Here is a 72,089-nt window from a genome sequence, read left to right as displayed (position 1 = left end):
CTGAAATTCGCCATGGCAGATATCAATGAATTCTTGCATTGTGGGACTTCCTAGAAGGCACTGCACTGTAGAAAACAGGGACCTATTTTACTTTGGTATTCAATATTGTGATTAATATTATGGCATAGAGTGTCACTGATTACATATTCTCTCCAATCAGAGGGAGGAATCAATTTTATTTCTCAGTACTATTTTCCTTTGTTTTTAAAGTTTAATGGCATGCATAAAGTATAACTATGAAGCCTGAAACTTGCTTACTGGATCTTCAATTCTTATTCTTAAAATTCTCCCCAAAGCTGACAAGTCTTTAATTTTGTTTCATGTTAGTAGCTTTAAATTTTTAAATTATATTGTATTAACTAGATGAGATATATATTATGGAGAGAAATGTTTATGGGTGTAAAGTATGCTACAACATGTATTTTATACTTCCTTTTTATTTTGAAATTTGCCTTGTAACATAATAACTTCTACTGGTATAGACCACTGCTTTTAATTGTAAAATGTTTGTGTGACATGACTAGATTATACTTTAGCTGATAGTCTCTCATAGATGAATTTTTCGCCTTTCTCTTTTTAAATTATTTTTAAGCAGATAGATTAGAGTTTTGTTTTACTAAACAGTGTCAAGAGAGTGCTGAAAAGAATACAACGGTCCTACTTTATTCCCGGGGTTAAATTCCAAGACTTCTAGGGGTTTCCTGAAAATTCAGGTAACACCAGATACTGTATTTAGTATGTATTTCCTTATATCTATGTATTAATGCCAAATTTTAATTTATAAATTAGATACATAAATCACTGATAGCATTAGTACAGAAGAACTACAACAACATACACTAACAGAACTCTTACATCACTATTCTTGTGTTTTAGGGATGCTTAACTTCTGGAATGCTCTGATAGTCTGACAATCAAGGTAGCTTCTGACTAACAAGAAAGTCACTGGACCTCACAGATCTGCCAGACAGCGAAATAACTGACACCCCAAGTGGGACAGAGTGGCAGGTATTTCATTACGCATATTGTTGTTCAACCCAAATCTTATCAATTGTTTCTTTCTGGAATTTTCCATAATGTATTCTTGGACTTCAAATGACTGCAGGTAAGTGCAACTACAGAAAGCAAAGTGAAGGATTTTGGAAACAGCTATACTGGGAGGACCTAAGTCGAAGTATGGTAGCTTTGGGAGAATTTCAGATTTAGAGTTGCAGATTCATAAGTAAAATTTAAACTTAACAGTTGTGCTTTTGGCATGTAATTGAACAATCAAAAACAAAAGAAAAATAGAACTAAGAAACAAAGGTGGTCCGACTTTATGATTGGATAGATTGTATAATCAACAATGCCATCCATAGTACTACTAATAAAGCCAGAATAGCATAGCAAAGTAGACCTAGGTTTGTCCTCTGCAATAAACTGTCCCAGGAGACACTTTAAGATGTGGAATTGCATCAACATTAAGTTAGTACATTTGAAACCCTAACATCCACCCAGGTTCTGCTGATCTCCACCCCTGCCTGCAGTCTGTGAAATGATATTTGTAAATTAACATATTATCAACTTACATATGTTTGACCAATGGATGCTAACAAGAATATCTTGTGTTCATAATGAAAAATTACTAATGAAATCTAACACACTAAATAGTTTAGAGGCAATTTGTATTTGTATTAGTAATTATCTACTCATATTATATGCTTGTTTCTCATCAAGATATGTGATTTTTTTACTTAGTAATTATTAAATAGCTAGGGAAGTAAATTTGTGGAGCACATGCAACATATTCTCCCTTAATTCTGGTTTGGGGATTTGTTTGCATTTTTTTTTCAGTTATTTCACTTCATTAATAGAGACTTATTTTGGGTTTAATGTTTATAGAAAACTTAGGTGGTAAGCACAAAGTTCTCACATGTCCCATCATCTCCTTTTATTTTTCATTTTAAAATGATATCTTCTATTATTAGGGACTTTTAATTTTATCAAGGTCATATTTATAAATCTTGTGTAATTTGCTTGTTTTTATTTAAGAGAACCTTTTTTATCTGTGATCTTTGATCTGATGTCCTATATTTTCTCTCCATTTTTCCCACTGGCGATATTTGTTTGCACCCCTGCTCCAGTTAAACTTAGTGCCACTTGGGTTCACATTAATTTGCCACTTCACCTTCCTTCATCCATCCCTGAGCACTTAGAACCCTGTCACTTAAATATTCCGTCATCACTCCAAGGCCAATTCTCCTGGAAAGTGTGCTGTCATTTTTCCAGTTAGAAATGATCTCTCCCTCCTTTGAAAGTCGTCCATTGTTGTTAAATGGTTGAGATAGCATTATGCTTGTTTCCTCTGAACAGTTCTTGAAAATAGTCTCCCTAAATCTTCATGACCTCAAAGGATTCTGCTTAATGTCTCAAAGAATAGGTGTACCTTCAGAATTTGCAGAGAAAGTATATGTATTGGTCTGAGCTACTGAACACTCAGCTAAAGCACACAAAACTGTTTAAGTACTTGAACACCTATGCTGTGTCAAAGGAATGAAGTAGGTCCTATATAGTCAATGTCTGGTTTCTAAGGATAATATATATTTTTGTAACATAATAATAGAATTCTCTGAAAATTGAAGATACTCACGTGAATGAAGAACATCATCATCCCCCAACATATTCAAGCAAAATCAAGGCATTAATTAATACACTGAAGCCTTTGCTACACACAGTAGACATGCACTGTTAAAAATGCTAGTACAGTTTGAATGTTTTAATTTTAGACATTGTGGTAGATTTAATGAAAATGACCCCGTAGGCTCCTAGGGACTGGCACTACTGGGAGATGCGGCCTTGTTGGAGTAGGTGTGGCATTGTAGGAAGAAGTGTGTCACTGGGAGTGGGCTTTGAGGTCATTGTTACTGCAGATCCAGACAAAGAACTTGCAGCTACTTCCCAGGCACCATGTCTGCCTGGATGCTGTCATGTTTCCAACCTTGATGACAAAGGAATAAACCTCTGAACTGTAAGCCAACCACAGTGAAATGTTTTCCTTTATAGAAGTTGCTGTGATCATGATGTCTCTTCACAGCAATAAAACCCTAACTAAGACAGACATTAATTACTTTTGAAGTACTAAAAGTAAAATTCAAAGCCTTTTAGGCCAGGCAAGCACTCTACCTTAGAGTTTTACCCCCAACTCTAAAACACTGGCTGTCAGTACTGTTGAGCCTTCCAAATATTCCAGTCTCCTGTTGCATTCATCTGCACAAAACATTATACCTAAAACATGGTTCAATATTTACTCACAGAAATGCTTGTGCTGCCTATTATAGCACTTTTACCACCTAAATTGAAGGTTTTATTTTCATGTTCTGCATGAGAAGTTTATAGGCCTAAAATCACTTTTCAAGAGATTCCCTATTTAATTAGTGAGCTTCTCAAATAGTATCTATATTTTATTGTCATATACAGTATATATAGAAATATACTTTTTATTAAATTGATTTATAAACACTATTACCAAATTTCTTTATTTGAAAATTAATCACAGTCATTACAAGATGAATTAGTTGAATATTTAAGAAAGAAAACAAAACAAAAAACAAACTACTTGGATTTCATATTTAACCTTCTTTACAAATTTTAATAGATTATAAGCCAAATTCTAAAAAAAAAGAAAACAACAACAACAACAACAAAACTAGTAACCAGCAGTGGTATGCATACTGTGTGCTCAATATAGACAAAATATCAGCAAACATGCCAGCCATGGTTTTCTGGTAGAAAATTGTTTATTTATCATGAATCAAGGTATCAAGGCATTTTCTAGAATTAGAACAGCACAATTCACCAGAGCAGGATTACAGAAGAATCCAGAACACAGATGAATTCTAGGAGTCATAGAGAATCTGCAGTAGCATTTTTTCTTTGTTTTGTCACATAGTTTCTGTGTTTCAGTTACTTCTGAGGATTTCTTCCAAGTGTTGAAGCCAAGTCAACACTGTGCTTTGTATCTTCTTCGAAAGAGTAAATTGCTGAGGTTTTCTCTTAAGTAGTTGTGCTTGCTATAATATTTGCTCCTTTTTATAATCAGTCAGGAGGAAAAGAAGAAATAGTTCCATTCAATTAGTTTAAGGTGATTTTATTTCTCCCTTCACTGGCAAGATGCTCATTAGGCAGTGAAAAAAAAAAAACTATTGGTGAAAAGCAGAACAATTGGGGGAAAAAAACTGTTGAAATCAACCATCAAACCAAGATAGAAGATCATCACAATGGCAGGCAAGTGACAACCAGAGCAAAAATGATGTTGATGATGTCCTTCATATAGAATCTCTTCAGTGAATCCATTCTAGTCAGTTATAGAGCTAACACTACTATCATAGTCAGATTTTTATACAGGGAGTATTAACCAAAGAACAAACTACTGATTGGTTAATCAGGTCTAGGGTTACACTTCAGCCTGGTACAACAACTTTCTTGAGATGAATGAATCAATTTAGCAGAATAATAGAGACCTTAGATGTGAGTAGATTCTGCTCCATCAGCCTATCTGGAGCTCTTGTACAAGCTGTAAGTCAATCAGTAGCAATTCAGAGGTCTGATACTGCTGCATAAGTACCTCAGAGGTGGAAATGTGCTAGGTATATAGCTCAGAGACTGAAAATTTTTACATAAGTAGCTCCGTGGTGGGAATCTTGAAGGCTCATAATGTGGATACTGGCAATATCCCATTAGATAACGTTGGTGATGGTAGCTATTATTAATATAACAAGAAGGGGAGAAGCCATTGGTGATGAACCCAAAATTTCCGTAGCTTCTATATCCACTGTTGCCCAGACCACAGTGACCTGGGGTCTGGAGATTCCTAGGGAAGGAATAAAGTTGCCCTATGAAGTGGGGGCCATTCTGAGGAGTTTGGCAGGCTTTAGATGCAAATCGAGTAGCTGTGGTACAATTGGATACATACCCTTTGGTCCCAGTACAGGGACTGCAGCTGGGTCTGGTTCTGATCTTGGTAGTTTCACAGGCACTAACAACTTGACTTACAGATGGGGAATTGCAAGGCACACAGGAGTTCTTGGAATCACCAGTTGGAGTGCAAGTCTTGAGCTCATGGCTGGGAGATTCACAGCAAGGTGCTTCACAGTAGGAGTCTTGGCAATGGTCCAGAAGCCAGAGATTGCCTTGGCAGCTGCTGGGTAAGTAATGTCTGAAAGCAGCGTTTACATCATCTGAGCAGATGGCGATGGAAGGAGCCACCGGGACGTAGCAGTGATTTCTATGGGAAGTCGCACTGCAGAGTCCAGGATAGCCCAGAAGAGACATGGAGCCTGAGTTCAAGCAAGAGGCAGCTGCGTGGGTATGGCATGCTGCAGCTGGAAGACTCTTTATATCTTCCCTGGTGACTGCAAGGAACATCTCCAGACTCTCTTCCTTCTCTCTGTCTGACACCATAACACATAACATCTCATTAGTGCATTGTTTAGCTACAGCTGCTAGTGTCTTCAGGCTCATACAAAAATATGTTTGTTTTGAGTCTTCGAAGTAGCTCTAATCACTACTCTGACCATCACCCATTGGTCAACTTCGGTTGAGCATAGCTTTAGTGAATAGTGATTTCAGTGTTAATAGGCAAACTCTCATATGCCAATCAGTGATTAACAAGAGTTCGTGTCTCTACAGGATTCTACAGCATGGTTATTAAAAGGTTAACAAGGTTTTAATAAAGCAAGGCCCTATATTTTTCTACTCTTTGACTTTGAAAAATGCTGCAGGATTTGATCACACATTTCTTCAAAGGTGTATGGTTTGGCTGTCTCAACACTGTCCCTTAAAAAAGAAGATGTCTTTGTATTAATCATTTTTCCCCAAGTATGTTTTATATATATATACCCCTGTGTTAGGCCAGACCCTGATGACAACTTCTCTGCTGATGTGTTTTGAGAATTCCTTATGTGAGGCTCACAGTAATCCTGGTGGCATTTGGTGACCTATTATTCCAGACTAAAAATGAACTGGTCCCCATGGGTCAGTGGTTGCTAAGCAACCGAAGCTTCCATGAAATCCCCTTCTTAAACAGTTTCTAACCCGTGCACTATCAAAGAAATCCAGTTTGTCAATACTGTAGTTTTTTAATTGACTAAGATTATGCAACATGTGCCCTTTGCCCATGCTCTAAAACCTCTATACTGTCAGATATAGAACATCTTCCAACAAACAGGATTTACTTGTCCTTTACTTGTTTTCTTTTGAACATTGCTTTTAGTGGATCCCTGGATTGAAGTTATTTTTGGTATATGGTGACAAAATGTAATGGCCATGTTGAAAGGTTTCATTTGAATAATCTGTGTGGTTGCTACAGGCAATACACATGCTAAATAATGTCTTCCACTCCTTTAAGGTAAAGCTAAAGGAATGTTTAAGATTTTAATTTAAACTGAAGAATCTTTGCTTTGCATCTAATATCCACTTATGGGTGAGTGTATACCATGTTTATCTTTCTGGGTCTGGGTTACCTCACTCAGGATGATTTTTTTCTAGTTTCATCCATTTTCCTACAAATTTTCTTGATGTCATTGTTTTTTACCTCTGCATAATTCTCCATTGTGTAAATGTAGCACATTTTCTTTATCCATTCTTCCATTGAGGGGCATCTAGGTTGTTTCCAGGTTCTGGCTATTACAAATAATGCTGCTATGAACACAGTTGAGCAAGTGTCTTTGTGGTATGGTTTAGCATTTTTTGGGTATATACCAAAGAGTTGTATTGCTGGGTCTTGAGGTAGATTGATTCCCAATTTTCTGAGATACCACCATACTGATTGCCAAAGTCGTTGTACAACTTTTCATTCCCACCAACAGTGGAGGAGTGTTCCCCTTTCTCCACATCCTCTCCAACATAAGCTGTCATTAGTGTTTTTTATCTTAGCCATTCTGATAGGCATAAGATGATATCTCAGAGTGGTTTTGATTGCATTTCCTGATGGCTAAGGATGTTGAGTACTTCCTTAAATGTCTTTTGGCCATTTGAGATTCTTCTGTTGAGAATTCTCTGTTTAGATCTGCACCCCATTTTTAAATTGGATTATTTGGTATTTTGATGTCTAGTTTTTTGAGTTGAGTTCTTTATATATTTTGGAGATCAGTCCTCTGTCAAATGTGGAGTTGGTGAAGATCTTTTCCCATTCTGTAGGCTGTTGTTTTGTCTTCTTTACTGTGTCCTTTGCCTTATAGAAGCTTCTCAGTTTCAAGAGATCCCATTTATTAATTGTTATTCTCAGTGTCTGTGCTACTGGTGCTATTTAGGCTAAGCTCCTGGAGTTCAGCTGAAGAGAGGAAGGAGGGATTATAGGAGCAAGGGGGGAATCAGGATCATGATGGGAAAAACCACAGAGACAGCTGGCCTGAGCTAGTGGGAGCTCACAGACTCTAGATTGACAGCTGGGGAACCCACATGGGACCAAACCAGGCCCTCTGAATGTGGGTGACAATTGTGTAGCTTGATCTGTTTGTGAGGCCCTTGTCAATGAGACCCAGACCTAACCCAGGTACATGAACTGGCTTTTTATAGCCCATTCCCTATGGCAGAATGCTTTAGTTGGCCTTGATGCAAGGGGTAGGGGCTTAGTCCTGCCCCAGCTTGGTATGCCAGCCTGTGTTTCCTACCCAAGGGAGGCCTTACCTCCTATGAGGAGTGAATGGGGGGTGGGATGGGGGAAGGTAGGGGGAGGAACGAGAGAAGGGCAGGGAGGGAAGGGGAACAGTGGTTGGTATGTAAAATGAAAAAAATTGTAAATAAAAAACAACTGAAAAACCGACATTTTGTCCCCAAAAATAGAAACCATACTTCAGACTTATAGACTCCATTAAATTAAAAAGAGCAACATGTGTATTAACAATGATACATCCAGTCTGAGAGCAATGCTGACTTCAGGGAAGGTAAGCTACAGGGACAGATGTGAAAGGACACCATACTCTTATGTGTCCAGGATGTATTGGTCACCATTTTATGCCTCTCATCTAGGTTTTTTAAATTGCACTTCAATGTAAACCTAGAGACATTCTCCAAACATTTTTATGAGTGTTTATCAATGCTTCTCTCAGTGATTATTATAGAACACAACAATGAACAACTCTCCATCAATACATTGTGCTCACTGCCGGAACTTCTTTCAGGTGAGAAGAGTCAGATTAGTTGGCTATGGAAAACTCTAGGATATTGTGCAGATAATTTCAGCCCCAGAGTAGGAAATGTAAGACAAACTAGATGTATAAGACAGCTGGTGCTTAATTTCCCACTGCAGTGAGTCCTGATGTTCTAGTGTCCAGATATTGGTGGAGCCTGGGTATTATTCTCTTTCTCTATTATCTTTCACTAATTTCAGCATTTCACATTATTCTTAAGATTTTATGATTTTTTTTGTTTTTTAAATTACAACTACATCATTTCCCTTTCCATTTCTTCCCTCCAACTCCTCCTACACATTCCTCTTTCCATCAAGTTCATATCCTCTTGTTTTTTTAAATTATTTCTACACACACACACACACACACACACACACACACATACACACATACACACATACACGATGGGGGGGCATTCAAAGTGGTAACAGAAATGGTTTGGAATGCCTTGGTGCCAAACTAAGTAATGCCAACAACCTTTCGAAGATGGAAAAAGACGGGCCAATCTTCCATTAGACACACTATAGGGAACCAGCACTGCTGACACCTTGACTTTAGGTCAATAAAATGGATTTTAGACTTTTAACCTCCAGAACCTGAAAGGAATAAATTTCTATTATTTTACTCTGCAGAGTGTGTGATAATTTGTTGCAGCTGTCAGAGGAAATGAATACGCTATAAGAAGATATAAAATGTAACCAATAGTCTTTCCAGGTCTGTAGAGTTGGTGCTATGTATTCAGGGCAATGATAAGGTGCAAGGAATAAACTTCCTTAGCCATCAGACAAAAGAAGTATATCATCCAAGAATCAGAAAAACACTTCCTTTAATGAGCTAGTGCAGTCTTCTCAACTCATTAAAAAAGAGTTATGGAACTCTCTTATTTTTTCCCAGAGGTTAAAATCCTTTAGGGTAAACACAGAGCAAAGAAAACTAAATTTACACTAAGTAGCCTTTAAAGGAAAGAATGGCGGATGCCTTCTAGTCTTCAGGTCATGGGAAATTGCACCCTTCCTTTCCTTAACTATGCTCCAATCCAATTGCTAAGGTGCTGTCAGATAAAAGAGCAATCTTAAGATTTCACTAGAAAAAGCACACACAAATCCATGCTTGCATAGAAATTGAACTGTAGGCATTGAGTATAACAATGCTCACATTTAACAGCATTGCCCTGGAATGATGACGCCCTAGTGACTTCACATTGTTGGTTTGACTTATCATTAATGTTTTCAAAAGCTCAAGGGCAGATGAGAAAAATCAAAGTTAAAGGGAAGAAATACAAGTGAATGGAAAGACAAAAATCTGAATTTGATTCATGTTTAACTTTTCAGAGAAACAAAGGAAGTATACAACTTAAAGAAGTTTTATTAAGAGCTAACCACTGTGGGATGTGCAGCCAGAGCTGTGCATTAAGGAGCTGTGAATCTATTATTATGTAGCATTTCTGTATTAGTGGTTAACCTTGGACAATTTCTTTCTTAGTATTTCAATACTTTTTTAAGCAAACCCAAAGTTAACAGTTTGTACTTTGCAGGGATGAGCAGCAGACAGAATAGATAATGCACATTAGCAAAGTGTATTGTGTATGCTAATTAAACATTATTTTTCTTTCTAATTCTCTATTGTTCTAATTCAGGGAATTCTACTTATTAAATAAACTAATAAAATTATTGTCATTAATTTTCTTTAATATCATATATACAGATATATAATATCTATCCTCTCAGAGTTAAATGGAAAAAGAACAAAAATGTCCTTAGATAGTGAAGAAAAGTAACTTGCTTGACATCCGGTCACTACATCACTAATCACATCTGTGCAATCCATAGTCTTCTATATTAGGCATCCTGGAAGGTTTTATATGTAATTGCTTCAAATAAGATTTCAATACTCAGGTTTGCTGGATTACATCTCTGTTGCCCAGATAAGTACCAAATGCTTTGAAACTTAACAGCTATGTATTTAAAATGAAGTTAAGTGTAGTACTTTATTTGTGGGTGACTGTGAGAATTAGATTCAATAAAAATGTAATGGATTTGTAGTTTTTTTTTTTTTTTTTTTTGGTTTTTCGAGACAGGGTTTCTCTGTGTAGCTTTGCGCCTTTCCTGGAACTTGCTTTGGAGACCAGGCTGGCCTCGAACTCACAGAGATCCGCCTGCCTCTGCCTCCCAAGTGCTGGGATTAAAGGCGTGCGCCACCACCGCCTGGCTGGATTTGTAGTTTTTATTTGGTGTTAAAGTTGATGATTATCATGGGCCTACAGATTTTGTTAATATCCTTGTTAAATAGTATTATTTTCAATATAAGTGTTGCATTTTCTCTAAACTCAATATATTCTGTAAGAGGATATATGTGTGTACATCGCACACACAGGTACACACAGACACACAGACACACACATGCACGTGTGTGTGTGTGTGTGAGAGAGAGAGAGAGAGAGAGAGAGAGACAGAGAGAGAGAGAGAGAGAGAGAGAGAGAGAGAGAGAGAGAGAGAGAGAGAGAGAGCAGAGAGAGAGAGAGAGAGAGAGAGAGATGGGGGTGTCAGAGGGGAGAAAGGTATGAAAGAAAGAGAGAAAATGATGCAATATAGGTTTTACGGTTAGATAACTTGCTATAGATGATGTTGAATCTAGAGAGCCAAGTTTCAGGAATTGAGTATGTTGAAGGCAGGCTCTGTCTCCATGTGAAGTACAATTTCCAATGAGTACATAAGGATACATCTGATTAAAGTTAACCAACCTATAATGAAAGGGCATGTTGACATTCTTCCAGAAAGAACCTTATTTTATTTGCAGTTTGAATGTGGCAGTCTTAGAGTTGATGTTCACATCACAATTATCATGTTATTGGCTCCCAGATGAGTCATCAGTTGAATGAAGGTAACCACAGATAATGTAAATGATAAAGAAAACTTAATGGAATCTTACTTATGTGAGTCTGTGAATAAATTGTTTGCCTATTTGAGTTTTCTTACTAAAAAATAGAATAATGAGAATATGTGTTAGGAAATCATTACTATTGATTGTAGAGCTGCTTGCTTGACATAAATATGGAAATTATAATTACTGTGATATAAGTAGTGGATGAGATAAACAGGTTCCCAGTTGAGCACATAGGAAAACTGAATTAAGTAGTGACTTTCATATACATTTACCTAAAAAAAAAAAAAAAGATTTCATGTTATAGTGGCCCACTTTATGCAAGGATCCATGAAGATCAGGAGAAAGGGCATCAAAATTTTAAGAAGAAAATGAATGGGATGTTTTCAATTGTCTAGAACTATAATTCATGCAGTCTTTTGTGGCTTACATTGTTGATTAGGATAGACATTGTAACTTTCTCCCATTCCATTCATGATTTCTAGGATGAGAAAGATTTTGAAAGTAGAGTGATGATTGTTTCATATAAACAATAGACCATATCAAGTAAAAGCATCTAGAACTTTGGAGTGGTTCATTATAGAAATTGTTCATCATTGGGGCATAACATGGTCTATCTTGATTAAAGAACATCCATAATTCTCTTACCAATGGCTAGAAACACAGCTATGCTGTTAGGACGCACAGAGAATCCCATATTCAACTAGCTTCTTGAAAGCATGTACCATGCCTTCTTTTCTAGACACTTGTTTTTCCTTTCCTTATAACTTTAACAGAAGAATAGCATCTCTAGTTCTATGAAGATAATACATAACAGTTGTTTTTACACAATTTGTAGCAAGTTTATTTAGAGATCTGTGTAGAAACCTTTATGCCTGTGTGAGGACAGATTGATGACACAGAAATGAAGGAGCCTTAATAGCAAAGACATTCAAGTGGAGGAACCAATAATTACAAAGCAATTAATCGTACTTGGAATTGTATCAAAGGAAACAGCCACTGAACAAGAAGCACTCTTATTTATTTATCAGTCTGGAAAAAACTCAGCAACCTAAATATTATGTTTACTTGCCAAGTTACAGGCAAGATCCTGGGATGAAGATTCAATGTGATCTAATCAATGGAGATTAATAAACCCCAAAGGAAAAACAAGCTGGTGGGAAAAGGGCTATGTGTGTGGGAAAGAAACTGAAAACTCTTGGGCACGTAATTCAGGCTTGTGAAACTGTTTAAGAAGCATTACCTAGAGAGGCTAGCAACCACAGGAAAGATAGCTCAAAGGACCCAAACTTTAATCAGTGGCCACTGTAGGTGAAGCATAGAATCTGGGAGCAATGATAGATGGATTTGGGATAGAAACTCCTTAATGAAGAAGCCCAGCATATGTCAGGCCTTTATGGTTGGCAGGGGTTTGAAAGGTAATAGTTGATGAGCCAGTTGCATGTTAAAGTTTGGAAACACGGTAAGAACTAGAAGGGAGACAAGAAAATTTGGCCACAGCACACAGCTGGATAGTTGGTATCTGGAAGTTTTATCACAGCAGAGTGGACAGTTGTCTGTGAGCCAAGGTCAGCACTGACAGGTGAAGTGCAGAGCGTCACCACAGTGACAGAGAGGAGTGCAGTGGAGGAGGAACACGGCATTACTCTTAAGAAAATGGAGGCTGTAGTTTACAGACTACTGTCGTTGACTTACAAGCATGACTGTGTTAAATCAGGCTTTCAGGTAAGAGACAAGGAACACCTTGCCTAAGTCTATAAGGAACTAGACCATATTTTACTTTTGCCTTGGTGGATCTCTTCCAAAACTTATTTTCCATCCATTTGCATTATAACATCATTAGTTTTTTGTAGTGCTGCCTGTGAAGATGACTTTCCACCCATCAGTAAAACAAATCTACTTTGTGTCTTCTCTACATCAACAATCTTAATTTTGTTTTTTCTTACCAGGCTTGAGAGGCTATGATGCACAGTTTATCACCTGTCACCTGTGCATTGTATTTGCTTTGCTTCTGTTCCCACCCACAATAATGCTTGCCTAAACTAGTCTATTTGAATGACTGTTTATCCTATTCATCACCGATAAGAACATCACACTAAACAAGCCATGGTACTTTTTCAAAAGTTCTGACATTGCTGTTCTTGGATGAAGTGTTGACATCCTAAAATGGTGTCCATAGGTCAAAATTTATTGCATTTGTTAGAAATAAAATACCATGCCTTTCTCTTCTTTCCATATCCAGCTAAGAATCTAAGTATGTGATGTTGTTCTCTGCATATTTACCCTGACTACGTAGCATCTTTGAGTACATGTTAAAGAACTCCACCATGACAGCACTGTAATACTTAGAAATTGGGTTTGATATCCAGAGACTTGAGGAAGTGCCAGCATGTATTTGAATATATACATAAACATATAGCATATTTGCTATTACTAAAGAAATGTCATATATTCCTGTAATGCGATTTGCTAAACAGTCTTATTTATAATAAAAAAAAAAAACCCAGAGCCAGATATTGGAGTGAAAGCTAAAAGATCAGAGAAACAGAACAAGCCAGCCACATTCTTACCTTTACAAAATCCTCAGCCTCAAGAGGAGAGTTTCTGTTTCCTCACGCTTTATATACATTTCTGTGTCTTGCCATATTACTTCCTGGGATTAAAGGTATGTGTCCTTCCTAAGCAAAGATATGAGATCTCAAGTGCTGGGATTAAAAGTGTGTGCCACCATGCCTGGCTCTGTTCCCAGTGTGGCCTTGAACTCACAGAGATCCAGACAGATCTCTGACTCCTGAGTGATAGGATTAAAGATGTGTGCCACCACTGTCTGACCCCTATGTCTAATTTAGTGGCTGGCTCTGTCCTCTGATCCCCAGATAAGTTTATTAGGGTACACAATATATCATCATACATTCCTACTCAAGGTAGCCAGTTTTAGGAAATAAACATGAAACCATGTGCCTTCAGCTTATATACTAATATTCCAGAATTAATAGAGGTTTTTACCCAAGACCACTTAGTGGGAGACTTTGGATTTCATGAAGCTAAACTGAACTAGTATCAAGAATAATGTAATACCACGTAAAGAAGTATGTCTTTTTGCAACAATTTTTAAAGTTTTGAGATCTTAATATGATTACATTATTTCCTGCTTTACTTTTCTTCCTCAGAACTCTCCCATGCACCATATATACTTACATGCACACACACACACACACACACACACACACACACACACACACACACAAATATGTAGCAACAATTAAAGAACAAATAAAATCTCTTAATTTGTGTTTTTATGAAATCCATAGGAAAACTTTCTTTAGTCTCATTTTAGAATCTTCTATATGCACATACAAGTTATTGTTTACATAACTTTCTATTCTGGAAACAGATATGTTCCAGAATCAAAGATATCTTTTTTTCAAGCTTATCCCAGTGGATCAAAGATACATTTGATGAGGAACAGAATAAATTAAATATTTCAGCCAGGCATTCAGTATCTTAGTACATCATGCAAGAGCAATGTAATGAATGTTTTACTACTGTACAAAAGTCCTGTTATTTTTTTCATTTCTCACTGAAGAGTTGGGAAGGCTGGTGCCCCTTCCCTTTCCTTTAGAAAAAACCAAAATCTTGTTCATGGAGCTCACATGCTTTTCTGGAAAGGTGAGAAGATCTCACATATCATGGAAGCATGTACAGAAGCAAACAAGGGCACATACTGTAAAGGCACATTTTAATATGTGTTTATATGTTTATTTTTTAATTTAATTAACTTATTTTTTCATTTATTTTACATACTAACTACAGTTTCTCCTCCCTTCTCTCCTCTGGCTGCCTCCTCCCTTTCCCCCACTCCCATCTACTCCATCCCCATTCACTCCTCCTCTGTCTCCATTCAGAAAGGGGTAGACCTCCCATGAGCTTGAACAAAGCATGAAGTTGAGGTAGGACCAAGCACCTCTCCTTGCATCAAGGCTGGGCTAGGTAATTCAGCAGGGGGAACAGATTCCCAAAAGCCAGGAAGTCCATGCATCCCTCTTTGGGTCCTCTTTGTTATCTAGCCTCTCTGGGACTGTGGATTGTAAGTTGGTTATCCTGTACTTTACTTCAAATACCCACTATGAGTGAGTACATACCATTGTCTGTTTTTCTGGGTTTGGGTTACCTCACTCAGAATGATTTTTTTTTTCTAGTTCTGTCCATTTGCCTAACAAATTTCATGAGGTCATTGTTTTTCTAGCTGAGTAATACTCCATTGTGTAAATGACAGGAGTCTGGAAGAAACAGAGGAGGGATTGTATGAGCCAGGGGAGGGGGGCCAGGGTCATGATGGGGGAACTCACAGAGACAGCTGACCTGAGCTCAAGGGAGCACATGGACTCTGGACCAACAATTAGGGAGCCTGCACAGGACTGACCTAGGCGCTCTGCATATGTGTGACAGTTGTGTGGCTTGGTCTGTTTGTAAGGTACCTAACAGTAATAACGCGACCTGTCCCTGGTACTTAGCTGTGCTTTTATGTTCATTTTTAAAAGAATGGTATACTGTATCATTGAGAAGTGAGGGACCACTACTTTGGATTTTAATTCATTTTTGTTTCAAACAATGGAAGAATTGTTTGACATTTCATACTTGAATTTTTGGAGTCAGTATTCTTAAAGAACACATTCCTTTCTGTCTCAGATCACTTCACAGCAGTGTGTGGTCTGTTGCTGGTAGAAAATCAAAGAAGAGACAGAAGCCACTGAAGGTTGAGACAAGTTTGCAAAGTCTTTCTGACATTTCCCATATCTGGTAAGAACTTCAAGGACTCTAGATAAAGTAGATTTTTTCAAAATCTTATGTTCTTCCAAAGATTCCTTTTCTCACCTTCATAACTCGTTTCTGAAGAAGGTTATATGTGTGTTTTGTCTGAAGACTTTGTGACAGTCTAAGATTCTATTCACTTTATTGTTCCTTATGGACTGAAAACAAGTGACAAACACAGACCTATGAGATCTCTTCCTCTGCATGTAAGTAGACAAACTGTCAAAATTTTCTTTTTAGATCACAGTAAAAATTTGGTCTCAATACCATGGTTATTGAAATTTACCAGGTAAGATGAATACAATAGGGGCAAGAGTTTCAAAACTAAGTAGAGTGCCATCATTAATCATCAGTAATTAAGGCATCTATTGGATTTAGCACATATAACTTCAAGAAGATTGATATTATCAGTTAACTTATCACATCTTGATGACAGTCACAGGATTGACTCAATATGCCTATCTGACATGTGGCCTAATTTATCACTTTTATTTGCATTTATAATCCCTTTCCATTTCTATAGTGACCAATTGCTTATTTTTATGTACAAATCATCTCTGTGTAGTTGCCTGGTCAGTAACATGAAGTTAAAATGAATATAAGTTATTATGTACATTGTTAGAAATGATTGATGGAAAATGCAATAAAATAACATAAAAAAGTAAAAGCTGCATTGGACAGTGAATTACTTTCACTTTCTCATTAAATTAGCATATTAAAACTTATTTATCTTGAGTAAGTTTGAACCACCCACTCTGTTTTGATTAAGTTTCTTCATACACAAAGTTTTTGTGTCTTCTGCATCATAAACTCACACTCCTACCCAATTTAGTAAGAGCTTCAGGAAGGCTATCTATTATACTTTTTCATATCTTCCAATTTTTCACTTTAATATAAATGTTTGGAATTTCCTATGTCTCAATCTTTTCAGTGTCACAGATTTGGCACTAAGTTCTCTCCTTCCATGTTAACTTTGTATCATTGTAATAAATACTTTGGATAACCAATTATAAAATAAAAGGTCTATTTTGGCTCACATTTTTGGAGGGTTCTGTCCATAGTAGATTTGCCTCATTACTTATGATTGTTTGTCAAGGCAGCCCTTCTTGTTGAGAAAATAGAATAAGGATATGGAAATCATGACCAGAAAGTGAAAGTGAAAGGAAGACCCAAGAGTTCTAGTAGCTCCTCAAGTGTATGCTGTCAGCTCTGATATTCATCAATTCCTCGTTGAAAGGAAATTCTTACTGTGTTTTATTTTCTCCCATTAGTCTCAACATATTTATTTGCAATTTCTTTGCTTTTACTGTTTTCTCATACTCTAGGAATGGAACAAACAAGCTCATGCAAAGTTGATAACACTACCCCACATATCCTCATGTTCCAAATGTCTAATAACTTCAGTAAGTATAGCAAAGAATAATACCAACTAGATTAGAATAATAGAATAATTATTATATTATTAGAATAATAGAATAATTAGAATATTAGAATAATATCAACTAGATTGAAGGCTCCCAATTATCTAGTTTTCTTCCCTTCTATGTGTTTTTTCTTCTGTAGTAATTTGTTCACAAATTAATACATTTAGCATATGCTTAAAGCCTAGCTGTACAATATTGTTTCATAGAGACAGTAAGCAATGTGTTATTCTTATCAATATCTTTCATGGTTTGTTCTCTGACCAAGTTAGTCCATCTAAGTAATATTTTTGAATAGTAGATAAATAAAGTGAACTCTTTTGTTTTGTTTTGTTTTTTGTTTTCGAGACAGGGTTTCTCTGTGTAGCTTTGTGCCTTTCCTGGATCTCGCTCTGTAGAGCGGGCTGGCCTCGAACTCACAAAGTTTCACCTGCCTCTGCCTCCCGAGTGCTGGGATTAAAGGCTTGTGCCATCACCGCCTGGCTAAAGTGAACTTTTAAAAACTGATTTTATTTTAAATTCCAACTTTCTACTTGATATTTTCCTGTGTTTGTTTGTTTATTAAATTGTTTCCGGGCTGGAGAGATGGCTCAGGGGTTAAGAGCACTGGCTGCTCTTCCAGATGTCCTGAGTTCAATTCCCAGCACCCACATGATGGCTCACAACCATCTATAATGAGATCTGGTGCCTTCTTCTGGTGTACAGGCATACTCTATACATGGTAAATAAATAAATCAAATTGTTTCCTTGTTTGTTGATAGAAAGAATGGCCTTGAACTTATGATGTAATCAATGATAGCCTTGAACTCCTGATTTTCTGACTTCTATATCCCTAATGTTGGGACTACAGGCATACACCAACACACCCAGCTTGATTTTTATTACCCTTTTAACTTTTCATCCAAAACATAATTCTTTATTTTACTTATTAGACTTACTAAATTATATTTTCCCTGTATTGATGAGTGGAAAATTATTTAGCTAGTTTCTCAAGCTAAAAGTCAATGTCTACATTGATTCTTTCATTACTCTTTACTGCTCATGAATAATAAGCAAACACTAACACTCTTCTGAGCAATGTCTAACATGCCTTCTACTTCCCATCAGGCTCATTTGGAATCCACCATGTATCTCCAGTCTAACAACTGCACAGTTTACTTGTAAGATTCCCTGTTCCTTGCATGATGATTAAGTTCTTTTTTTTTTTATGCTTTTCTTTGTTTACATTGATCTTTGGTGTTTGATGTCTAATCTATATCTACAACCTCTTCTCAGTTTAAGTTACCCTTGACCCTCAACACTCTGGCCAGCTAGTCATCTTCCTAGTCTTTCAAATTTATCAAGAATTTTTTCAATCAGTGATCTAAATACCTGCAGTTTCCTCCCTTTGTCCCATGCATCCTCTCATTCATTTCCCTAGTTGTTATTTCCATTCTTCAGTTTGCAGGAAGACACCTCAGATATGATGTCATGATATATTCCAGCTCATTTGTAACACCTCTGCCTAACTTTTATATTCTCTATAAAGGAACTGCAATTTCCCTCTCATAATGCCTAACAACTACGTTATTCAGTAAACATTGTTTACACATGGTATTGATAATGGACACCTTATTTTCCATCTCTTCTTCTTCCTTCCTCAATGGAATCTCACTATATATCACATGCTGGCCTCAGCCTATGATCTCCCAGGCTCATCATCACAAATTCTGGGATTACAGGCATGTGTCAACATATCAGTTAGGAAACATCTTATTAAGCATCTCTTCAACCTTTTATACATGTATGAAACTTAAAACTAAACTAGTTGACATAAGTGATTGCTTTCAGATAACTAGAATGTAGAGAGCTGGACTGTCCAATATTATACACAATGACTACAGCTTTCTGAGACAGTTGTTTCCAAATCAAGTTATTTCACAGTGAAAATACCCACATTTCTTGCTTAGTAAGCAGCAGTGTTTCCATATATAGGTTGGTAGTTTGTAGTTGTAAATGAAGAGCGTTTCAGATGAATGTATTATAAGAGTTGTGACTCATTTTTTCTAATGACAAATGTTTTCTGTTCATGCAGATAGGGTATCACCCATTTGTGTTGTTTCAATTCTCATTCTTGCTACTATGTAATATTTACTCCTTTAAAACATTTCTTGGGAGAATAATCAAATTTCACTGGTATATCTACTTGTGTTAATAGAGAGATGTTATAACTCAGCTACATATTATATCAATAAATTGTTTGGAATTGAAAACGAGATTCTTTTGTGAACCAGTAATGATCTTATAACAGGATTCATTTTATTAAACCTATTTCGTCATCAGGAATACAGAAGTAGCCACTTTTCAATTCATACTAAAGATTAAGGTTAATGTCAATTAAGTGTTATACACCAGAATCATGGGGAGCTGGACAGCTGGTTCAGTAATCAATAGTTCAGTTCCCAGCATCCATGACGGGCAACTTACAACCTCCTGTAACTCCACACACAGACACATATATAAACACATAACTAAAAACAAAATTAAAAATCTAAAGGCTATGCACCAGAAATGTGTAATGAGAAGTTTTAATGTCACATTATTTTTCTATAACTTTTCCTACAATCTATTATAAAGCTCAACTTAAATATTTGAAAATTAAATAATTAAAACAAAATACACAAAATGAATAGATAAATACATAGAAAGCTATATCAGACAATTTGCTTGAAATTTCCAAATGCCAGCCTTCTTGCTTATAAAATTATGATGACTTTCTTTTAATAAAAGAATGTTATAGAGAACTGTCAGTGTGGAAATGCAAAAGAAGACCCCACCTTGTTCTCTGTGAGCCTGATAAAAAAGTGAATGGATCAATCCTGGTGATGATAAAAAAACTAAGTCATAATCCCTAGTTGTATATATTACCTTAATTTGACAAGTAGTCACTTCAGAAAAATATGGAATTTCCAATTTAAAAGGAACAACTGATAAGTTAGCAATTGAAAATTTATTGTTTTAGGCAAAAAAACTACATTCCACCGTTATTTTACTCCTTGAAAATGAAACTGAATGTATATGGGATTTGTTAAACCAAAGCAGGAGCATTCATCAGAACTCAGATATAATTAATGTATTAGTGAGGTAGCATTTTCTGTTTTCCTTCTTTTCTTTTATCCCCTTAATCCTGTCTTAAGTTGGTCCCTATGCCAGATTGCTGTATGCTCTACAATTCTATATTCCTACTTTTCTGGACTTAGAGAATTGCATCAGCTGTAATAGTCTCCCTTACAGGCAGATAAAGCTACAGAGGTGAGTTCCATGCTGACTAAGCTGCAGGGAGTGCTCCCACTAGGTCCCTCTTGGTAGCCACATCATAGTGACATTTCTGCCAATTACTCTTTAAATAACTGCATAAGGATCCTAATGGGCTCTTCCAGTGAGTGATATCAAAAGAACTTGGCAAAAATCTAAAGTAATGTATTTTTGTGGGCTTGAGGCAGTATAAATCTGTGGGTTTATATCTTATAACACTGTTATTAGTATCATCCTATCAAAATGAAACTCCCTGATGCCTGAAGGACATTTTTGGTTTTTTTGTTGTTGTTTTTTTTTGTTGTTGTTGTTATTGTTGTTGTGAGATGAGGTTTCTCTGTATAACAGCCCTGGCTGACCTGAAACTCACTCTACAGACCAGCCTGACCTCAAACTCACAGAGATCTACCTGCCTCTGCCTCCCAAGTGCTGGGATTAGAGGTGCGTACACCACATCCAGACTCCTGAAGGATCTTAACATCATATTCCAAATGCAGCCATGTGGCACATGGACATGTTGATAGTCACTACCTTACAATGATACATTTGATTGCTTTATTTTTAATAAAACTCTCTCTCTCTCTCTCTCTCTCTCTCTCTCTCTCTCTCTCTCTCTCTCTCTCCATGTGTGTGTATGTGCATGTGTCTGTGTATGCATCTGTATCTGTGTGTGTGTGTGTGTGTGTGTGTGTCTGTGTCTGTGTCTGTGTCTGTGTCTGTGTAATGTAAGTGTCTGTTGATGCATAGCACATGTGTGAAGGTCAGGCGACAACTTCCTGAAGTTGATTTTTTTCCTTCTTTTTCTGTCATACATCCCAGAGCTAGAACTCAGTTTACCAGCCTTACACAGCAAACACCTTTACTCACTGAGCCAGTTTGCTGACCCTTACTTTCATAGTTTCAATAGATTTTTTTTAATCTTTTAAAAATATTTCTTTTACATAAGTCATTAAAAAACTTCTGGAAATATTTAATATTCTCCATAGTTAATCCCAAATAATTGTCATTTTCACCTAAAGTAGCTGCTGTCCATAGTTTCTAAGGAGAAGGGCAAATTAAAACCATGTAAATGATGACACACGATAAGCATGATTTTTATGGGAAGCCACGATTTAATTAGAATGAACACGGAAGAAAAACTTTTTTCCAAAATAGAACAATATCAAGCTTTGCAAAAATGCTAAAGTAAGTGATATACATCCCTAAAGCACCAAGAAGTTCAGTGGAAGAAAATTACTATAGAATGAGCACGCATTATAGCCCCATGAAACAAGATCCCTCCCTGTGATGCTGGCTGATCTCTCTCGAAGTTAGAAGCATGAGGTTGCTTCAGCTATTCATGAATTTCTTCAGTAAGGACAACGCCAACCACCCAAGGAAGAGGAGTATCGTTGGAACCTGCCATATGTACAGCTTGTGGGCCTGTAGCAGTCAGACATGCAGCTAAAAGGCTGGCATCCATAGGTCAGGTTTCTCTGTGGTGGACAATCATAGGGAAGATAGCTCAGTGGTTGACGACCATAGGACAGGTAGCCTAAGGGTTGATAGCCATAAGACTGGTAACTTGGATAAAAGCAGCTCAAAGGTTGTCTACAGGATGTTGGACGGCCAATGCTGGAATTGCAGGAAGTGACAGGAAGGCAGCTGTTTCCTTCCTGGGATCCAGATATCCCTGAAGTAACTGGAGATACGACTGAAGGGCTGCCAGTGTTCCTGATGCAGCTGGTTGATTGGCCGCTCCCATGTTCACCGCAGGGTTCGTGGCAGTTGTCACATGATGCATTGCTGCCCGGGCTGCTAGTAGGAGAGCAAGGGGCATTTCTACTCCTCATCTCAGTGGAGCAAAGACCAACAGGTGAGGTGGCAGAAACGTGGCTAGAGTTCCTAGGAGAAGAAGAGCTGCAGACTTCTGAGCGGCAGTTATTAGACATGATAGCGACAGGAAGATCGACAACCAGGCCTCGATTCAACTGCAGAGAACAAGTTGCTGAAGTGCGTTTGTTACCTGCTAGACTTCTTTATATACCCTGGGTGCTGGGTGTTGGTTCTGTCTATAGCCCATTCTCCTGGCATCTCATTAGAATATTATTTAGTTGCCTACTAAGCAATCCTCCCACTAACTCATAAAAGATACATCATCAGTGTCACATCTTTCAAATGACTGTCACTTCAAAGTCAATCTGGTCCTCCTCATCTAATCTCTAACTAGAAGCAATTTTCCTTTAACAGTCTTAACAGCTTTTTAAAATTACTGTTAAAAACCCACCAATGCCTCTATGTAATTGGTGATAATTTACTTAAAGTCACTTACTAATAAAATAAAAAAGAATATATCTTAATGTTTAAAGTATTAATAACGTATTGGAGAAGTGATAAATAAAAATGAGAAAATTGATCTCAGACTCATAATACTACTTTGGAGAGTCAGTCTGAATTTAAAACCCACATGACCACTGGGAAGCCTGATTTAGATACTGCTTTCCAGTGTATCTTTCCCAGTAAGGAATGGTGACCTGAAAATCCTAGGTAATTTTTATGAAGATCCACACCCAAAGAGTATGTGTCACTGTTCTGTCTTTTATTAGAATGAAACTGGAGGTGTTAGCACACATATTTGACAGATGCTGTGTACCAAGAAAGCTACATTTCCTTCGAGGCATGCCTATGTGAGTTTACAGAATGATACTGTAAATAAAAAGTGTGCCTTATTTCTAGCCTGTTTTCCGAGTGTCTTCTTACTCACAAAATATTTTTAAATAGCTCATGTTTTCCATATTGTTTAATCAGAGAAAGGCAATTTAGTTTCTTTTTCCTGAAGGACATCTAGAGTCACAATGTATGATTGGAAAGGAAGTGAAAATTCCTGATCTAGTCTGCCAATCAAAATCATGTTTGTAGCTTAGTTACATTACTGTACCCTACCACTCAATCTAGGCCACACTATTTAGATAAATGGCCTCTCTTAGTGTTCCTTGAAGAGCTTAAATTCAGGAGAGTGCTTGCTTACATCATATGCCTCTGGAAACATGTTCTCATTGGTACCTGTTGGGGTGGGAAAATAATAGACCTTAGCTAGTTTTCTTAGTCCCTATATTTCAGTTTTACCTTCCTGAAGCAACACCAGCCAACATTTTTGGCCAGAGAAAATATAACCAGAACTTGTACATTATCTGCTGTTCAATTATTATATTCTCAGATGCAACATTTTTAAGTTTTAATTCTTTCGTATAAAAACACCATCACATTTCAAACAAGCTCACCAGTACCTTAGGATTTAATGAAAAAAACCTGGGCGGAAAGTTTGGGCCATTATCTACCCAGGAAGTCCTCATTAGAGTTGGCTATAAGCTTCACTGAAGCACAGCAATTCATTGTAGTCAGCACTGAGCCTTGTTTCAGATATTTTCATAGATGGCTACGGTAAACAATACTATGAGGGCAAAAACTGTCCTCTTTTACTGAGGAAGAACATTCTTTTGCCATGAGAACACTCACAGCTAACTTTTCTTGTTAGAAATTCTGAAAGTCTCTCAGGGCTTACTCATTAGAATTTAGTAATTCTAAAGGCATCTTTTCTATTTGCAACACCAGGAAGCATCCACACTGGCGTTGTGTTTACATCTGTTCTGGGTGTGTATTTCAACAGTCCCATTTATTTAAATCCTTTTAATACTGGGAAGACTATAAACACACATTTTATGATTCTTCAATAAACCAAAAATGGATTGAGTCAGGTTATAATTCTGTTTATTGAATAAATTGAGACAGCTAAGTAACAACATACCTTGCCTTCCCTGCATTGGATCTTGAAGATTTTTTTTTAAAATCATGTTTATTGTTTGAGAATTTCATGCATGCATATCATGTATTTCAATTAAGTCCAGTCCACAATCTCCCCTCCAATATGTACTTTAGTCTTCTCCGCTCCTTTATTGTCCCAACTCCAGGTGCTTTGTTTTGAAACCTACTGACTCCATTCAGTGCTGCCTATGTACTCATGGGTATAGGACCATCTACTGGATTATGTGCAGATGCCCCCCCAACTGAACTCTTATTCTAACAGTAGCCATCGGTTTTCAACAGCTCCTCAACTAGAAGTGAGACACATTTTCTTTTTTTTTTTTCTCCCAATGGTCAACTGACTATTTAATCTAGAAAACAGTTACTGCAAGCGGTACATATTTCCCAGTTCCATAAAGCTGTCTAATAAGCCACATATCAGCTAAATCCTCAGATGTGGGTTTCTCCACATGAGATGTGGTTTTGCTTGCTCAATTTATCAGTAATTAATTAAACATGGAGTTATGCTTAAACATGTCATATTGGGTAGAGGATATCCTGGATTACCATACCCCATAGCTACATCCGCCATTGGAGACCCATGGCATAATTAGCTGGACATTACTGTTAATAAGATAAATTAATCCCTCCTGTCATTCACTGAGTACACAAGTGTATGCTTGATGGGGTAAATAATGGGAATTTATCTATGAGGTACTGTATTTTTAAATACTTGTATAGAAAAACTGTGTCCAGAATATCAAAGGAGGAGAAATGTTACTACCTCTGCCCCCTGAACCCAGCATAAATGAAACAGGAAACAAACCAACACAAACTCCTCATAGTTTTCATGGCCTTCTAAAGATCAGTCCACTTACATGGTGATTAATTGGTTTTGTGTACATCAATTGGGACAGATGTTGAAGTTTATGTAGAAGATTTGGAGGGGCTAGATTTACTTTTCTTTAGAATGAGAATTTTAAAGCTCTTAGAACCAAATTAAATTAAAAAAGACTAGTGAAGAAGAAACACAGAGGCTGGTAAGAGAAAGGCACACACTTTGTATATTTGACCCTCCAGCTTTAACAACCTTGACAGTCAAGTAACATTACCTCTTTTAGGGGGAGGGCAATGGCATGCTACATATAGCCTCTGGGTAGATGGTTAGTGAGCAAGTAACAGCAGGAATAGCAGGCACATAGGGTCATAATTCCCAGAGGATCAGAAGAAACAAGATGGCATAGTTTTCACAGGCTGTGGGGGTGGTGGGGATCACAGTCAGTGATAGGCAACAGTAAGAAGAACATACAGTTCTACCTCCCACAGCAGCCCTTATGGGATTTTTACACCATGAATTTGGAAAGCTAGTAGGTACTCCTATGAATGAATATATTGTTTCCCTTTATTTTTCTGTATGGATGTAGTTTTTCTGTCTTTATTAGTCTTTCCTTCCACTGTCTGTTCTAGTGATGAGATTCACTGAGTTCCCTGCCTCAATCATTGTAGTTTCATTTATGTAAGTTTGATCTGGGCCTCTCTTTTTAATCTTTCATATCTCTATTTACCATGAATATGCTGACTCTGTGAGCATAAAAGCACAGTTAACCTTACTGTTATAATGCTTTTCCTAAGTAGCTTTAGCATTGGAATCATTTGTCCTCTGGTTTTGATTGACTTGTGTTTCTGTACAGTATGAGTCTTATTTCAGTGTTTCTTTGCATGCTTTGGAAACATCAATTGGATGCCAGATGCTGTTATTTAACATTTTGTCTGGGGCATATTTTTTGTGTTCCTATAAACATTCCCCAGCTTTGTTCTGGGGTAAAGGTGATTTACATGGAAACAGTTTGATCCTTTGGAGTGTTGCTTGCATGGAACACTAAGTGAAATTCAATCAGTACTTAATCTCTGATTATTTTCGCGTAAGCAAAACATCCCTTTGATTCCTCCACCAATTTTCTGCTCTATCTGGAGGGAAACTACGTGATTCCCAGACACTGAGCTATGAGTTTCTTTGATAATGGTATCAGGCAGCTCTTCTCCAACTTCATGAGTTTCCTTCACCTGCGTGGATTGATCGTTAAGCTGTAGAGAAGGCTTTGGTGAGCTTTGCAGATCCTTGCAACTCTCCCCACATCCATCTGCAACTCTCCAGGATGTGACCCTTCATCTCCCCTTTGCTGGAGAGCTTGAAAAGATCCATGCCTCCTGTACTTTGTTCAGTTTTATGATTGTTTCAACACACAAATTCACCTACTATTCCATTTTGTCTAGAAGAAATCCAGATCAATTAATTTGAATCTCTACTTTCATATGGGCAAATATCTGTATGAGAAAGAAAACCAATTCATCCTATTATTGGAGATAATTGAATATAAGTTCCATACTTATAGCAACATTTCTTTTTAATACAAAGACATACTTTGTGCCCAATAATTACTATTTACATTTTAAGACTATTTTCCCAGTTATATTTCTGTGGAGAACAGTTTATAAGGATACTTTTAAAGGACGGTAAACCACTTTAAAGCCAATAAGCTCATTATTTTAACTTTTCTTATACAAATATATGCATATATATTTTTTATTCATAAATTATTAATTTTTTTCAGTGGACTCTGAGAAAGACCTCAGCTAAAACCTTATGAAGTCAGCATAGTATATAAAGACTAACTCATAAGAAATCTACATCAGTTCACTAATTATGACCAGTATCAATACCAATATAAGCTACTACTAATAGAGGCAAATTAAATAAAAATCTATATTACTTTCATGAGCTTCCTATAAATCTCAAACAATTGTAAAATTGTAAACAATTGTAAAACAAAATATTTAAATGTGGACAATGGACTAACATTTTGCTATTAACAAATAAAAAAGATTTGTTTATTTAGCATCTTTATCAGTTTCTCCAACTATGACTTAATAAGTTACAGTTTTCTACACTTTTGTGTTTTACTTTTGTTTTGTTTTGATATAGCCAAGGCTGGGCTGAAATTCACTATTTACCCAAGGTTGACCTTGAACTTCTGATCTTTCAGCTTCCAGTTCCCAGGTACTGGGGTTACTGGTGTTGCAGCACCATGCCCAGTTTATATATGCACTAGGAAAGTACACTAACAACTAACCTGTATCCCCATCTGCTAAGCTACAATTCAATAATAATATGTTTCAGCCGGGCGGTGGTGGCGCACGCCTTTAATCCCAGCACTCGGGAGGCAGAGCCAGGCGGATCTCTGTGAGTTCGAGGCCAGCCTGGACTGCCAAGTGAGTTCCAGGAAAGGCGCAAAGCTACACAGAGAAACCCTGTCTCAAAAAACAAAACAAAACAAAACAAAAAAAATATATATGTTTCAACACCATCAAGCACTTTTCCATATTTCATCTTATCTTATTATTTAAGGAAAATTTTTGAGACAGGAATCCAAGTTTATGGTGATATTTTATTTGTACTGAAATATGATTTTATTTGTATGTTAATAAATAAAGTTGACTGGGGGTCAGAGCTTATAGCAAGCCATAGCAGAAGCCGGGCAGTGGTGGTGGTGCACACCTTTAATCTTGATCACATGACAGGCAGATCTCTGTGTGTTCAAGGATACAGCCAGCCTGGAGACACATGCCTTTAATCTCAATACCAACCATAGAGACCTAGAGGTCTGTACAGACAGGCAGTGTTGAGGAGGTCATGTGGTTGGGTTTACAACCAATAAGAAGGCAGAACAGAAAGTCAATAAAAAAACAGACACACAGGAAGTAGGCCTCTTTCGGAGGGGAAGAACGGCAGCGGCAGGAAGGGTAAGAAAGTGGTTTTAAGTCTCAGCTCTTAGCTACTGCTCTGTCCTCTTGGGCTTTTAACTCTGCATTTGGCTCTGTGTTTCTTATTTAATAAGACGGTTACATCTACACTTTAGAACCCACCCTCCACCCCCCACCCCCCACCCCCCACCCCTGGCCCAGGTGTGTAACCCAGAGCTTTAAAGGTGCAGAGCAATTAGGTTAGTGGTTGCCCACAGCTGGTCACATGGCCAATGGCTACATCAGGAGACAGATCGAAGGGAAGCCACTTTTGCACTTGTAATGCATGGGCTAGAAGACCCGGAAGCGGCACTGAAGGAAAGGGAGCTCTTAATTGGGAACGATGGGCATCTGGTATAGGATGATGGGCAGACTGAACTGGGACACGGGGAGCAGCAGAAACAAAGTGAGTTCTTGACAGGATCTGGAAGAGGTCAGCAAAAGGTTACATGGCTGCTAGGCCCATGCTGCCCAGCTGGCAGCTGGCAGATTCACCACAGTCCTCCGGGCAGCAATCCAAGACCACGACAAACAAGTACTGAATAAACTGGGATCCCATCTTTGATACAGAGATCAGGACAAAGAACAACACAGAGACCAGGAGTTAGTGATAATCCCAGAAAGCTTGTCGCCATGTACAGAGAAGGAGGGGCTGAAAGACCTGAGGTTAAAAACACAAGCTTCCAAAGATTTGAAGACATTTCTCCAAATGTGATTAGTGCTTTCTGGCTGAACTGACCGCTTCCAGGCATTCTGTGCACACCTTTATTTCTGTGTTAAAGTGTTTGTTGTACCTGCAGTATCCCTTGCTAGACATCCAGGTGTCAGTGAGAATGCCCTACAATCTCCTCGTAGCCAAATACTGTTTTATTCCAGTTATTGACATGTAAGCAGAAGGGTTGTAACCAGTAGTGTTCTAGGACCATAATTAATTAAAGTAGAATTCCATAGTTGACTCTGCTATCCCAAGCCTGAAAAGGAGGCTGAGGCAGGACATGACAAGTCCAAAGCCTGCCTGGTCTACAGAGTTTATAGCCAGCCTGAGTGACTTAGTGAGAACCTGTTCGCACTCGTTTCTTGCTAAATGCTGTGAACAAGTACCCTGTAGAAAGCAATTTAAGGGAGATTTATTTTGCTTGCCAGTTCCAGGATACCTCCTATCATAGTAGGGGATGCTGGCAGGATCATGAGGCAGCTTTTCATATTGCATCCGGTTATAAAGCAGAGGGACATAGATGCTGCTACTCAGTGACCTATCCATCCTATTCAGGACTTGGCCAAGGAAATGGTCTTGCCCACATACTCTGTTCTTCTTATCTCAATTAACCCAATCAAGAAACTACCCCCATAGACATGCCCAGAGACTAACTGAATCTAGATAACTGCTCACAGAAATGCCCAGAGACTGACTGAATCTAGATAACTTCTCACAGACATGCCCAGAGACAGACTGAATCTAGATAATTCTGCACAGGCATGCCCAGAGACTGACTGAATCTAGATTATTCCACAGAGGCATGCCATGAGGCTCCTTTCCTAGATGACTCTAAGCCTTGTCTAGTTGATGATACAAGCAAGCATGCATCTCCAATAAAAAAAGGTGAAAAGAAAGGCTGCAGGACTTGATTGATGGTTCAGTGGGCAAAACTGTTTGCTCCACAGCCTGGTAGCTTGAGTTTGATCCCCAGATCCCATGACAAACAGGGAAAGCTGACTCTCAAAAGTTGTCTTCTGACTTCTGCTTGTACACTATGGTGCATTTGTGCCCACATTCACATGCAAACCTGTTTACCTGCTGACCCAACACCTTTTTATGTGATTGTTTAGTGCTTCAGTTTCTGTAACGTTACTGCTGCCCTAGTTGGCTTTCAGCACTAGGGATCATTCCTTGGGCTTCACGTGTGTCAGCTAAAGACTTGACTAATGGGCTACATCTATTGCCCTAGTCTTTGTATCTTGATTGTAAAATTTTAAATCATTTCTTAAATACCTCCTTTATAAAAAGAGGCATCTATCCAAGAACTCCAAAAGGAAATGAACATTTTCAGAAAGGATTTTTCATTGTCAAGACATATGTTGTTTCGAAAACAACATCGAAATTTTATGAAAAACAATGTAGCACGTACATGTGCCTATCAGTTAGTGGTTCACACTCATCCAGTTTTAATTGGATCCGACAAGCCAATTTACTTTGAGGATGTGTCTATGAAGCACAGTACAGAATACACTGGATAAGAAAATTTGGATTTCACATTCCCAAACTCTTGGATTACAATATATATATATATATATATATATGGCATTGCATTCTGAACGATATTACAAATGGAAATTGTTTTTCCTTGGCATTTCTTATGAAACTGTATAAATATTTTATTTTACAAACAATACCCATTCTTCCTATCAAACTCACTGTCACATTTCGGGAAGAGTTTCAAGAGGAGCACATTGTGTGGAAACGTCAGTGCTTTGCTGTATGCAAAGCTCTGGCATGCTGGTACTTGCAAACTGACTATTCAGAAACTGAAAGGACCCAGAGAATAGATGCCTATGCAAATGTGCTGTGTTGGCTTGTAGAACAGTGTTCAATGTTTAACGGACATTCAAAACTGCTTTCTGAATAAATTACACAGAATGAATATGTTTGTATATTCAATTTTAAACAAAAGTATTATGCGTTTTACCAATGTACTTTCAGGCTCTACCTCTAAGGGTATTTTTTTGTGTGTAGTTGTTATTTTTCTGTTCAAACCTCCCAGCCTTTTCTTCTTTTTCAATATAAGAATGTGTGTAGGTATTGTTTAGAAAGCTTTGTACTTCCTGCATTCTTTCCATAAGGAACTGAGCAAGGATGGGATGCTAGTTGTTAACTTCCTACTGAGATTCTTCCAGCAAGATACTTTAAGGAGTTCGCTTGCTTCCTATGCTTCAAGGCCCTGTTTCATTCTAATCATGATGAGAGTGATGGAGAGCAGGTTGCTCTATAGGAGAGAAGACAGCGGGTGTGCTTTAACATGCAGTTCACCCAGCAGTTGTTGAAGCTCTGTAACCAGCCTGTAGGACTATGTTACAGGTATGTCTTGAAGGCAATCGCCACCGCGGAGATGTATTTCAAACTGAACTGATAATATCTGGTATTTTTCAACTAATAAGAATTTCATAAAGAAAATGTAAAGGATTTTTTTTTCTGTTGTAATGAAGAATGAGGGCCCATCAATATAACTCTACACAGGAACAGGAGTTGTACTTGGTGTGTGCTTGTCACAACTTCTGTGCTCTTTCTTTTCCATCATATTTAGGTCTGATAGTAGTCCACTTATATTGGGACTTACACTGAGATCAAGAATAGAATATGTAATGTCAAAACCAACACTTCAGGGTAGAGGCAGCAAAATGTCGTTTTAGAGGGTGTTCTCTAAATCTGCCTTTGGAATTATTGATCTTAAATAGCTAGACATAGCCTAATTGCAACACGGAAGGTGTTACAAGTGCTCTTTACTAATAAAATGTAACTTCTTTAGGTCATGGAAAATTTTAGATTTTCTGTGTTTTAGATCACTTTAGATTTCAGTGTTTTCCATAGAGCTACTGTCTGAGGTTAGTAGAAAACCTGGTTGGTTCTCCTTCCTAGAGAGTGACCCATATTGAAAACACTATTATTAATTTTTTAAATAATTGATAAGAGATGTAGGCAGAGAACACAATGCATTATTTCAGAATTCTTTCAAGAAACGCTAGTATCTAGACTTTGGATGAGAAGAAAATAAGATAATAGAAGAGGAAATTTAAAGGTAAAGTCTGTGATCCTTCAAACTCTATAAGTTAATGCCTGTGGCCTACTAATTATGATCAAAGAGACACATCACACAAATTAGTGGGCAGACCCTCTGAGTTCCCATGAGTGCTGTCTTTATTTCTATACATTAATGAATAGCTGTTTTCTATGATTATTGAGTGTTTCCTGTTTAAAGGGTCATGTTTCATACTGCCATGTAATTTCCCATATATGTTATGATAGAGTTTGTCAGCATTGCCGTACTTAAGTCAACACATGGTATAGCTAATAGAACATTTGTTGATGTGTATAATTTAGAGGGCTTCACAGTCTACTGTGTTCTTCAGGGAAGCATTAAATAACGATACAGTACCAACAATTTACTTTAAGTACATTAATTTAACATGAGGGTTTAAGAAATTTACTATGCAGGGTTGTAGAGGTCACTGGTATAAAACTTAAATTAAGTACTATAAAAATAGATTTGTGTTCTTCTGATACTAAAATGTCAAACTTCGGTTTAAACAACTATGTATCAAATGTCCATTTGCAGCACTGTTCCTCTGCGCTCAAGCGAGGGACCTTTATCAGACTGATATGTTTGATGCTGTATTTGACACTGTTAGAGATGGCCTTGCTTTCAGTCCACGCTTGTAGCGTGTGAAATTTGAGAGTTCTGTGGCAGTTCATTCTGTGGTCTCTCATTTGCAGTATTTTCAGTGCATGTTTCCTTTTATATGTGTCATATGCTCGCTAAACTTAACGTGCTTGATATTCTGGAGGCTTGGATGTCACAGAAAGGACAGTCACCTCTTAGAAAAACATCTGTCTTCCAGAATATAAAAATACTACAGTATGCATGTAACATAGACACTTTCATTAATATAGAGGAATGTTGTCTAATTATTTATGTTCATAAAGGCAATTGATAGATACCTCAGAGGATAAGCAACTGTGGGCTTTTAAATAGACTTTTAGTTTAATGCCAGGCATATCTTTCAACACAAATTAGATTAAAAGGAGGAAACAGCATGTTTTTGTTTCAGCATACTATCCAAACTTTGAACATTTTGTTTTCCCAATAGAAACAGAGAAATATTCCTGGTGAACATGTCAGCAATAATTAATATCAACTAATGGCATAGCCTTATTCATTAGGAAAATGCACTAATTTCTTACTAAAATAGTAGTGAACTCAGTTTAAAAGACTGGAAACATTCTAATAAGTTGAAAGAAGAAAAATACCTGGACATTGAACAAGATGTAGAAAATATTTAAGAACTGCCAGGGCAAATGTGTCAGAACTTTTAAAATTAAGAATATAGTTTTAAATTTCATGTGAAGCTTACAAAGTTTTGCTTTCATATCCCTTGCAAGCTTGGTGATTTGCTTACTGTCACACTATGAACAAGGCCTTTCCAAGGTATTATATGGATAGTTTGTATTGAAAGCTATTAAATATTATCATCTGATTTGACATATTTTGTATTTTGCAAGCAAAAACCTCTGTAATTCCTTATGGGAATGTGTGTGACAGTTCCATAGATTATATCCTACTCATGACCTCCCACCTACATTTCTATCTCTGTGACTTCAAGAATTATACACTAATCAGATTAGTGAATACCATAACTATCATCATAAAGTCTTTATCCTGGAAGCAGATGCAGAGATCTATGGTCGGGTGCCAGACCGAGCTCCAGGAGTCCAATCAATGAGTGAGAGGAGGTGTTCCATGAGCAAGTGGCATCGGGATTATGATGGGAAAATGTACAGAGACAGCCATCCAAACTAGTGGAAACTCCTAAACTGTGGACAAATAGCTGTGAAGCTGCCATGGGACTGGACTAGGCCCTCTGGATAGGCGAGACAGTCGTTTAGTTTGAACTGTTTAGGGGGCCCCCAGGCAGTGGGATAGGGATCTGTCCCTGGTGCATGAGCTGGCTTTTTAGAGCCCAGTGCCTATGGTGGAACACTTTGTGTAGTCTTGGTGCAGGGGGGAGGGGCTTGAATCTGCCTCAACTGAATGTACCAGGCTCTGACGCTGACTCCCCATGGGAGACCTTGCCTTGGAGGAGGTAGGAATGGAGGGTGGGTTGGGGAGGAAGGTTGGGGAGCAGGAGGAGGGAGGAGAGGGAGATCTGTGGTTGGTATGTAAAAGGAATAGACAATTTCTTAATAATAAAAAAGGAAAAAATATTTAAAAAAAGAATTTTACACATTACACTTTCTTGTTGTGTGTTGGTGAGATCAAAGAGTGAACTTTTTGAAAGTTTGAACTGAAAATTTGAACTATGCCAGCCCATGTTTCTATTCAGCCAGGAAATAAATGGATAAATTAGAGCAACGGATTCCATTAAAGCCTCTAGAAAAGAATTTTGTTGCTTGTCTCTGCTCATCTGATGACAGTTATAAAAAGAAAGGGCAGAAGAAAGAAATGAAGAGAAGAAAGCACAGACGAGGTAACCAGCCTCCCCCTTTCATCAGTCATTCTCCTCTTTTAATCTGAAGTCCAAATCTGTAGTAATTCCAAAAAGACACTTCTTAGTGAATGGTGAATAAATCTCAAACACTATACTTTCAAGCTCTTCTAATGGAAGAGCTGGTCTACCTATGTTTACGGACTTTGAGTGTATTTTTGCTTTTTTTTAATCTCAGCAAGATGCTATGATTTACAGCAAGTCTCCATGGAATCTTCATCCCTAATGAGAGGCCCATCTGGCTGAGTTTACTCCATTTTTGGAAAATCACCAATGCTTACTACACACATTTCAGACGTACCTGACGGGGATGACCCTGCTGTTGGCTACAGGATCTGATACACTGAACACACTGGGCAAGGTCTCTGGCACTGTTCTCCTCTCTCCCTTCCCTCCTGCTGTATCCACCTCATTTCACCCTGCATCATCCTCAATTCCTGCACTTGACCTTGGTCTCTGTGCCCAGAACATGCGAGCGCAGTTAACCCCAGGCTATTATCTTTGAATCCTGTAAGTACAATTCAGTTGTCAGTTTATACATACGTTTTCTTTTATTGAAAATACATTTTTTCATATAATATATCCTGATGACAGTTTCCCCTTCCTTTACTCCTCCCAATTCCTCTCCCCGTCTGCTCCCACCTAGGTCCAAACCTTTCTGTGTCTCATTTCAAAACAAACAGGCGTTTAAGGGATAATAATAGAATAAAATAGAATGGAATAAGATAAAACAAAACAAACACATGGGAATAAGACAAAATAAACAGAAGGTAAAGATTCCAAGAAAAGGCACAAGAAACAGATACAAACACGGATACTCGCTCACTGTGCTTCACGCACTCAGGAACCCCATAAAAACACAAAGCAAGAAGGCATATATATATATATATATATACAAAATGTCTATAGGGTGAAAAAGAGAAAACAAAAAGATGAATAAAAATAAAATTTAAAAAAGATAGAATTTAAAAAAACAAAAACAAAACAAAACAAATAAAACCTGACACCATATTATGAGACAAGGAATTCTCAAAATGAACTTTGAGTTGGCAGTTTTCTATTGAGTATCTACTGTGAGGCATGCATTCTACCCTTAAGGGTAGTCCCTTTCCCCAATGGGACTCTGAGGGAGAAAACTAAATTTTTGTTTGCGAGCATTTATCAACTGGAGATAGTTTCTGGGTGAGGGCTGGGGGCATGTGTCCATGTCTTTCAGTTCTAGGCCCCTGGGTGGTTCAGAACCCGGCAGCCCTGCATATGGTGCCTCAGTCTCTGTGATTTCACATGTGCCGTGGTGCTGTTCTTGTTTCCTTGGCGTCCTCCATCTCCTCTGGCTCTTAACACTCTATCTGCCTACTCTCCCCTGGGGTTACCTGAGCCCTGAGGAAGACATTTGATGGAAACATCTTGTTTAGCTCTGAGTATTCCAAGGTGGTTCTCTATCTCTCTCTCTCTTTCTCTCTCTCTCTCTCAATATCTCTCTCTCTCTCTCTCTCTCTCTCTCTCTCTCTCTCTCTCTCTCTCTCTCTCTCTTCATAGTATCTGTGAGTCTCTGTATTTGTTCCCATCTCCAGCAATAAAACTAACTGGGAAGTGTTCTTTCTGTTTCTATTTTGTGGAATACTTTGAGGAGTATTAGAATTAATTCTTCTGTGAAAGTCTGACAGAATTCTGCACTAAAACCACCTGCCTCTGTTTTTGTTTGTTGGTTGGTTTGTCTTTTTCTTCTTTCTTTCTTTCTTTCTTTCTTTCTTTCTTTCTTTCTTTCTTTCTTTCTTTCTTTCTTTCTTTCTTTCTTTTTTTGTTGAGAGACCTTTAATTACTGTTTCTTTTCTATAGGGACTATAGAACTCTTTAAATTGCTTATTTGTCTGGTCTTCATTTAACTTTGGTAAGTTGTATGTATCTGGAAAGTTACCTTTTTCTTTCTTTTCTTTTTTTTTTAAGACTTTCCAATTTGCTGAAGTACAGATTTAAAGTATGTCCTTATGATTCTCCGGATTTCCCCAGCATCTGTTGTTATATCTCCTTTTCTGCCTCTAATTTTGTTAATTTGGACATTCTCTCAGCCTTTTAATTTGGATAAGGATTTATCAATCTAATTGGTTTTCTCAAATAACCAGCTCTTTTTTTATTCTTTGTGTTTGTTGTTGTTGTTTTTATTTTATTTTATTGATTTCATCCCCAAATTTGATTATTTCTTGCCATTTACTCTTTTTAGGTATAATTTCTTCTTTTTACTCTAGAGCTTTCAGGTGTGCTGTTAAGTTACTAGTATGTGCTCTCTCTATTTTTTATTTATTTTTTATTATTTTACTTAATTATTTTATTTTATATACCAACCACTGTTCACTCTCCCTCCCCTTCTCCCATCCCCCCACATCCCCACCCCCATTTCACCCCCCATTCACTCCTCATAGGGAGTAAGGCCTCCCTTGGGTAGTCAACACAGGCTGGCATACCAAGTTGTGGCAGGACTAAACTGCTCTCACTGGCATCAAGGCTGAGTAAGGCATCCCACCATAAGGGATAGGTTCTAAAAAGCCAGTTCATGTACCTAGGATAGTATTATGCAACCTAGATGCCCCTCAATGGAAGAATGAATAAAGAAAATGTGGTACATTTACAGAATGGAGTATTATGTAGAGGTAAAAAACCATGACATCATGGAATTTGCAGGCAAATGGATGGAACTAGAAAAAAATTATCCCGAGTGAGGTGACCCAGACCCAGAAGGACAAACATGGTATGCACTCTCACAAGTGGATATTAGATGCAAAGCAAAGGATGACCAGGCTACCATCCACAACCCCGGAGAAGCTGGGTAAAGAGGAGGACCCTAAGGGGGACACGCATGGAGGGCCCCAGGAAGGGGAAATGGTTAAGACCTCCTAGGTAAACTGGGAGTGGGGGTAGAGAGGAGGAGATAGAGGGTGGGAACATGAGGGATTGAGATGGCTGAGTTTGGGGAGGGACAGAGAGGGAGACATCAAGATGAAAGAGACATCTTGACAGAGTGAGCCAGTATGGGATTAGGGAGAAACCTGGTGCCAGGGAAATGCCCAGAGCCCACAAGGATGCCCATTTTCTTATATAGGTACTAGATTCTATGAATTTGTCTCTTACACCCACCTTCATTGTGTTCGATATGGTTGGGTATGTTGTGTATTCATCTTCACTCAATTCTAGGGAGTCTTTGATTTCTTTTTTAATTTCTGTCTTGACCAATTTTCTTTCAGTAGTGAGTTGTTCAGTTTCCAAGAGTTTGTAGGCTTTCTACTGCTGTTGATATCCAGCTTTACTCCATGGTGGTAAGATAGGATACAGGAAGTTATTGCCATTTTCCTATATCTGTTGAGTCTCACATTGTGTCTGAGTATGTGGTCAGATTTGAAGAAAGTTCCATAAGATGCTGAAGAGAAGGTACATTCTTATATTCTTGGGTGAAATGTTCTATAAATATCTGTTAGCTCCATGTCTTAGTTTGGGTTTTTATTTCTGTGAAGAGACACTATGACCATGGCAACTTATAAAGAAAACATTTTATTGTGGTGGCTTGCTTACAGATTTAGAGTTTCAGTCCATTATCATCATAACAGATATCATGGATAACATGCAGGCAGACATGGTACTGTGGCTGAGAGTGCTGTAATCCTCCCTGTAAAAAATAAAAAAGCAGATCACATACTTCCAACATATACTGGTACAGGATATACATAACTGTTCCAAAATGTATGGAAGGGAGCATAGTGAGGAAATATGAAACCAAAGCAAGACCAAAACCCAACTGGGCAAACTCCAGACTCTGCATCTTCATGTAGAAACACTCTTCAGATCTCCAACTTTGTTCAACTTTATTGAATGCAGCACACTTCTTTCTCTTGGGCTCATTCCACTCCCTGTTAGCAGCTCTCCTCCACAAGTATCCCAACACTCTGGCTTCTCTAACACCTTGGGTTCTCCAAGGCAATCCAGGCTTCAACTTTACAGCTTCATGCAATGGCCTCTCTACTAGGCCTCCATTCAGGGACACCCCTGCCACATGCCTGGCCTCAACAGTTTTCTTTAGGTGCAGAGGCAAATTCCATAACCTGTTTTTTTCTATCCTCAAGTCTAAAACCAGAACCACGGTGGCTGAAGCAGCCAAGTTCTGCTTACTGGGGCTGGAACAGGACCCCCTTGTTTAGTTACACATTCATGAGCTTTCTTTCAGTGCCTAACTTGGCTGTCCTTGAACTTGCTCTTTAGACCAGGATGACCTCAAACTCACAGATCCATCAGCCCCTGCCTTCCCAGTGCTGGGATTAATGGTGTGCTCCACTACATTGGGTTCTAAGCTTTTCTTTAGGTCCTTTTCACATGTTAGAAATTTAGCTGGTTGGGATCTTGCCCTGAGGTCACCACTCCCTTTATTCCCTTTCTTAATTTATCTCCTTGAACATAGGATTTAGCTCTATTCCACTTCCTGGTACTCTCTTTCTCCTCAAAATTTACGTTTTGTAATTTAACCTGCTCAGTTTGTTCCTTTTCACTTAAAATCTTCATTAGAGTTACTACTAAAAACCATATAACAGAGTCTGACCTAGGCTGTTTTGAGATTTCTTCTGCCAACAGAATTAATCAAAAACTCTTCATTTTAGCCTCAGGCAGACTCTTCAGACAGGGGCCCAAAGCGGCCACTTTCTTCACCAAAACCTGACAAGAACAATCCCTCGGCAACATACTAAATTTCTTCTCCTTTGTAACCTCTTGATCCAGCCCCCCACAGTTCAAACCACATTCAGCACCACTGTCTTCCATGCTCCTACTAGTATGTCTGTCTCATTAAGAAGTGCTTAAAGCATTCTACTGCTTTCATAACCCAAAGTCCATGTTACTCCAAACAGTATTATGGTCAGTCCTATTACACCAATACCCCAGTCCCTGGAACCAATTTCTATCTTAGTTTGTGTTTTTAATTGCTGTGGAATGATGTCTTGACCATGGCAACTCTTATAAAGAAAACATTTAATTGGGGTGGCTTGATTACTGTTTTAGAGGTTCAGTCCATTATCATCATGATGGGGAGCATGACAGTGTGCAGGCAGATGTGTATTGGAGCTGAGAGTGCTACATCCTGCAGGCAACAGGAAGTCAGGTGTCTGTCGCACTGAGGGAAGTTTGAACAAAAGAGACCTCAAAGCCTGCACTTTTCCCAACAAGGCCACATCCCCTAATAGTGCCACTCACTTTGTGGGCCATTTTCTTTCAAACCACCACAGTCCATTGGGATTATAACATCCGTTAGCTCCAGCATTTCTCTATTTAGATGATTTCTGGATGACCTGTCTACCAGTGACAGTGAAGGAAGTGGTATATTGATGGTTCCCAATATCTTAAATCATGTGTGAGGTTCAACATGTGATTTAAGCTGTAGTAGTGTTTCTTTTATCAACTTGAGTGTTGATCATTTTTAACATAGTTTATGTTGATATGGCTTGTACATAGACTATATTTTAAAAATATTATATATCCTTCAACTGATACGCCATATTGGTATTTGAGGGCTACACATGGTGCCAGAGCCATGGTGGTCTGGGTGGCCTGCACTGCCACCTTGGGCAATGGTGACATCCAGATCCAGCTGCTGTCAAGGAAAATGTCTGGTTCCATAGTCCTGCAGCAGCTGGGGTCTATGCTAATGTTTGTGGCCCATGGCACCTCAGGGGACCATGGGAACCATTCTTGATGAATCAGAGGGCCATGCTGAGCAGGCCCACCCTTCTCTGGCTATGGGAGAGCTGGCCCTGCCCTTTGCTGGACACTACAGCAAGAGAACTGGCCCCAACACTTACAGGAGAGCTGTACCAGCCCCCCACCCTAGCACTCAAGAGAGATGGCCTTACGCCTCACGATGGGCCAGGGATAACTGACACTGATATCATGGGCATAGGAGAGCTGGCTCCACCCCTCACCTGAGAGGGACGGCCCCAGTGGCCTGGACTGGCGAGCTCAGCTACTAGCCATGCCCACAGCCAGGCCTGGGGCTGGCCCATCCTGACATTTACCCAATCTAGGACCTGTTGGAAGTCATGAAGGGACTGGTCCTGGGGAACATGAGCAGCAGGATCTTTGTGACTCAGGGTGGCCATGGGATATCTGACAGGAGCTTCAGGGAGGATCCAGTGATGATGGCGTACCAGAAACCAGAGCCTGGATCAAGACCAATGACTCACTGCAATGAACATTTGCAAGTAAAGCTGATTGGACACACTGTGGCTCCAGGATGAATGAAGAGGTGTTGGAGATGTAGGAAAGATGGAGGATCGAAGAGATTTTTTGTTTCGTTTTGTTCTTGTTATTATTTGTTTGTTTGCTTGCTTGTTTTGTTTTTGTTTGGTTTGATTTTTTTAAATTTTTTTTTTAGGGGATGCTGCTTGGGTGAGGGAAGGATGGGGAGACTGGGAGGTGAGCAGACTTAGGGTTTATGATGTGAAATTCCTAAAGATTCAGTAAAGAAATTGTGATAAATAGTAAAAAAAAAAAAAGAAAGAAAGAAAGAAAGAATTTGAACACCAAAAGTGTTCTCAGTTTACTCTATCTTCTATTGTCTGATTCTTTTCACTGAGACCATTTTTTAGCATTTTGATTTTTGTGTTATTTAACTTTTATGTGCATATAAAATTACCATAATATGGCATTAGGTATATGTTTCAAATTTATTCATAATCCTGTGATCAAGAACAGCAAAAATTACTAGACTAAATAGAATGAAAGTGTGTATGTGTGTATAAGAGAGACACACAGAGAGAGACAGAGACTTACAACATCACATAGTACTTTAAATTTCAAAATGACCATGGAAGGTTTTATTTTCTCCAACTATGGTAATTGGAAGTTTTTTTGGGTATAGTAGTCTGGGCTGGCATCTCTCATCTCTAAGATTCTTCAGGACATCTGCCCAGTCCTTTCTGGCTTCTAGAGTCTCCACTGAGAAGTCAGATGTTATTCTAATAGGTCTGCTTTATATGTAACTTAGCCTTTTCTGCCTTGCTGCTTTTAATATTCTTTCTTTGTTCTGTGCATTTAGTGTTTTAGTTATTATGTTTCAAGGGGAATTTTTTTTTTCTGGTTCAGTGTATTTGTTGTTCTGTGGACTTCTTGTCCTTTGATAGGCATCTCCTTATTTAGGTTAGGGGAATTTTCTTCTGTGATTTTTATTGAAAATATTTTCTGTGCCTCTGACATGAGTATCTTCTCCTTCCTCTAACCCTATTATTTTTAGATTTTCTTTTTTTCATACTGCCCTAGATTTCCTGGATGTTTTGTTCCTGGAGATTTTTGGATTAGACTTTTTCTCTCACTGAGGTATCCATTTCTTCTATCATGTCTTTAATGCCTGAGATTATCTCTTCCATCTCTTGTATTCTGTTGGTGATGCTTACCTCTGAGATTCCTATTCTAGTTTCTAGATCTTTCATTTCCAGATTTCCCCGAGTTTGGGTTTTGTTTATTGATTCTATTTCTACTTTCAGTCTTAGAGGTTTATTTATTTATTTATTTACGCAGTTTGTGTTTTCATAGATTTATTTAAGAGATTTTTCATTTCTTCTTTAAGAACCTCTATCATATTCATAAAGGATGTTTTAAGGTATTTTTCTTATGCTTCAGCTATCTTGGAATATTTAGGGTAGAGTTACTGGCCTCAAGGGGAGACATATTGTCTTGGTTGTTATTGATTTTTTTTTCACTGACGTCTAGGCATCTGGATTGCGGATGATTGTCATTCTAGATGTTGATTTCTGGTCTTGTTTTTGTTGGGTCAGTGTTTTGTTCCTTGGTTTTTGTTGCCCTCCTGGTTTTTAGGAGGCTTTGGTGGCTGTGTGTTTCCCAGTAAGGGATTCTTGGATCTTGCCAGGTGTGACCGGTGGCCCTGGGAGTTCCAGATAGGAAGTGTTTTTAGGTTTCAGAAACTGACACTTAGGAATGAGGATGTGCTGGTGGAGACAAAGGAGTTCACAGGAGGGAGGAAAGCAGAGTATACCACCAAGATATGTTTAGTTCCCTAGAAATGGGAGTAGAGAGTAAGGAGAGGTCACAGCAGGTAAATCTGCTACAGAGCTGGGGATGAGATTGGGGCTTTGGATTTGGAGGACATAAGGGGGAAAGAAATCTGAAGCTTGCCTACCTGCTGCTTCCTTGGCCTAATTGCTTCTCTGGCAGCTTGACTGGCAGGTTCCCAGGGAATGCCTGCTGGAGATGGGGCCTGGGACAACAAATAAGTGTGGGGGAAGGTTGGAGGAGAAGATGTGTCTGATCTGCTGGAGATAGGGGCAGAGTAGAAGAGGAAGCCATAGCAGATGGTCTGCTACAGAGCTGGGGGTGAGTCTAGGGGATGGGTTTGGAGGAGAGGAGGGAGAGGTGAAATCTGCAGTTAGTCTCCCTGCTTCTTTCAGTTGTCAGTTTTTAATGACAGGAAACCTCTGACTTTCTTAAAGTAATCACATCTCTCCCTCTGTACTACTTAAAACACTTGTGTCATTATGTTTTTTATCAGTATTTACCATTTTTTTCTAAACCCCTCTATGATTGAACTGTTTACTATTATATTCCTAGCACCCACAAGAGAGCTTGGCATGAAGCAAGAATCTCTTGTTTACTTAGCAATTTAGCATGCTGAAATAATTTCAAAGTACACAACTATATTAATCAGATGAAACAGTGACACACTGCGTATGTTTTCAGTTTGAACAGTGTATCTTTTAAAATAGACTTTCCTGACTATTTCAGGAAGCAGAGTCCAGCAAAGCAATGTAATGATTTGAATGAGAATGTGATGAATAATAATAAGATCGGGCCAGAGAGAGAGAGTTCAGTGGTTAAGAAGACTGTATGCTCTTCCAGAGGACCAGAAATTGATTCTCAACACCCATGTGGTGGTGGCTCAGAACCATGTGTCACTCTAGTTCCAAGGGACCCAAGGTCTTTTCTTACCTCTGTGCCTACCAGACATGTGCCCTATGCAAAAACTCAATAATACACGTAAAATAATATAAAATACATTTATAATAAAAAGAATGAGACAAGAAAGCATTTAATTAAATAAATATTACCACATTTATTTAAAATATTTTCTTGTAGTTGTGATTTCACATGTACTTGCTTTGAAGAGGAGGATTTCACTCTGATTTCTGGAGTTTGAAATGTTATATTCATCTCATGTTCTGTTAGTTGTTGTTGTTTTTATTTTCATTTATCAAGGTGTATACACTCTCTGAGATTTCAGAATTTCTGGTCTGGTGGGTTTTGTTTCAGTTTGAAAGTTCTTAGCCAATATTGCTTAATTATGTCTTTCTTCTTTCTTTTTCTTATTTCCAGTGTACTGCGAGCTTCCTTTCTTCATGCTATTCCATGCTCAGCCTGTAGTGATTTCTTTAAAGTATTATGTTTATGTTCTTACCAGTTATGAATTTAGTAGCTTTTGCTCAAGGAAAATCAAGGAAACAGACTATTGGATTACATAACAAGTTGGAAGAATGTCAAAGACTTCTTAGTGAAAAAAAAATGCATGGCATGTGCTTTGGGAAGACACTTTATAATTTCATTTTGAAATTTAAAAACAGGTAAGATGAGGACAAGGACCAGTATCACAATAATATTTCCATCTTTAGTGCAGAATAGACTTATGTGTTCTAGATCACCTCATCTCATTTTAAAATGATATTAAAAGTAAGCTCTCCAACCACATCAACAACAGCTGCATGTCTGCCTTACAGGCAGACTGAGCTTTGTGAAGGTCAAGTGTCAGGAAATTGCCAGGACAGTATTCAAAAACTGAAGGTGCAGATGCCATCAACTCAAAAAACCCAGAAGGTGGGAGAAATTACTGATTTACAGTGGACTTTACAACAACACCATCAGGAACATGATAGGAACTGTTCTGTCATTCTGGAGCTGGGGCTATAATACAGTGGTAGAAATTTTACCTCACATACAGGGCTGTTTTAGGTACACAGTCAACAATGCAAAATAAATAAATATTAATAAATAAACAAAAGTTGTAATAGGAAGAACCCCCCTTCTGTGTCAGTCCTGGGAAATTTATAGGTAGGATAAGAACTGTGAAATCAAAGCACATCCCTTGTCTGGGAGAAAAGACTGCTAAGTTAGTTTCTGGTCCTCAGTATTTACGGGGCCAAGTTTCTCTAGGAAGATATGGCCGAGAGTGTAGACATGCTCTGTGACCTCAAAATTAAGCCTTAGACTTTTAATGGACACATGTCCTTGGCCTGTTATCGCTCAAGTAGTTCTTAGTATCTTAAACATCCAGTCTTACTGCAACTTGTTATACCATGTTTTGTTGATATCCATGGGAGACCTTCCCTTTCCTGAACAGAAATGGAGGAAGAGTGGATTGGGGAGAGTGGGAACATGGGGTGGGGTAGGGGGAGGACTGGGAGGAGAGGAGGGAGGGGAAACTGTGGCCAGGATGTAAAATGAATAAATAAGTAAATAAATAAATAAATAAATAAGTCTTTCATTGAATTCCCATCTCTTTGTCTTGCCTTATTTTTTTTTGTTTTTTTTTGTTTTTTTTTTTAACCATAGCTCTGAAAACACCCATGAGAGTAATTTTAAATCCCTTTCTGATAGTTCTAGCATCCATGTCACACTTGAGTCTGATTTTGATGCTTTTTCTTTCTTCTTTTAAAAGAAATTTTGCATTTGAAGACAGTCATTTCCAGTATCTCAAAAAGATCAACATTCACATATTTGTAGTTTAGCTTTACTTAATTAACGAGATTTAACTAAGATTTATCCTGTTATGACTTCTGGCAAACTCCGATAATTCATATTAGATTTTTTTTCATATCTCTGTCTCTTTTGCCTGACACATCCAGACTCTATGAGTGTTCAATAGCTTTTAGTTGTTGCTTAAGTCTAAGGTTAACTAGTGAATTTGGATTGTTTTTGTGATAGTTCCAGCAAACAGAGAAGGGCAAACTATTCTTGATAGTGGTATATATAAAAAGGGGATGATTATTTTAAAAGAATACATTGATGAGTCATCATATGTTAGACAAGAGTGCAGGAGCATGGTGTTTGCAATACTGAGCAGAAGGGAATAAACACAGAGAAGCAGGAAGGACACGGGTAACAAAGGAAGCACTCATCATGTCTTATGAGATGAGATCAAAGGAAGCAACATAGGCTAAAGAGAAAGCTTATTGTTGGATTTGCAACTGAAGAACATTCTGGTGGAGGTGTGTGTGAAAGAGAAAAATCAGTAGCCATCTTGAGAGAAGCCCCCCCCCCACCTCGCCCCCCGGCCCCCGTCTCCTCTAAAGGTATGTGCTGACCAGCAGTTTTAGAACTGACCAGAAGTTGAACTTATGGGAAGATAAGGCTGATACAATAAATCAATATATCCTGGACTTGGCAAAACAAGATATGGGGAGTAATGGGCTCAACTGACCAGAAGTTGAACTCATGAGAAAATAAGACTGGAACAAGAAAACTGAATGTATATATCCTGAGTTCAACAAAGGCAGGACATAGGGAGTAAAAATGTATGCCTCTATAGATACCCTGAATCCTGTTAGCCGTTAGTAACCTCATGCTTATAGTTTAGCCAGTAACTTAAAAGAACTACCTCACCTCTAGCCCCCTCATCCAATCCCAAGCTGCATATAAACCTTTCCTATATAAAACCCTTCAAGTGAATGCTCGGGGCCATCCTCTTCCAACCCGCTGTTGGATGTTGGAAGTGGACCAAGCCCAAGCTTGCTTGTTATTAATATATCCCTTCATGTTTTGCATCGAATATTGGCTCTGCAGTGGTCTTGCTTGGAGGTCTTGCGATGTGGGCACATGTGCACTAGAAGTTAGAGGTAAGAGATTACCGTTGAGCTCCCCTTTAGACCATAACTTACACAAAGGTCATTATTTGGCCCCTCATATCTGTCTGAAGTCATTATACTCCTAAAATGCTAAACCATTGCCCAGGTGTCAGAGAGGAGCACATGGTAGAGCATCACCTGTCAAATATTTGAGGATGCTCATTTTTGTGTTTGCATGAAATAATGAAAGATAAATCAATGCACTGGATTATTAATTTGGAAAGTCTCATTTATTATAATATGGATCATATTAGGTACATAGTCCTCCCACTTGGAAAACATTAAGTGGCCAGAGATTTTACATGAAGGAAAGATAAAAGCAAGTCACAATGAGAAAGGAAGTTTGCATTAACTCAGACACAGTGCTAACAAGAAAAAGCAACTGATACTCAGACAGAAGCAAAAGTCCAGAGAGTTGCAATTTTAATCCTGGTTCCTCATCGTTGTTGTTCACTGGAACAAGGAGACTACTGCCCTCCTTGTGCAGAGCAAGATGGACGACAAGTACCAAACACACGGGTCCCTGGTTGGCAACTACCAGAGACAGGCCGCAGAGGTCTGAAGCTGTTTGACACAATGTGGATGGTTTGAGGGCCATAAGACATACAACCCGAAGACCTGCATCCATAAGGGACAATGCTCAGGGGTCGGCAGCTGCTGGATACACAGGGGAGTGGGCGATAGCCACCAGACACACAGCCCACAGGCTGGCAGTTGTTGAAGAACGGACTCACTGGCCGGTAGCTGCTAGACACATAGCTCACAGGCCTGCAGGATGCTGGGAGGCAGACACCAGAGATGACAGAAGCAGGAAGATAGCCAGAGCCATGGCAGGGTCTGGGCACATAGTATGCAGAAGTGCAACAAGAGTTTTCATAGCTGCTGGCTTCATGGCTGGCTGGCTGGCCACTGGAAGGTTCTCCAAAGGTCTCTGGGCAGTTGTCCATGAACCAGGTATGATCTTGGCAGTTGCTGGGTACGCAGAAGACCTCTCCGCAGTCCATGTTTGTAGAACAGAGGGCAATTGAAGGGGTGGCTGGGATATGGCAAGAATTTCTGAGTGATCCTGAGTTGCAGTTTCCTGAGCAGTTGTTACGGCTAGCCATGGTGAGCGTCGGAGAGCGTTGGCGGTCTAAGAGAAGACGTGAGAAGCTCAGTGTGATTCTGACACTCATTCGTCTTTTCCCTTTATATATCCTCAGAGAGTGGCAGTTCTGTATACAGACTCATCTTCCTTGTTGTCTGAGGCTGCATCTGAACTCTATTATACCCAGGAAGTGGGGCTCCTACCTCTCATAAAACTGGATGATCTCTGCAATACCTTCCATCGATTGAGTATAACTATAAATCAGTGTGACTGGATTTTAATAGGGGCCTTGGTAAAGTTACACCAACCCAAACAGACACTTTAGAAGGCTATGGACTCACTCTAGTTCTAATCACTGGTGCACAAACATTTTTCTTAGCGTTCTCTTTTGGAATTGCCTCTGAAAGTTGAAGCAAACTACTCTGAATAATGACAAGTTATACATAACTCACTGAGAAGTAAATTCCATTCTTTTTGTACATTGACAAAAAAAATTCTAGGAAGCAAAAGGTTTTGAAAGAAACTAAAAAATTTTCAACTTTTATGATCAAAAGAATTTTAAAGGCCATGCTGTGAAAGACTCCTGTGTGTTTTCCTTGATTTCAACCTCTGAACATAAAATGATTTCCCCTGAAAATATGTTATTTCAGAAAATGAGTGCTTGCTTCATTAATTTCTGTAAATGAATAAACAGTCATTGAGATTGTATTTTGTCTGTGATACTTTTGAATATAGGTAATGAGGTCGAGTTCAGTTAAAATGATGGATTCCAGATTGAACAAGGGCAAATACGCAAAATTCCAAAAAGAAGCCTGGACAAAATGGCATTTATCATGAATTCAACAGGCTGTATGTGTTTCAATGTTATTCATACTACCACTGAGAAATATCTTTCTGGATAAAAAAAAAGTCTATTATGATGACCATGACAGTATTGTGTTTTATTTCCCATATTACATCTGATCACAATTTTCAAAAAGGACTGCCTACATTAATTGGCACAAATAATGACAGAATACATACAAACTTTCCCTAGGTTTGAGCACTTTGAAGGCTACTTAGAAACTTGTATGTCTCTACAAACTTGTTTTAAATGCATGAAAATGGCCAGCCTCCACTATTCCACTGCATTTTTTCACCCACTGGCATATCCAGTAGCTCCAGCGGCTATTTTAATGGGAATTTAAATTATCTGTCGAATCTCAATTCCATCCCCTTTGGCTAAAAATTCAATTTAAATCACAGCACTTTCTTCTATTTTAATGTTCAATGGTCATGGCCACACTTATCAAGTCTCCCTATGCCCAGGAGAGTAGCAAATATGAACTAGTACGCTGGTTTCTCTACAGCAATACAGGTCTCTTTTACCAGAAGGGTTATGTGTGACGATGAAGTCATATAGACTCCGAGGTCTTATACACCTATGATAAATTTATCTCAGAACATGACATCAGAGGCTATTAGTCTTTGATGGTTTGTGCCTGATGTGATTAAGGAACCCCATCCTAGGACCTCATCTCTGGATATTCTGTACACAGTGGCTAGAGTCTTCTACAATCTTGGACATATATGCTGAGTATCATTAGTAATAGGGACATTCACATTTAGGTGAATGTTTATCAAATTTATGTTTAGATGCATTTTACATGTGCTGATCTCTAAAATAACCAAGAGCCAAGCCTGTGTCATCAGTGTGTCACCAAGGTGATATGCGTGCATGGGTTCCATATGCATCCTATGTATGCATGGGTGCTTTTTTTCCTAAACGGAAGTGTTATGGAATTAGGAGTAATGAGCATTTAGTCAGCACTTACTCCATAACATACCTGATGGCATAGACATACAGATGGCTGCTGACAATTCATCCTTATAATTTTAGAAGACAAAATTTTACTGTTTCAAGTATTCATATGCAAAATATAGAACATTAGAGTAATAGACATAAAGAAAAGCATATTAAACAAAAATTCCTTATATCTCCAAACATTTTATTCCCACAATCTAATATGTCATCATACAGAAATGAATTGATACTATCATCTAATAACTGTATAAATCTGGGCATTAATTAATTTATGTGTCTTCTGTCAATGTCAGTACCACTTTTACCTACAAATATTTATACAAAATCCCACAGACTTTCAGAAAACACAGAGTCCTGAAAGTGATTCCTATAGACTGAATGATGCTATTTCATATTGGCTATGTTACTGTAAGGTTTTATTTGGCCCAAGTAAGGCTCCCATAACTTACAGATAGACAAGTTCATATGACCCTAGTTCCAAAGAGTCCAAGAAAATGAGAAACCATGTAGTCCCCAAGATTAATCCATATTTGTGGCTTTATAGTCAATGAATCAGGGACCTTACCACTCTTACTTTATAGAGAATATTATGAATATTTCTTTCTTAGACAAACAATTCTCATCACATTCAACAATGAAGGTTTGCCGATAAGTGACACACATTCATTGTTTTACCCATTTGTTAGTTTAGAAAATATTTATCAAGAATCCAAGATATATACCACAGAATGAGAGAAGTTGTAACACAAGATAAAAGTGATTCTTGTTCCAGGTAGACTTCTTTGGTGGACCAGCCACAGCAGTGTTTAATAAGCCCCATCAGTGATGTACAGAGAAGGCAAGTGGAATCTACTAAGCTTGCTAAAAATTAACATATTCTACTAATTTTTATGGATAGAAAGAAATGACATAGGAATCTGGAAAACAGAGAAATCATTCATCAGTAGAAAAAGACACAAACACTGGAAGAAAATTGACAACACAATTCTTTCAGTGGAAGTTTCCAACAGTGTCACTAAATTTAGATTGGCTTGCTGGATGTCTTAGTGTCATTAGGGAATGAATTAATGTTCTGTTCTAAGGAAATAACCAAGCATCTGTTTTCAGAAAATGATGCTAATAGTAAAGTGTGTTTTTACATCTCCAAGATCATGTATTTCATCCATCTTCTGATTCTGGAATCCATGCTGTCATCTACATTTTATTTTGTGAATCCCTTCTTACCATCCTTAATTCTTAGCCCCACTGTCTCCTGTTTTACCTGAATGTTGTGCTTAGAATTACATTCCCAAAGTTAGTTATGCCATGAAACTCTCCCCCAAACCATCACAATTTCCAGTTGCCCATACACAACAAGCCAGGCACTTGGCCCACCCTGCTCTGCTTCCATTGAGTTTCATAGACATTCTTGCTTTGCCTGTTCATGTCTACACTCACATCACTTTGTCTTTCCATGTCTTCTCCCGGATTGACATTCCCATCCAGCCCTTGGGAAAAACTACAATTTTATTGATCTGGACTTTAAGTAATTTAACTACTTTTTCATAATTACTTCTCAGGCTGTTCCTGCCAAACTAGATTTCTCTAGTCTTTAACACCATGTAATTACCATTACTTAACATCACTTAAACCTCTTACCAACAGTGTTGGCCAACTTCCTGCTGCCTGTGTCTATTTACTTTTTTTCCCTCTGTTGTGTGCATGCTATCTCTCTCTTCCAACAAGCATAGGCAGCTACTTTGTAAGCAAAGCTTTTCTCATCTTATTTCCCAACTGTAATATAGGACTCAACGTGGCTACCACTTACTGTGACCTTCCTGTCATTATCACATACCAGACACTATTTTATATGTTTTACAGGTATTACTTAATTTAATCCTCATCACATCCCTGCTTGAGTAGGCATGATCACTATGGGGAGCCTAGTCTATCATTAGTAAATATTCCTAATAAGCATCATAGCAATCACAAAATATGCCCTTGGTTTTCTTCATCAAATGAAAGTTAACATTTACTTATAATCTCTCTCATGTACTTTTTTTTTTACCCATTATCTATATATACCTGAAAACTTAGCTTACTAAAAATGTAAAGAGTTTGAAAACAGGACAAAGGTATCTTCCTGTTTTGAGAAACTTATATGCACATCATGAATATGCACTCCCCTTTCCCTAAATCCACCTGTCTCTACCTCTGACTCTCTTCCTCTGTCTCCTGTCCTCATTAACACACATGCTTAAATCTTTATTAAAACTGTTCCTTGAGAAACTGCAGTTTGCTTTAAAAAAAAAAACACTGTAAGAAGGCAAGAAGGCTTCATATGCTTTGTCATGATTCTCACGTGCATGTTCTAATATTTTTTGCTACTAGTCACCCTAGTTTGGCTTAGGGAAGCATAACATGACCTAAATGAAACACCTCCTGAACTGTGTCACGTATAAAATCACTGAACTGCAGTCCATTACATAGTTAACCCCCTACCCAGCAATACAGAATTTGGAGTCAGTTTGTCTGGACATAACATAGTATTAACTATATTTTTGCTGTGCTGTGTATATTAAGTATTGAAATACATATGTATTTAATTTACATAAATATATCATATATTCATATAAAATTAGTTTGTACAAATTATGGTAGAATTTCACACCTTCATATCTTCTTCCTTCACGTGCACTAATAAACTCTACATGATATAAAAAAATGCTCCATTTAAATCAACACTTCCTCTCATAATTTATTAAAGACATGAAACATAGAGGTATCTATTTTTTTCCATTCTTATGATTAAGTTCTTGAACTGTGTTCTTTTGTCTGCATTAGGTCTTTGAACTATTCCTTCACTTACGTATATGTTGATATATTAAATGTAAAAGACTTTTATTTAAACATGTCTTGGTTTTACTGAGATAAAACTGAGCAATAGAAACTGTATGTTTACATACATATGGTTAAAGTTTACAATATGATGGTCTTTTACTACACATATGCATTGTGAAGCCACAATAGCAATCAAACAAATTACATTCTAACACTTCTCACAGTTAACATTTTTGTTTCTTTTCAAAAAACTGTGTATTAGGAATTTCATAGATGTAGACAATGTGTTGTGATCATCTCACCCCTATTTTCCCTTGCAGGTCTCCCAAAACTCTCTCATAATGCCCCCCAACTTCATGTCCTCTTTTTGTTTGTCTTATTGTGCCCAATTAGAAATGTCTGCATGTTTATAAGTGTGGAATCATCCACTGAAGCACAGACAATCTATGGTCACTCCCCAAAGAGAAATGACACTCCCCACCCCAGCTGCCATCAGCTGCCAAGATTTACTTATGTGAACACTTACAATCTATTCATTTGATGAATTTTAACTGTACTATACAGCACTGTTAAATGATGTCTCCATGGTATATGTCATATCTACAAGCTCACTATAACTACATAAAAGAAACTTGATTTTTCACCAAAGGGGTCAAGATCATGATGAGGAAACCCACAGAGACAGCTAACCCAAGCTAGTTGGAGCTCACTGACTCTGGACTGACAGCTGGGGGAACTTGCATGGGACCAAACTAGGCCCATTGAATGTGGGTGATGGTTTTGTGGCTTGGGCAGTTTATGGGGCCACTGGCAGTGGAATCAAGATTTATCCCTAGTGCATGAAGTGGCTTTTTGGAGTCTATTCCCTTTGGTGGGATATCTTTCTCAGCCTCAGTACAGGGGGGAGGGGCTTTGTCCTGCCTCAACTTGATGTGCCAGACTTTATTGACTCCCCACGGGAGGCCTTACCCTCTCTGAGGAGTGGATGGGGTGGGGGATCGGAGGGAGGTGGGAGAGAAGGGGAGAAGGGGAGGGAGGGGAAAGGTGGAGGGTGAGCAGGAGGAGGGGAGGGAGGAGGAACTGTGGTTGGTATGTAAAATGCAAAAAATAATCTTTTAAATAAAAAATATTTTCATTAGAGAGAGAGAGAGAGAGAGACAGAGAGAGAGACAGAGAGAGAGAGAGAGAGAGAGAGAGAGAGAGAGAGAGAGAGAGAGAGAGGATTAATTCCTTTTTAATCACAGTCAGGCCTCCTAGCCAAGTGACTTTGAATCAAGCCCAAAAGATGGGAGAAGACACAGAAGGAGTTTATCTTTTCCTGGAGAGTGAAACCCAGGATCCTGGTGACCCTGGGCAATGAGTTTAAAAGTATGTACCCATTTCATTTAAGACTCTAATGGATATTAAACAGGCTTGTACTCAAAATAAAAAAAAAGAAAGGAAAAAGGAAACTTGTTTTTTCAGTAATCTATCAGTGATAAGGCATTTTGATTGGAGAATTTAATCCATTTATACTTAAAGCAATTATCAGTAACAAAAGACTATTTACATCTTGCTGTTTTCTTACTTAATTTCTTTTTTCTCCTTTGTAATCTTCACTATTGAGTTAATATTATTTTCATGGCAATATACCTTGGTTTGTTTTCTCTTTGTGAGTTCACCACAAAATCTCTTCATGGAGGGAATCACCATGATGATTTCATAAAATATCTCATGGTTATAAACACCTATTTAAGGTGATAGTAACAACTATATTAAAGTCTTCATTGATATAACAAACTACCTGACAAGAAACAACTTAGAGGAAAAAGAGGAGCTGATTTTGTCTTACAGTTTGAGGGTATACAACCCATCATGTTTGGTAAGGCACAGAGCAGGTGGAGGAAGCCGCTGATCATATTAGGTCTCCAGAAGAATACATAGAGAAAATAGAGTTAGGATTGGTGTCTCAAACCTGAAAGTCTGAGGTCATCGGTCTTCAGCTTCCCCATTTTGGTGACAGGTTCTCTTGTTTGTCCCTACATAGCCCACAGGGGTACTAAGGTTTAAGAGGCACTCTACCATGTCTAGTGTGGCATCAATATTGGGGTTTTGACAAGTAAAAGCTGCTTTGGAAGAGTCAGAGAACCTTGCAAAATGCTTAGTCAAATTTGAGGGAATTTCACCAGAACCAGTAGTGCTCATGTTGACTAATCTGAGACAGTATATGGCCCTTCAATTTATTGTCTGTTAATAAGAAGGGATTGAGGAGATGATTAAAATTCAATTCCTAAGGAAGAGGTACAAAGACAGCTGAAAAACAAAGTCCAGAACGAATAGGGATATTTGCTTTAATCTAATAGCCAGCTTTTAGTTTGACACCTCAAACTGCTAATAAAAAGGTTTCACTGGGTGAGTAGAGTTTCCTTTGAGATGATTACAGAGATCTCTCTGCATATGTGCTGATCTCAAAGTACAGAAGATTCATCGTTGATGTAAACGGGGTCTAGCTCCATTGTTAGAACTTTATCTTGGGTCTTGTGAAGGTAAGGAAGTGGGGTGTTCCTTTCTGTGAAGAATAGAAGGGGGCTGGCCGTCCATCTCGCAGTTCAGTCCTTGAAATTTTCAGGCGTCTTCCCTCAATTAGTTTGGGAAACTTCAGTAGCAGTTATGTTGAAACTGGGTGACTGATTTTTCTGCACAATGAGGTACTTTGTGCTCCAGAAAAAAAGGTCAAAACAAACAACAAAAATGCTTCGTGTTATGTGTGTCCGCAGCCTGATACACCCCAAAGGAACAAACCTTGTTCTTCAGCAGAGAAACTGCTGTAACTGTAGAACTGGACCTTTGAGTCCATTCAATATTCTCTGGCATAAATATTAAGATGTTGTTAATGACTATGGGACATCAGGTGGACTAGAAATACGAGTTCTTAACAGGTTCTTAAAACCTGGGTAAGAAAATCCTCCCCCCCTTCCCCTCTCCTTCCCTTCTCTCTCTTCTCTCTCTTTACCTTTTGCTCCTGCCTTAGGGCATTAGCTACTGTAAGAAGATGATGTAGAATATTGACCCTCTGTCTACTGAGAACATAGGAGCTTATCTTCAAATACGCTGGATGATTTCAAGGAAAGAGGCGTGCAGAACTTGTGTTATTTGTGCAAAAATAAGCAAACCAAGGAAGAGCATTGGGTTGCTTAGAATTCCATACAATTTCATTAGTTTTAGCAGAGATTGAAAGGAGGACCAGAAGTGAACTCGTGGAAAGCCCATGGAGCCAATTCGGAACTTTTTTGTCCTCAGCACTATGTGCCCATATTTGCTCACCAGTAAGTTGCAAAGTGGGTTCTCCTGGTGGCAGAAAGCTACGTATCGAGAAGTAACAGTGCCTCTTTGGACCCTTTGAGCTACAACTCACTTGGATGGTTTTTGCTGAATTGAACCTTTGGCAAACAGAGGCAGTCTCTGTCTGTTGGATGATACTGGAGTTCTCATTATAGTGGCTTTATTGAGTGCTGTCTGAGACTTCATGAATGGATTGAGTACAATCTACTGAGGGCAGATTCTGAGTAGTCACTGGGCTGGAACATAGAGACATTCATCAAAGCAGTGCAGGGGAGAGACAACGATTGGACGCTGTTGGGGAAAATCCTTAACAGGAGGCACTTGCCTTCCTGTCTCTAGGGTAGACTCACCAATTCCTTCTGTTTTGAATTATCTTTTCAACCATGCTTGTGGAGCAAATAGAACAATACATATAGTGTTTTCTCTGAGGATAATGCCAGACATACCTATAGCCTATTGTCACATCCGTTGGCCAGAGCTTAGAAGCTCAGAGCTTTTGTAAAACAAGACGGTGTGAACGCAGCTGCCACCTGGCCCTGTGAGAACTGGAGCTCATGGAACTGAGGCAAACGCTAACACCCTGGCTTCTGTTGCTGCCATGAATAATAACCATCTCTGTCTCTGACCTGAGTGTCTCCTGTCTGTTGCTAGCATTTGCGATACTGTAACGGGTTAACTTGTTACCATGGAAATGGGGTAATGTCTCTGACTTTTCACAGGTTTCAAAGTCCCTTCCCACAAGCTGTTGCTTGCCAGTTGAAGTTACGAGACAGCGTTCTCATCATTATAAGTACTTATTTTTGCTATTTTTGACAAGCATTTAATAAGAAACAGAAATACAAGTAGTGATGCAATAGTTAGAGTAATGTGTAAATAAAGTGAACAAATTATGAAGAGATAGCTAGTAATAATAATTCAAGTTATAAAGAAACTTGATGCCATCTTAAAAATACATCTGGGAGGCTTAAAGGGCATTGACAGAAAAGGCCAAAGGAAAGGGAACAAGTGCAAACCACAGTTTGCTTAACAAATAATCTTAAAGTTGAGAAACAGAGCAATAATAAACAAGCTGGTGAAATATATCTTTTCATATATACATATATATATATATGCTCACATATATAGTGGTGTGTGTGTGTGTGTGTGTGTGTGTGTGTGTGTGTGTGTGTGTACCTGTGCCTGTGTATATGCAGAAGCCACAGAAGCATATCTGATGACCCACACTATCACTTTCCATCTAATTCCTTTGAAGAAGGGTCTCTCACTGAACCTGGAGCCAGGCTGGCAGTCAGCGAGCTCCAATGATTCTGTTTTCTCCATGCCTCCCAACTCCCCACTATCCAACACACTAGGATTACAAGTGTGTGTGTGTGTGTGTGTGTGTGTGTGTCTGTGTATCTGTGTGTGTGTGTGTACACCTGATTTTATGTGGTGAGTGGTGAAGGTTTGGACTTGGGTTCTCATGGTTGTGTAGCAAGTGCTCTTACCCAATGTCCCACCTCCCCAGCACCCCACATCTGATTTTTCTTTAATGCAATCCTCAGAACATAATCTTTCATGAGATTTACCACCTCTTTTAGTGATGCCAGCAAGCAAACTTTACATACTTTATTTAGAAACGCGAGGGATTTTTAAAAAAGCAATGGAAGTCAAGGCAAACATGGCTGAGTAGGTAGTTATGTTGTCAATATGCAAACAGAGTCCACTAGAGGTCAGCAGCTGCTAACTCCCAATCAAGCACAAGAAGTGAGTGTACAATCCACAGCTGACCACTGTGGGATCCTGGGACATCCACTGTTATCTGTTCAAGAAGCCCAGGACTTTGAGCACAGGTTTCCAAGTGGCAAGATCTAAAGACTTAGGAAGAAAATGCTGAGGGCAATTCTGTAGACAAATCACAGAGTCAGGTAGGGAAAATTTCATAAAGGCTGAGCATACTGTCTGCTGGTTGGCAGCTGGCAATTCCCTTCTGGTGTCTTGGCAATCATTCAGGAGCTGGCTTCTCTGCCATGGCTGCTGCTGTCTTTGCAGAGGGGACTTCCGAAGCTCCTGTGGAGGAAAGGGCTATTTAGAGGACATGACAGAAATATGGCAGTAACCCTGAGGGAATGACAGTGTTTCCAGATAAGCACTTATTGAAAGACAAGATGACCTTAGTTAAGAAAAGTTCCTCCCCCAAGTGAGTGCTAGCCCCTTTTCTCTTCTGTGACCTCAAGAAATGTTAGTGATGGGTGTTATAATCCTATGAAGGTGATGAATGCAACCCAATCATTTAGATGGCAGGGATGATAACTACTTACCGGCATGTGAAAGTACTTGCTGCATCTCTGAAATATAGAACCAATGGTTTTCTTACATTTATAAAAATAATATTCCAACTTACATTAAGGGATATTTAAAATTCTGTGAATGAAAATATGTTTATTACACAAGTATATTCACTTAAGTCACATTTATGATCTAATAAAGATTATTTTATATCTCCTCTAGAGGTGTTAGTATACGTGTAGGTTTCATTAAAGATTTTGTGGTTAACACATTTTTAAAAGAAGCTCGTCATGAATGGCAATGTGAGGCACAGCCAAGGGAACGTTGGAATGAGAGTCATATGCATGAGTTCCAGCTCTGACTCTCTTGGGAATGAGCTGAAATGGACTTGAGTCTGTCACTTAGTGTTGGCGGGTATATTTGTTCATCTCTAGTGAGTGAGGCTCACTGAAGATAGAAGTGAGGCCACATATAAAGAAAACATCAGAATAATCAACTGATCTTTGTTGTGAATACACAGGCTGTATGTATTTCACTCAGCATCAGGAGGAAGATCTTGGAGACAATCCTGACTGGACATCTCTCAGGGTGAAATATAGCTTTGGCTAGTGTTTGTCCTCACAGGAAAGTTCAATGGCCCACAGTGCAGAATATTGTTTTTTGATTGCTTAGCATTCCATTTGCAGCTTCAGGGTCCCAGAGCACTGGCCTCAAATTAGAATTCCCTCAGGACTAGTCTCAAGATCAATGCTTTGATCTCTACATTCATTCACTACAGGAAATTAAACCAGAGTCCTGGGGACCAAGCTACCGTCAGCTATAGCCTTCGGGACATAGGAAACCAGGAGCGGACCTACTTTAGACATCCTACTGAACAAATAAGCCTGAATAATGGAAATCACCTTGATACCTGTTTCTATTCTCTCAGAAAAATATATTCTTTCCAAGGCAACAGATGCTCTAACAGTAACACCTGATTACTAAGTAACACTTAGAATTATGACAGGCCTTAACTGAGTCTTGCTATAAAACTAACCATCTTATAAGTGTGTTATAATATGGCATGTAAACATCAATTGAGCAAAAATTTGCAATTTATTTTACTCTGTGGTATAATTTAGCAAAATATGAGACCTAGGGAAGTAAGTTTGTTCTTGACGGTGTTCACACACACTATGAAATTAGTCCTATAGGATAGAGTATAAAAATAATAAGTACATACACTTCATGTCAAGAGGACAAAAAAAGAACAAAATAAGACAAAACAAAATGACAACAAAAAAACAGCAACCATGGGTGATCCTGAGATCACTTCTTACACAGTTTGAAAGGGAGTTTGTAATCCAGGTATTCCACTGCACAGTCATTGTAAGTAAGGAGGAAGCCAGTGTCTCTGATTAGGGACAACTTGGTACATCCCAAGGACTACTGTTATCAGCTTGCCTTTGATTTTCAATCTTCTTTTCTCATTATCTTTGTCAATTAGTAGGTATTGACCTCTTGCAGGAGCACTGACCCCATATTTGAAGCAGTACTGTATTGAGTAATGGAAGAATAGGAACTAGCTTAACTATTCACCCTTGAGATTTCTTTGTTCTTATGTGCAGAGGCAACAACATTGGCTTTGCCTTGGGCTCCAAGGAACAGCTCTCTTTGAGTCTTATTAGTGAGTTTGCTTCCACAAAACCAGAGAAAGTTTTATTAAAATGTCAAGCAAATTGCTTACAACTATGTTACAACAGAAAGGTTTCTTTTTAGTGTAGTTTTATATGTTTACTATACCTGCACCTGTGAGCCTATGGTGCAGTGTATTCCTTATCAGGGTCAAAGGAAGACAGGGAAATGAAGAGTGTACCACTCTTGTCACCTCCAAGGTATCACTTCAAAAGGTTTAGTAACAGTTGCTCTATGTTGGTTGTTCCTGAAATATTCTTTTTTAGTTAACTATTTTACGTGCAAGTAGAAAAATTGGAAACATTTTACATGAAGGAATTACAAGCTGTGGGTGTGAATGGGACTTCTGAATATTCAGAGGAAGAAGAGTAAGAACAAGCTGTGTCAAACAAAGGTGTAAAGGATTCTCAATCAGTGTCAACCAAGTTTTCTCTTCATCCCCTATGTCTACAATGAGCATAAAGTTTTCAAAATAAACTTTATTTAGATAAAGTGGGAGGATAAAGGTAATGGAAAATGAAATTATTGATATTAAGACTAAAAAATCTCTTATATTGTTCAGAAGTCTCACTTCCTGCCTGTGGTGATATTGTGTTCCCCAAAATATTGTGCACCCTAATAAACTTATCTGGAGTCAGAGAACAGAACAGCCACTAGATATAGAGGCCAGAAAAATGGTGGCACACACGCCTTTAATCCTATCACTTTGGAGGCAGAGATCCATCCAGATCTCTGTGAGTTTAATGCCACACTGGAATCAGCCAGGCATGGTGACTCACAGCTTTAATCCCACAAAGTGAGCCTTTAATCCCAGGAAGTGATGGCAGAAAGCAGAAAGGTATATAAGGCGTGAAAATCAGGAACTGCCTGGTTAAGCTTTTAGGCTTTTGAGCAGCACAGTTCAACTGAGAAGCATCTAGTCTGAGAAAACAGAATCACCTGAGGAATTGGCAAGGTGAGGAAGCTGTGGCTTGTTTTGCTTCTCTAATCTTCCAGCATTCACTCCAATACCTGGCTCCAGGTTTGTTTTTATAATAAGAACTGTTAAGATTCCTGCTACATCTGGTGCCCAACATTAGTGAACTGATTATTTTCAATTAAATTGTTTGTATTGACCTTCTGTATAACATAAATGTACCTTATACTTAGAGTTACCCTGATGACTAGCAATGCCATGTAATTTGTACTTTAAAACCCACTTTATATGATAAAAATCTCTGTTATATATTTGTTACATATGTCTGACAACTCCATTCATGCAAGCCTTCCTCTTTATTGGAAAATGGGAAAAAAAATAATGATTCTTCCATCCAGTTATTATGATAAGACATACACAGAATATACAGAATGTTTGATAAATACTAAATGCTCTGTTAGTACTTGCTTTGTTGTGTATAGCTCATGGCACATTACTGTAAAGGCAAGCAAATGTTCTTCATAGTCATTTTACTTGACTTTAAACAGAAAAGTATGTAGTTAAGATCCCTATGTTCTGATGACTCTGACACACCAATGCATAGATCCCACCACAGTTTCTGTTTAGAAATAAATGAATCATTTGACTTACAAAAAGTGTTCTGAAATATATAGAATGTGAGTTCTTCATGGTATACCCAGTATGTACCACACTGCTTCAGTCCTTTCCCATGCTACAGAAAGGCATTTCTTGGTCTTTGCCCTGTATTTTCAATACAGCACACTCAATCATAAACTGAGGTTGAGCCCCAAGAGCTAAATAGCAAATGAAGTGTCAAATGATACCTGGCGTATATTGCGCACTTGCCACGTGTTAAACACTCCACTAAGCGTTTAATTGGAACTTTATCATTGAGCTGTCACAATCATCTACTACATTAGGCAGCATTTCATCCACTTTATAGTGAAAGAACAGAGTCTCTGAAATGTCAAATCGTCCCAGGGCACACAGCTAGTAATTGACAGAATTTGAAATTGAGGAAGATCTAGTCATAACCTGCCCATGATCTTCTCCTTACAATAAATTTCCCTCCAAGGTCTCTTCCTGAAATCATACCATTTCATATTTAAATATCAAAAGTCTTGTATTTGAGGTCACAAGTTTCATCCCTATGAGGGACTTACATGTGTTTCACATTGGGTTACATCATGGACTGGCCCATTCTTCAGATAACATTTTTAGGGAAAATGACCAAGCTCAGCCTAAAAGAATTAGTTATTAGCCTAAAGTGATGAATATGGTAGACAAGAAAATAAAATTTGTTTAACAGTCATTCCTCTCTTCTGGGTTTTTAATCTTCCCATACTTCACTAACCATATATAGTCATTATTAAATTATTCTTCCATATAAGTTATATCAACTACAGGAACACATATGTAAAGGCCTATACAATAAACAGCAGTCATATGAATTTAATTCACCATAGGTGATTCATTTGAACTTCTTTGAACTTTGACAAAAATCTTCATTGTGAATAAATTTCAGCCATGTTCACATGTTGACTGGATTGAATCCCCAAGAGGCTGGAATGAGATGAAGTGTTTGTTGTTGACAAAGCTATGTTGCTAGCATTACAGATGTGGCCAGATGAAGTATAGCAACATCTGGCTTCAGGAATATTCCTCTGTGTCCAGTGCTTCCATTGATAAAATCAAATAGTATTCAGCCTCCTTCTTGAACAACTCTCTCAGGATCCGTTCAAGCCACATCTCCAAAATGCATCTGAACAAATGTGGACTTAAAGAATTTAAATTCAAACCTTCTTCATTGTCTCAATAAAACACTAAATCAGGGTTATTAAAAAGAACAGAAGCACGTTTTATTTTTATACTATAAATTAATTATAAAGATAAAAGTCTCACATAAATTTTCCATAGTTACATGATTATAGATTAAGATGAAGAAGTCTCCTAGTCAGCTTTACATACCCTGGATATCCAGGGAAGCCAGTAGTCATTTTGATTTAAGAATGAAAGCCTGAACACCATGGGAGCTAAAAGTATAAACTACAACCGAAAGCTTGTTGGAGAAGACTGAAGTCCAAGATCAACAGAAAAACAAGAAGCAAGAAGGAGCACTTTCTTACTCCTCCATGTTTTGTTGTATCTGGGTCATCAATGCATTAATAGCACCCACCATGAGAAGGGTCATTGATTGAGTTCAGTGATTTCAATGCCAGTCTTATCCAGAGAACCCTCACAGTCATCCAGAAATGACATTCTCTCTGAGTTCCACTTGGCTTAATCCACCAGACATGTGTAATTTCTAAAACCCTCACCCACAGACTGATGGGTAATTGGCAGGCACATTAGCTTTGCCAATATTTCAGGGGTAATGTGTTAGCCTGCTTAAGCTAGGTACAGTGTGTAGGGGTTTTGTTGTTTTTATTTTTATTTTGGTATGGGTATTATGCTTGCATAAATGTTTGTATAACTAGTGCCCTCAGAGGGCAGGAAGTGTACTACATTCCCTGGATCTGGAGTTCCAACTGATCTTGAGCCACCATTTTGGTGCTAAGGAACTGAACCTAGGTCCTCTGCAAGAGCAGCAAGTGCTTTTAACCTCTATACCTCTTCAGCCCCACCTCTGCTGTGGGTATCGATTGTTCTGTATGCTGTGAATGTGTTGCTCTGATTTAGTTGATAAATAAAATGCTGATTGGCTAGTAGCCAGGCAGGAAGTATAGTACAGACAGAACAAGCAAAGAGGAGAACTCTGGGAACAGGAAGGCTGAGTGAGGAGATGCCACCAGCTGCTGCCACCATGAGAAGTTAAGATACCGGTAAAGAAGTAAAGTACCGGTAAGCCACAAGCCATGTAGCAACTTATAGATTGATAGAAATGGGTTAATTTAAGATGTAAGAACTGGATAGCAAGGAACCAGTCCCAGCGAAAGAGTTTATAAGTAATATAAGTCTCTGTGTGTTTAATTGGGTCTGAGTGGTTGAAGGCCCCAACAGGACTGGAGAAATCTCTGGCTACACACCTCCCTCTTGCAATATGCTTTTATTAAACCTTTCCTTTAAAAAAAATTCTAAAGTAACTCTTTTGCCTTTGTGAGATGATCAGCTTCCTTCATTTTTTTCATGAATCCCCGGGTTTATTTATAAATCTCCATCGTCTGCAGCCTACTGTGTCTGCAAGCAAGACTGCTTGCTACATCTTATTGAGCATCAACTCTACACAAGATGATTGATCTTTCAATGTATCGACTTTTAACCCTCACAGTGCCTCATCCTTGTAGTCTCAAGTTTAGAGTTGAAAACAAAATACTTTATTGAAGAATAGTTACATAAAGTGCATCTAATCATCCAGCTGGGGTTCAAATAGCCTTCAACAAACATGGAATTTTCAATTTCAGGAAGCTTGTCTTCATAGCCCATGTCCTTAATAATCAACTCTTATTTTCTTCCAAAATGAGAGATCCATTTAAGACTGTCCCCAAAGTTTGAAAATAGCCAAGCTACCTAAATAAATCTATTGCATTTCAAATATCCATACTCTATTTTGATTCCAAGGTTTCATGGTCTTTAAATTGAGTATGTTTGCTATCTTTGTATAACAACCAAAAATGTGATACCGTATTCTGGCCCCTTCCCTAAAAGGTGTGGTAAGGGAACATGTTCTTTAAATTTTCAGATGTGCACTACTTTCATCACATCGAAACATCCTTCAAAACTCTAATATAAAACTCACAGCAAGAGGATCTGGAGAGATGGTCCAGAACTTAAGAGTACTTGTTGCTCTTCCAGAGGACCTACCTGCATTTGGTATTTGGTTCCCACCTAAGTCAGGCAGCTAAAAAAAAAAAACCCTGAAACTTTAGGTCCAAGGAATCTGGCACACACACACACACACACACACACACACACACACACACACACACAAACACACGTCTTTTAAAAATCCTCACCAAAATGTTGAAGAAAAATGATAGTGTGACAACTAGATTTATAATAAGTCTATTTTATTTAAGAGAAATCACATTTTTCCATCCCTAAATCATTGGAAAAGAAAGGTGAGAAATGTAAGAACAGTAGAAATACAATGAGGATTCTAATTGTGAATTATCTGTTAAAAGACCACGAGATACTGCATTGTTATGAAGTTCATGGAGGTGAAATCCAAACTTCTTGTACTTTTCAGATACAAGACTCCATTTCTTATTTACAGGTGTTTTGATTCAGTTAGCGAATAGACCCAGTTTTAGTAGTATTTCTGATGTTATTGAATACCTATTGATTTCTGTTCTAGTTGGACCTAACAGAAATTGTATAGCACTTTGAGCATCCAGTATAAATTCCAGTATTTCATGGATTTCTGATATAATCACACTAGTTAATAAGCCATGTCTTCTGCTAAATATTTTCATAGACAATAGCTAGCAGTGAAAGTTGTCTTTTCAAGAACCAGTGGTTATTCCCTGTTGAACAATAAATAGTATCTTATTTACTAAAATGGTTATCATACTTTATGATCCCAGATTACCACCAGAAACACCCAAAAGAATAAAAGTTTGTTCTCAAACACAAGCACATTATTTTATATTTAGAGAAATGGAGTTTCCAAGTATTCAGAAATCAATTCAAGTCAACCATATCATCTCTCAAGTCTTCACTTACTAGACAATTGTGAACCTCCTGTCACACAGCACTCTGGCTCATAAGTGCTAGAAGATTCCACGAGTTGTGTCCCAGAGACAACATTGCTCGAGGAGTTACAGGAACTGGAGTCAGGAACCTGAGAACAGCATTGGGTGGCTTCAAACTCCACAGTTTGGCAACTTGCAGTTCCTGTAGACTTTAGCGGGTAACACTTGGACATGTAACTTGCAGGTTGATAGCTCTGGACTACATATCCTACCTGCTGACAACTTCTTGACTGGCAGGGTTGAGAAGCACACTCTGTCAGAGCTGGAGAGATTCCTAACTGGCATGTTGTTCGTTCACAGGTCTTGGAATTGGACCAAGTTGTTTGGTCAGCTCTGGAGATCCGGAAACTTTGTACACAGGGGTCCACTTTGCATTGGTGCTGTTCACAAGTGGCTGGTTGGTGGGTGGAGGTTTCACTGTAGGTTTCTTGAAAGTTGTCCAGGAGCCAGGTTCTGCTGTGCCAACTGCTGGGCAAGGAAATCCCATCTTCAAAGCTTTTAGGATTAGAGTCGTGTGTGAGGGCAGAGAGTGATGGCGCTTTACCCAAGCTCCTGAGTGAATGTCTGTAACTATGAGGCATATTCTCCAAACCCTTAATGAAGTCAGCTAAAAAGGCTCCAGTTGTCAAATGTCAGGTTTAAAGATGTGGATATTATATCTTTGCTAGGGACATTATATAGTACTCACAAAGCTGGGTGTTGGCTTTTATTTTTAAGACTCCTTTGCACACATTGCTGAAGCTAATTTGAAGGATAACATCTTATTATTGCTTTGCTTAGTGAAATAGTGTCTTATTAACAAGATGCAAGTCCAATTGTTAGTCTTCAAAATGGCTTTCATGTGAGTTCCACAGCTGACTCATCAGGGCAGGTGAGGTTAGTCAAATAGGAGTCTCAACGTGTCATTCAAGCTCACTATTATGAATTTTTATATTGGTAGGTGGACAATAAAGAGTGTGGGTGTGAATAGTCAACTGAATACTGCTTAATATTCTTCACTGGAGTTTTCTGTGTACCAGTCTGTTCAAGATTGTGATAAGAGGTTGTTAGGTTATCCTTAGAAGTAGAGCCAGTTGAGCCCATCATCAGGTCTTGACCTCTAGTTCATCGGCATGTAAGGAGAATAATATACAATAACATTTCTTCTCACTGATCACCAAAACCATCAAATGTGCTCATGGCCCCAGCATCCTTTTCCTCTGTACCTCTTAAAATATTTATTTCATTTCCAGTTGTGTGTATATGTGTATGTCTGGGTGTGCAGTATGTGCATGTGAGTGCAGATGCCCTCAGAGGCCAGAAGACAATGTCAGATCCCCTGGAACTTAGCTGTGGGTTATATCCTTGAGTGAGTAACCCAACATGGGTTCTGGGGGCTCTGCAAAAAGGAGCATTGACTTTCAACCCATGATCCATCTCCCCAGCTCCTACTCCTTTCTCTTTATCTCACCCTTTGTTCCCTTAATCTCCTTGACATCTTCACATGAAACTTTCTTATTTTCCCATTTATGATGATATTTTCTGAGTCACCAGTACATTATTTTTTAGTGCAAAATGTAATCTCTACCTTTTCCCCTTTGTATACATTCAATAAGCTTTGACAAGGAAGATGAATTACTATTGAAATAAAGAAAATGATAAAAGATACCAAAATTATGTAAGCAAATATGGAAGATATTCATCTATCACCTTGGATTCAAGGTTATAAAGCAAATTTTCATTGCATATTTTATGACATGATATTTATATATATTTATGTAGTATAGTGTGATAAGTAGTTGCATGTAGGCACTGTATAATGACCTTATTGAAATAATTAGTATTCCCATCTTTTCAAACATTTATTGTTTCTATATGAAAACTTGTACACTTATACAACTTGAATCATATCAAGGATTTATGTAGGCCAGACTCATCCTCCTGTGCTAAAGAACAGCAGCACAAATTCCTCCTATCTAGCTGTGTTTCACTGTTGACTCATTGCTCTCTTCTCAACTTCTCCATGTCTACTCTAATGATGACTATGCCAGGGAATTTCAACCCTTTGTATTATGACTGACTTTTTCATCAGGCAGTGTCTACATGTCATCATACTTCCCAAAGATTAATGTTTCCTCTGTAGCAAATCTCTTCCCAATATGCTTTATATATACCAGAATATACACACACACATATACATATATGTGTGTATCTATATCTATCTATCTATCTATCTATCTATCTATATATATATATATATAGAGAGAGAGAGAGAGAGAGAGAGACAGACAGAGACAGAGAGACAGAGCGACAGAGAGACAGAGAGAAAGAGACAGAGACAGAGACAGAGAGAGACAGAGAGAGTCAGTCCATGGAACACCAATTTGCATAGAGGACCAAAGAGGATTTCAGATCCGTTGGAACTGGAGTTACAGGCAGTTGTAAGCTGCCATGCATGTGCTAGGACCAAACCTGGGTATTCTAGAAGACCAGTAAGTGCTTTAAACCACTGATCCATCTCTCCAGCTCTGTGTTTTGTTTTGTTTTTTTGGTGTGGACAGATGATCCACACCTACATTTTTTTTGCACCAATATGCTCTAACAAGCAGTTTCATACTCATAATACAGAGCCTACCAAGGTAATTTTTTATAACACATTCTATAATTTACATAGCTCAACTAAAGAGTAAACAGAAAGGGAATATATTCTTAGGACAGTGTTCCAGCCTCCTGCATGTAGGTCTAAAGAAATCCAAGACTATCCAGGAATTATGAGTAACCCTAATGAGTAACTATCCTTAATATTTGAGGAATTAGGGATATCATACTAAATTTATAAGATACCTCTGAAACCATTGTAACAAATGGATGTTTTTATTGTTTAGAAAAAATATCCATGAATTTGGGATCCTATCATGTTCCCCACATGACCACTACAATAAGCCATTAAATTCTTGTATTTATATATTCTATTTTTTATAGCGGTTTCCACTGGAACTTCTAATCATCCTCTGTGTGTGTGTGTGTGTGTGTGTGTGTGTGTGTGTGTGTGTAGAGGATGGAGGTCGGTGTGGTTCCTTAGACACAACCCACCTTACTTTTGATACATTAACTTCTCTGGATGGTTGGTCTAACAGGACAAGTCCCAGGAGTCAGCCTGTCTTGCCTTCCCAAATGCATGGATTATAAGCCCATGACACCATATCCAATATTTAAAAATGTGCTCTGGGGAGTTAACTTTGATCCTCACTTGTGCATACTGTGTGCTCAAAACTGACTTCTCTTTCCAGCCCTGACTCTTCTTGAAGTGATTAAATTAATATAATTACAATTAGAGTAAGATCTGTTCCCTTTACCTAATCTGTAGTACCTCACAAGAACTGGTCTCATTTTTGTAATTCAAACTCTTGTCTTGACCCTCTACCCAATGTGCTCCAAACTGTTGTGGAATAATCTTTTTGAACACTGTAAGGATTTGTCACTCGGATTGGTTTAATAAAAAGCTGAATGGCCCATAGTTAGGTAGAATTTTCTGGGCAGAAAGGATGCTGGAAAAAAGGAAGGACATGCAGGGAAGTGCCAGCCAGCCAGAGATGAAGCAGCATGGGCAGCACAGAGTAAAGGTAATAAAGCCATGATGCTGAAAGTAAATTAATAGAAATGGGTTAATTTAAGTTATAAGAGCTAATTAGAAACAAGCCTAAGCTATCAGCCAAGCTTTCATAATTAATAAGTCTCCATGTGGTTATTTGGGAGTTGGCAGATGGGACAGAAAAATCCACCTACACCAAACTCAAAGGCCTTACCTATGTCCCTTGGGTATGCCTCATCTTCCCTTGACTCAGTGTTCTGCAGGTGCAGCTACATCTTTCATTAACCTTCACTGTTTTCTTCTCTTCCTTTCTGCATTGCTCTCTTCTTTCTCTTTGGTGTTCAGCTGGAGTTAGTTTTCTACATAGAAAATCTCCATCAACTTTAAAAAGACCTTAGGATTACATTGTTGCTTAACTTTGCTACTATCCTACAACTTTTATGAAGGCAAGAAAAATCTATATCTTTCTCACTGTCAGTTCCCCGGCCATGAGTGACTGTTCCACACAATGACTGCCAGCCATGTAATATGATCTCCATAAACATATTCTGAAAATTAACAACAGAGTGTGTTAAATAAAAATGTTCTCAAAGTGTAAGTGATTTCTGACAGCGTATTGTATGCAAGCCTTCCCATACCAAGTGTTCAACAACTGTAAAGGGTGCTTAGACTAAGCAAATGAAAGCAAATAATTAGACCTTTCTTTTTATGAAGAAAGGATAACAATATTTTGGAAGTCCATTATTAGCATGGCACAACAGTCTGAATCACTTACTCTGGGGTGATATTTGGTTCTCCATAGGTTGCTTTAGAAAGCTTTTACTGTGAAAAGGTCTCTATTTTTCACTGCCCATGCATAGCCCTGTTGCCAAAACGTGTGGACAAAGCAAGGAATCATAGATTAGACTTCTTACCTGTCTCCAGGAACCAGCCTTTTTTCTTAACCTTCCACCATGTGGTAAATTAACGGGGACCCATGCAGTTCCTGACTACTGCATGTGAGATGGAGATGTGAGGTCTGTCACTTGTAAACAGGGTTATTCTATGAATTCTTTTTTCTTTGGGAGGAAGCATTGGTTTGCATATTCTACTGAACTGAGTGCTAAATTAATGGGTGTTTCAACATATAATTTTGATTCAATGAGCTGCTACAGATTTCAGTCACTGCAGAATTTATAGAGGGAGTTACCTGGCTCATTACTACAGAATGACGTATGCTAGAACAATGATCACCCTGGAATTGCTTCTACATAGCCTACTAAAAACTTGTGTTAGCTTTGGAGGCTGTGATAATTATGAAATATATCTTAGAGTGTTCCTGAGAATCAGAACTAGGTACTTAACTGTTTATGGGGACTGGATACTGTGTTGCTGAATAAGTGAACAATTCCCTGGTTTACCTGGCCCTGAAGTTCACAAATGGCAGTAGGTGCACAGCAACTCCTGACCACCAGAGTGTGGGAGGCAATTAACGTCTAGCACAAGCAAGCAGGCAAGAGTAAGCCAAGCTTTATAATCACAAATTTCAATAATCTTAATATTCCAATGCCTCTGTTTCTTTATTTTTAATATGAGGTGCAACATTGTAAATTTGTTTACTTAATTATATGAGAATATATATGCATATATAATTATTAGATTACTACATTTCATGACACCTAAAAGTCTCAGTTTTTAAAAACTCATTAAGAGTGTTCATGTGGACAAAGTCACTTCTCATAGTGTTCATATGGGATTTATACAAAATTATGAAGGAACAAAAACTTTTTTAATATTTAGGGTGTTAATTGTATCTACTTTTCTTTTCATATTCCATTCATTTTCTTTTGAGAGGTGGGCTGTACTTTTCTTTTCCATTTAAGTTGGAATCTGATCTTGTCTCTGTCTCTCAAGGGCTAAACATTTGGGTGGTTTATGTTGATTCTGTTCAGTATGTTCACTCTGTTACATTGTATGCTACACTTCATACAACTTGATCCATTAAGGTAAGGTACAAAATTATTAAATAGTTAGAATTGCCCCGTATTTTGCCGTAGTACTTCTCTGAATTTTTCTTCCTTCTTGAGTGTTATTCCACTAATGACTTCCCTCCAATTAGAAATCTCTGAAGCAGCATCATTGCTCAGCAGTGCGGCAACACTCTGGAGCTCACAGGCTCCAGACATGGCTTCTGGCCCTGCTGCTTCCCCTCCTTTGGACATGCCCCTCTGCCTCCATGCATATCGCAAGAAGAGAGTTTGAATTAGCGTTGTTACAGTCTTCTCTAGCTGCCACGTTCTACACTTTTCCTTCAACTTGTTGATGCTATAGAGCTAGAAAGGATACTGGGTGCCATCTTGATATGTCCACGAATTAAATGAAGTCTTTATTTTCAATTAAGGTCATCCATTCCATATTCAGCTAAATTCAGAAATTTTAGTCTGTACGCTATCAGTTGCCATGGATGTAGGTAAAATCCCACAACTGTGTAACAAATCATCTAGTATTTGATGGTGGCCCCTAGGAATAGATAAGCCCATTTCTCTTGTTACATGTTGATCTACAACACAGGAATTTCCGCAAAGAATCATTATATTTTGCCATACACAAAAGAAGGAGAATACGATGCAACCCTCTCAGACACTGTGATGTCAAAACAAAAAAAGTGATTTTAGACTCTGGGACATTTCAAAATTATGATATTACATTAAATATCAGCATGTTTTTATGTTAACTTTATCTGTGTCTGTGGATAAATAAACCATTTAGAATATAAAAGTGGGGCTGGAGAGATAGCTCAGTGGTTAACAGCTTGTGCTGCCCTTATAGAGACCTGAGTTCAGTTCCTAGCACCCACATCAGACTGCTCATAACTGCCTGTAACTCTAGTTCCAACATGATCTGATACCATTCTCAGGTACAGTACTCATTTGCATACACACACACACACACTCACACACACGTGCACACATAATTAAATATAAAATAAATCGTAAAAATGATTATAAGTGCAAAAGAAGTCCTAAGCAGTACCACTTGCTCTCCAAGGATATCTTTTCTTTTTTCTTTTTTTTTTTTTCTTTTTTTTCTTGGTTTTTCGAGACAAGGTTTCTCTGTGTAGCTTTGCGCTTTTCCTGGAACTCGCTTTGTAGACCAGGCTGGCCTCTAACTCACAGAGATCCGCCTGCCTCTGCCTCCCGAGTGCTGGGATTAAAGGCGTGTACCACCACCGCCCGGCTCCAAGGATATCTTTAAGCATTTTTGTTTCTTGGAATAATCCTTGTTCAATTGCAAATTAGTTATACCAGATTTAAAAACTAGGACAACTGGGAGAGAGTGCAAAAGGTAAAGAAAAATAAAGAATTAATTAAGAGAAAGTGGAGGGGAAGGAGGAAGAAGAGGAAGAGAAAGGAGAAAATGAAGAGTGGGAAGGGGAGGTGGACCTACACACCCATGACATCTATATAGACCTAAATACTCAGGATTGTTTGTTTGGTTTTGTATGGCTTTACTATGCTTGTTTCATGTTCTTGTAGCCCAAGCTGTCCTCAAACTCCCCACTCTTCTGCCTTAATCTCCTGAGTACTAGGATTACAAGCCTGTGCTATCACACTTGGCTCTGCCTAATTTTCTTATTCTCTGCATCC

At 38.3% G+C, this 72,089-nt stretch overlaps 4 protein-coding genes across 4 annotated transcripts; all 4 read right to left on the bottom strand.

Moving 5' to 3' along the window:
* Positions 1–4,563: 4,563 nt before the first annotated feature.
* LOC131922484 (keratin-associated protein 24-1) lies at positions 4,564–5,319 on the bottom strand. The gene has a single exon (XM_059277290.1). It carries the CDS (start codon positions 5,308–5,310, stop codon positions 4,564–4,566), a length of 747 nt encoding a protein of 248 aa, XP_059133273.1. The 5' UTR covers positions 5,311–5,319.
* A 16,605-nt stretch (positions 5,320–21,924) lies between these two features.
* LOC131922857 (keratin-associated protein 26-1-like) lies at positions 21,925–22,506 on the bottom strand. Its single transcript, XM_059277703.1, has one exon. It carries the CDS (start codon positions 22,504–22,506, stop codon positions 21,925–21,927), a length of 582 nt encoding a protein of 193 aa, XP_059133686.1.
* Positions 22,507–46,757: 24,251 nt separating this feature from the next.
* Positions 46,758–47,396, bottom strand: LOC131922711 (keratin-associated protein 26-1-like). The gene has a single exon (XM_059277550.1). The coding sequence runs from the start codon at positions 47,394–47,396 to the stop codon at positions 46,758–46,760; it is 639 nt and encodes a 212-aa protein (XP_059133533.1).
* Positions 47,397–64,855: 17,459 nt separating this feature from the next.
* LOC131922528 (keratin-associated protein 27-1) lies at positions 64,856–65,473 on the bottom strand. Its single transcript, XM_059277343.1, has one exon. The coding sequence runs from the start codon at positions 65,471–65,473 to the stop codon at positions 64,856–64,858; it is 618 nt and encodes a 205-aa protein (XP_059133326.1).
* Between the last annotated feature and the right edge of the window lie 6,616 nt (positions 65,474–72,089).

This window comes from Peromyscus eremicus, chromosome 12, assembly GCF_949786415.1.
Source record: "Peromyscus eremicus chromosome 12, PerEre_H2_v1, whole genome shotgun sequence".
Classification (NCBI taxonomy): Eukaryota; Metazoa; Chordata; class Mammalia; order Rodentia; family Cricetidae; genus Peromyscus; species Peromyscus eremicus.
Note: the sequence above shows the minus strand (reverse complement) of the source record. Positions and strands in the feature narration are given on the sequence as shown.

What these genes read in the sequence shown, in the direction of transcription:
- LOC131922711 (XM_059277550.1), bottom strand. Translation starts at nt 47,396, where the DNA reads ATGGCTAGCCGTAACAACTGCTCAGGAAACTGCAACTCAGGATCACTC.
- LOC131922857 (XM_059277703.1), bottom strand. Translation starts at nt 22,506, where the DNA reads ATGTCTAATAACTGCCGCTCAGAAGTCTGCAGCTCTTCTTCTCCTAGG.
- LOC131922528 (XM_059277343.1), bottom strand. Translation starts at nt 65,473, where the DNA reads ATGCCTCATAGTTACAGACATTCACTCAGGAGCTTGGGTAAAGCGCCA.
- LOC131922484 (XM_059277290.1), bottom strand. Translation starts at nt 5,310, where the DNA reads ATGTCTCTTCTGGGCTATCCTGGACTCTGCAGTGCGACTTCCCATAGA.